General features: G+C 32.3%; 2 protein-coding genes across 2 annotated transcripts; both read right to left on the bottom strand.

Annotated features, from left to right (window-relative positions):
* Positions 1-5,828: 5,828 nt before the first annotated feature.
* LOC134696976 (sterile alpha motif domain-containing protein 9-like) lies at positions 5,829-25,419 on the bottom strand. Its single transcript, XM_063558943.1, has 3 exons — positions 25,401-25,419; positions 17,554-23,954; positions 5,829-8,233 (listed from the first exon to the last, which is right to left on the bottom strand). Exons 1-3 carry the CDS (start codon positions 25,417-25,419, stop codon positions 8,150-8,152), a joined length of 6,504 nt encoding a protein of 2,167 aa, XP_063415013.1. The 3' UTR covers positions 5,829-8,149.
* A 6,333-nt stretch (positions 25,420-31,752) lies between these two features.
* LOC134696974 (uncharacterized) lies at positions 31,753-45,371 on the bottom strand. The gene is made up of 3 exons (XM_063558942.1): positions 45,309-45,371; positions 42,004-42,237; positions 31,753-32,229 (listed from the first exon to the last, which is right to left on the bottom strand). The coding sequence occupies exons 1-3, from the start codon at positions 45,369-45,371 to the stop codon at positions 31,753-31,755; spliced, it is 774 nt and encodes a 257-aa protein (XP_063415012.1).
* Positions 45,372-65,540: the final 20,169 nt, after the last annotated feature.

The raw sequence follows: 65,540 nt of genomic DNA, 5'->3' as shown, positions 1-65,540 counted from the left end.
TCTTTTACGCCAATTTAATAGTGCGTTTATTTATGGGAATGGCAAATATTTGCCTCCACCTAGAGCGCTTCGATCCAAAAGAATTGCCGTATTTGACCTATTAGAATCGAAATAATTCATGGGGGCTTGAATATATCTAGATTTTACCACGGGTTGTCCCTTTATGCCGATATTTTACCCCTCACTATCGCTCAGGGTAAAATATTTGTCATAAAGGGCCAACCCGTGGTAAAATCACGATATATTCAAGCCCCCATGAATTATTTCTTAAATAATGACATGTATGTAACTGAATAGAAATATGATAACACGATGTATAATAAATTCTAATTTATGAAATTAATTTAATTTTTGCTGCAACCAGATTATGGAGTTTTTCAGATTTGCCTTCTTTATTTATCAATATTTCATGATATTGAAGAAATTCTTTTTTGAAAATTTCAAACATATTAATTTGTTTTGTTTTTTGTTCGGATATATAGTATCCTTTGTATACAGTAAAAAGAATAATTGTAATTAAATCATTAATACTGTAGTAACTTGTATCGTTTATTTTGTATCCGTACAAAAGTGATTTAATTGATATGATGTGATGTCCTATTTTAAGTTTATCAAGTAATAGTTTTATTTGATCCCAAAATGATTTCAGAAATTTGCATGTTAAAAAGTAGTGCTTATAATCTTCGATGACATCACAAATATTACATAGCGGAGTTTTAGTTATTTTCCAAGAGATGAAGTGCAGAAATTTCCATCTTAACATTTTGAATTTATTATCTTGTATATAACAAAAGATATAATTTAGCATTTGTTGTCTTTTGTTTGTGTTGTTTTCCAAGATAAATATGTTGTCCCATTTTTGAAATCCTATTGGTTTTTCATAATATCTATTTAAGAGGGAGATGTAAATGTCTTTGGAGGATATGTTTTTAAGTGATACCATTTTTCCTTTTTTATCTTTAAATTTATATTCGGAGTCAATGGCAACTTTTGTTTTTAATGATTCTTCTTTAGTTAGCTCTTGTAACCACTGTTTTGGTATTGCTTTCATTTATTTAGAATATTCTGAAAACCAGTTAGCATGACAGGAAAGTTTATCTAAGATCATGTTTTGATTGAATTTTCCTTTATTATCAATAATGTCATTTAAAAAAAGAATTTTGCTGTTTATCCAGTTTTTGAAGATGAGACATTTACCGTTTAATTTGATATTTGTATTGCCCCATATAAGCTGCTGTCTGATTTGTTTATATGATAGATGATTCAATTCCTTTTCAGATTTTGTATTTATCCATGATTTGATTCTTAAGTAAAATTGTGGAATTAGTTCTCTCAGTTTATAGACCAAATTAATATTGTTGAAATTCATTTTAAATATAAGGAATTCTTGTCCAAATTTATCAAAATAAAATCTTGGTAATACTTTCCAATTGGGTGATAGATCTTCGTTGTCGATAAGTTTTTTTACCCAACTAATATTTATCGCTTCTAGATATTTATCTATGTTTATCATTTTAAGCCCTCCAACATGGTAATTTTACTTATTATATCCCTTTTAACCTTTTCAGATTTATTATTCCATATAAAACTATATATTGATTTTTTAAATTTTGCTAGGTATTCGATATCAATTTCGGTTACAGATGCAACATAAGTAATATTCTGTAAGATTAATGATTAATGATATAACAAGAGTTATCTTACCTAACATGTGGCTTAGTTCAAATAATTACAAAGTCCTTGAAGGCTTTCAATCTTTTTTTTTTCATGTTTGCCTCCCTGCAACGTCTCTAAGAATCAAGAAAAGTAAAACGTCTGTGGCGGATCCAGGGGAGGGGGGGTCCGGGGTTGGAACCCCCCTCTTTTGGACGATCAATGTATTTGAATGGGAGCATATACATTTAGTTGGACCCCCCTTTTTTTACTCTGGGTTGGGACTTTCCCCCTTTTTTTTTAAAAATGGCTGGATCCGCCACTGAAAATAATATACATGTAGCACAAAAGAACGTCATGATAACATGTATCTGGACAACGAGGAGGAGGGGGTAGCTATAAATATTTTTTTTCCCCAATGTGTAGACTAATGCACGCAGGAATCTGTTTCTATCCATGAACAAGTCGTGTGTCAAATTAATTATTATAACTTGTCACTCGCATTTTTTACTCTACCTGGCCATAATTGGCATAAATTGCCAGTGCACGAACTCGAACGAACGCCAGATTTAGTTAGAGGGGCGATATTATGAAGCGTTTTTTTTTTATTATTGGTCACCCATGTTTAGAAAGTAAAGGGAGAATCCAAACAATTATCGACCAATCACAAACGTTGTTGCAAATTTGACCTTAAGAATTTCCCAGCATGCAATTATTGCATTTAAATAAAAACCCATTCTACCAATTGAATAGAAAATATTGCATGCAAATGAAAATTATACCATTTGAATGAAAAATTATACCATTTGAATAAAAAAAATTGCATATTATAAATGAAAAAATATTGCATATAAATGAAAAATTATTGCATAGAAATGAAAGAATGTACCATTTAAATGAATAATATACCATTTGAATAAAAAATATTGCATCTAAATAGAAAAATATACCATTCAAATGAAAAAAATATGGCATTTCAATGAAGAAATATACCAATTAAATATAAGATATTGCATGTAAATGAAAAATATCGATTTTTTGCAACCAATACCATGCCATAGTCCTCCTGCATAAATTCTGTTTGTTTTGTTGTTGTTGTATTATTTTGTTTATTTATGTTTATGTGTTTAATGTATTGTATTACATGTCTTCTCTGTACCTATGTATTTGGTGATGAGAATAAAGATGTATATACATGTATAGGTAAGGTGTAAGTAGTTATCACAATAAAAATATATGCTTATCAAAGCAATTATACTAATCAAACAGATAGGTAAATTACAAGTAGCTAAATCTAATTCCTGTTCCATTATTGCTATTATTGACAGTGTTCATGTTTTCTGATATTAACTTGAAATAGTAAGTTTAATTCATATTTTTTTTTAATTTTCTGATTTATCTATTTCATGTACACCAGGGGCCGTGTCAATGTGTTATATATTTAGATATATATGTTTTATATGTTTTACGGAATTGTACAAGTGATGTCCGGAAACGCCTTTTTGTTTTACACTCTCTTTTATTAAATGTCGTCAACGTAAGACGTGTTTTTATTGCTTGAGCTAGTCCCAACCCAAAACCTATAATTACGACGAGGCGATATCGTTACAAATGAAAGTATCCTAAGACATGTCTTAGGACATTGTTAAGGATGGTCTTATGACGTGCCTGAGACATGTCTTAGGATGTAAAACAAAGCTATCTTAGTACAGTCCTAACTACGATGGTCATAAGACCATCCTAATTTATTTATTTAATCAATAAAATATGTAGTGAATGAAATCAAATAGATTTTAAACCATTTCTTTATATATATTTTTTAGCCGGGGGTAGGGGGTCTTTTAAACGATAAATATAAATTGATTGTCTCAAAATTTAAGAGGCTATTGTCGTGCTGCAATTTTACTATATAAACTAGTTTTGTACTTGGGTCCACTCGATTTCAATTCGTATACTGAATCAACATGAGCTACAATGTTTAAAAACTTCAAGTTTGAGTCACACACTCCCCTTACGTGAAGCGAGTGGTAGTTTTTTTTTCGGTTTACGTACAAATGTTCATCAACAGCTGGACTTTTGATTCGCACATGAGTTCCATCAACAGCACCAATAACATTGGGAAAATTCAAAATGTCAAAAAAAACTTGCTTTAACGCTTGTAGAGATGCTGGATCTGTGGGCATCGAAATGTATTGATTGCATACATTTTTTAAGCATTGGGTGACGTCACGTGTAATAGTAGAATAGTAGAAACACTAGCTCTAGAAATACGATGAACATCAGCATTTATCATTTGAAAGCTCCCAGTCGCATAAAATCTTAGGGCTACCATTAATTGTAATGACACGGGAAATGCATGGGATCTTTTAGTCGGCCTAGCGAGCTGATTCTGGAACATTCGACAAAGTTCTAGAATCATTGGTCTTGAAAGTCTATATTTACGTACAATATCAGCATCGTCTAAATAGTCTAATGGATTGTCTCTGTCCCTTAACACTCTGTTTCGGCGAATATTATTCTCTCGTCGACTTACATGAACATACACAGCGGCCATGGTTGTTGTTTTTATTTAAACTTAGAACATCATTACTCTAAGGACTATCCCAAGACCATCATAATACACCTATTTGTATATCCTAACTTTAGGACCAAATTTAGGACATATCTTAACTTAGGAGACTTTCGTTAACCTTACTTAGGACTAAGACGTGTCCATAGACCATCCTAAGACACGTCCTAGTCCTAAGACCGCTTCGTTGACACAGCTCCAGATCTCTACTAGTATAGAGGAAATAAATAAGTTGCAGTATAAAAACAATATCAGGTCAATGTCAGGAAAATATAAACTCTTTTTGTATGAGGCTGAGCTCCGAGTACAAAAAAGTTTATATTTTTATGACATTGACCAAATATTGTTTTTATACTGCAACTTAAACTAATAAAAATACAGCTTTTTTAATCGTATCACAAATGTCAAACTTATTTTCATCCCTAAATGCACCTCTGATTGTGGGGAAAGTGGTCCATGATGAAATTGATATTATATAAAATATAGCTATGTTATGTTACTATATTTAGGAAATAAACACAACTAGTTGCAGCATAAAAAATATTTTCGACTGGAAGAATCTATAAATATTAAATGTGAAGTAGTTTCTGTCATAAAAAAGAAGTTCCCAACTTTATAATACAAGTTCTATTGTTAATCTCAACATTTGTTTTATTCAAATTCTAAATTCCAAGAAAAAATCAAAGTTATCTGATGAAATGAAATTTGTTTGGAATCTTTCATCTGAAGATTTGTTTGTTACTACAAACTTAACTTGATTATTGCACTCCCTTTTTGAAGAATGGAACAAACTCTTAGAAATCATCAATATTATTTATAGTTGAAAAAATAGAAAGAAAGAATTTATAAACAAATTGATTAGGTCTGGAGTTGTCTCTCATACACATAAGGAACATGACCTATGATAATTCAGTCCGGAATGCGGTTCGATAAAATTGCTCCCTCTGTTTATTTCGCTCTCCTGTCAAAGCATGAAATTTCACTACCTCCAGTGGTAGACGCTAAAACCACAGGCACTTGTTTCTATCCATACGAAGGTCAACTATCCATATAAATAGAAGAAGGTGGCTAACGAAATTTTGTTTAGGTCACGACAATCTCCGCTTGGGACGCTTTTTCTACCCTTGCCACATGCCACAATCATGGGTTGAAAACAGGTGCGCAGGAGTAGATTGGTTTCTTCTGTTTATGCGGAGACATCCTAATCTTTCTATTATAACGCTGAGATTCCGATTTGAACTAAAGAAAGCAATAAATAAAGATATGTAGGAGAAATAATCTGTATGAATAAAATTATGCCACAATAGAAATTCGTTTTTTTTACAGAATTTGTCAAACGTATCCATAACAGAAGAGATGTGAATGCATCCTTCATAGCCTTGTAATACTGATGGTTATAATTTAAATAATTTCTGAGATGATATACTATAGCAGTGTCATTAATTGGTTTCCCTTTTCTCTGTGTTCAAAGAACTTGATCATCTGAATTCTTATTTTTTTTTTTAAATTGGAGCCCTGTTCAAAAACAGTTAAAATAACATATACTTAATTTTCGGAACCATAATTTTATTTTTAAATAAAACAGGTTGTACATTCTACATAAAATATGCCAGTTAACCGTAAATGTTAACAACCAAAAATGTCTTCAATATATTCATTTTTCAACGTACACAATATGTCAAAGGTTTAAGCCTCCAAAAACATTACCGTGTGACTTGAGTTTTTGATTTGTCAATATCAAGCAAACTCGTTATTTTCGTCGGAAAAATATAGGGAATCGCTGAACACTGGAGCGGGCTTTCCTTAGCTCAGTCACCCCTCCCCTAATGTAAAGTTCTGGATCCACCACTGAATATTGGTGTGTACAGTGCAAATGAAGTCTTCAAATGTATATATAAAAAAGATAATGAAAGTCGTTGCGCTGGTTATTTACATACGGGAGCGAAAGTTTAACTTCAAATTGTGAAAAATGCTGGGGGTAAGATTCATTAAAAAAAACATCGCTCTGACAAGAAAACCATACCCCTTTGAAGTTAAATGATTAACTTACTTTCTTGTTGATGGATTGTTTCCTGGCTTGCTTTGGTAAAGTATTGTTGCATGTTTCACACTGGAGTAAAATATGTAAGCAGAGGCAGATTAAGATAGGTTTTCAGGGGGGGGGGGGGCAGGTAAAAAATAATTTAAGGGAACTTTGATATTCTTGAATCTGTTTCTGAGTTGTGAATAACTAACATGCAACTAACAGTGGGACGGTTATTCAAGTAAAGAACTGTAATACAATCAAGTCTTTTAAGTGATAAACTATAATAAAATTGAGTCTAATGTAAAACTGGTAAATAAGTAGACTCTTAATGTCTTGCAAATTTTCGACTGTAGGTAAACTATTAAGAAAAGAAAAAGATATATATCATAAATTCAAATCGTATGAATAATACTGGCGAACAAAAAAAGATCTCATTATGCCGACAGACAATTGTAAGATGCTGTAAGATAGAATAAAAATGTATCGAAAGTATAACACAAAATATAAATTAATTAAATAACTAAGTGCAATCCCAATTTAAGATGGAAACACGCCAAAAGAAAAACAAAATCACAGCATGTTTAGGCTTAACAAGTTGGACAAAGGGCTACTTTATGATGCTTATGTTATCATAAAGTAGCCCTTTGTCCAACTTGTTAAGCCTGTGTACATATTTTACCATAGATATAATGACAGAAAAATAAAGAGGAAATCTTATAACCTCTGATAACACTGCTAAATTTGAGGCTTTCTTATTTACACCAAGAATATACTTTAAATATCTGAAATGTGATATTTCCAAATAATCATTTATGTAGATTAATTCAAATAGATAATAACTTTTTTTCTTGCATGCAGCAGAGTTAATTTTAAATGAACCCCAAATTTCACTACAATATAATAAAACTGGTTTTATTGTGTGATCATATAAATGAATTGCAGTATCAATACTTGGATTACAAGTTGACATGGATTTTTGTAATTTAAATTTTTCCTTTAAGGATTTTTTTTGAAAAGTCTTCTTTCCCATGTTGAAAAAGACCACCAAAAGTAAAGACTATCCCTAAATATTTACATTTATTAACACATTCTATAGTCTCTAAATAAAATGATTCCTTCAAAAAATGTCCAGGCTTGTTAAAAAATAAAACTTTTGTTTTGGACAAGTTTACATCTAGACGCCAGTCAATACAATAAGTATGCAATATATCAAGTCGGTTTTGAAGACCGTTTTTAGTGTTTGATAATATAATAATGTCATCAGCGTACATACGACAATCAATTCTACGCCCATTGATATCAACAGCATCTGGACTTGTCTCAAACTTTGGAGGCAGATCGTTAATAAAAAGCTTAAGTAAGTTTGGACTTAGAACATCCCCTTGTCTTACCTCAACAAGTGAACTGAAAGATGGTGTTAATACAGTGCCCACTTTCACAGACATTTACAATAATAAACAATTAATAAAAAAAAATGTACCCAAATAAAAAAAAAACGAACTAAAATTACATTCAAGACTGTTAGTTGATATTTTTTATATTCTCTTTTTGAATCCAAACTTTGACTAACAAATTAATTATGTTGCCTATTGATCAATTTTTTTTTAATTGGTATCATTATTCTTAACAACCCAATTACAAAACATCGGATAACTGCTATAATTTATGCCGTTTAAAACTGTTCTACCTTTTAACAGATTTCTTTCCTAGAATTGTTTCTGATATTTAAAACATAGAACAGTGCTAAAACTAAAAAGAACACTTAGTCTTTGACACACCATTCTATATTTAAAAGTTTCAGAATAGGAAGCGTGTCTTAAATGCATGTATTATCAACACCAACAAGTAACTCATATCCCTCTAAACATTAAATTTTTAAGAAAAAATATACTGTCAAGAGCTTAAAATGGAAAATATTCATCGACTGTTCCACTTTTAACTTCGTATGCCATTCTGATTTCGTCTTCATATTTCAGAAGCTCTCCCTGCAATTGAAAAAAACAACAATCAATTTAAACTGTATATGCTGCTAACTATTAATAAAAAAAATCACGGTGACGAGTACAAATATAATTTTACATACTAAACTTTGACAGATGCTTACTTGCAAAACTATTTCTTCATTTTTTTTTTATCTTTCAATACTTCAACTTGGACAATAATTTGCATGAACTTATGTTTATTAATAAATAAAACGCTACACACAAAGCTCTAACTAGTTTGTGTGCATCCCATGGCCAATTGTTTTAGCAAATAGCTATTTTGTTATTCATGTCTTAAGTACAGCTCTTTGTAAGAACCAGGCAGGGAGCCATATACATGTGATTTATGAGGGTTTGAGATTTTATCTATAAATGGCATAGAAGAAGGAGTAACTGAATACTGCTAAAAAAATAAATATGAGTGGGAAAATACGAGTGGTTGCCATGGTAACGGACACTCTATTTTTTGGTTGTGAAGCATAGAAAAAAAAATAAAAATCAGCTAAGCTTCACTACAATTCAGAGCCTGATTAGGAATAGAATCAAGCATTTTTCATTAATGTTCATATGTAACATCATTTTTAGTTAAGATTGCATGTAAACCAAATTTTAAAAATTTTGCCAAAAAATGCATATTTTCAACTTTTCTGAAATTTTCATGCATGATTTCATCATAAATTCCTCAAAAAAATGCCTGCATGTTTCCATAGCAACCGTTCAGCAAAATAAAAAAAAAAAGCTTGCAAACTTTATTTCAATCTTAGCTGTCTATTATATAAAAGATTAAAGCAGTTCTGAGGCAGACATGAATCACCCACTGCCTGGATCTTACAAATAGCTGTACTTAACATGTCACATTTTCTTCTTCAAATTGCAAAATCAAGTCCAAATAAGACTTGATATGGGCTTTGCTCATTGCTGTAGGCCGTACCGTCCACGGTGACCTATAGTTGGACATTTCTGTGTCATTTTGGTGTATTGTGACGACTGTCTCATTGGCAATCATACCACATCGTCATTTTTTTTTTATTGTTAACGAAATCGTGTACTGTATGTTTTTTGTTTTTACTGCTCGAGCATACTGCATCTTGCATACACTCTGTGCTCGTAATTTAAAGCATTGCTTGTATGGGGAACTATAACGTATCACGTGCCTATACTCCTATGTATACAAAGATTTTTGTTATTGATGTTTTGCTCTGTAACATATAGCGTCACACAAAATCACACGCAATAAACTAACAAAACCACCACTGATGCTGCGAACCAGCCAATCAGACAAGTACCTGTGAAATTACGGATTAAAAAATATAAACAAATTAATGTAACACATAACAACCTAACAATGAGGTAAATTGTGTTAAAACAGTATGGGGGTTTCTAATAAAACAGAACACGATGTTATTATTGTTACAGTTTACATTAAATCAAAACATTCTACCTATAATGTGGCAGATTGGGTATTACATTAACAAATTTGAAAGAAAGAAAAAAAAAACAGCAGTCATACATGATTTTGTTTTGCTTACAACAGGTCGGAAGTGAAACACTGACAGATTTACAAAACAACTATAGACGCTTTGAAAAAAGAATATATCATGTAATAGTATATAATAGTCAAAGTAAACGTCCAAGAAAACTTAAAATAGATTTTTTTACTTATTACTACTATCAAATATTATTTATAGTCATACTGATATCTAGTTGAGAGTTGATTTCTTTTAAAAGAAATCACATTCCTAGCTTCAGTCTATGGAAGAAGTGAATTGATAAAAACTTTTCTAATATCACATAAACGTTGTGCACGATGTTCCTACAACACGACGTTACAACACAACGACGCCAAAGAGAGTTTTCTAAAACTTTTGACGTTCATTTATTCAATTTGCAAGTTTCATTAGCTTTTTTTTTTATGCAGTTGGTTGATTTCAAATCTGTCTCTATTAATTGTGTGATGTCTATTTACCATGTTATATTGTCGTAAGTAATGAACTCGAAGGAAGGAAAAATGGGACAAAAGTATACGGTTTTCAATAGATAAATTATATCAAAACTTTAATCACAGGCTGCTAGAATTGCGTGGTGCATATCATCTGTCATTGTAAATTTTTCATATCTTGATTCAACCCTAATACAAATATATCCCACACTTTGCAAGTAAATAAAACCATATATACCCTTGATTAATTTGAATTGTATTTTATTAAAAATTTGCTTGACACGTAACTTGTCGAAATACAACCATTGAATAAAATTATTATAACCCGATCTTGAAAATTATTTTCCAATTAAGTCATTTGAAGTTGCTTGCTTTTAAAATGTACTAATCTTCTCCTGAATCGTCCGTATAATACGGGGTTCCATGAATTTAATGAATTTATTATGAAACTGTTTTTGTCGTTGTTTCCGATAAGTCTTTCAGTTACTTCCGTTTCATGCACAACATGCACCGTAAGGTATTTTTTTCGACAACCAGCTCTTTTTTTTTTAAATTTCACCACGCGATTCGTTTTAAGTATCAGGAATATAGAGGGAGGGTAGGAAGGGTCCTGATCCCGAAATCCCGGGCTTACAAACCCGAATTCCCGAGGTCCTATCCCTTCTCAATATACAATTGAACAAATTTTGCACATGTAACGTCGAAAAAAACCCGTTTGTTTGGATTTTTCGACGTTTGGACAAAATGGCTACCGTTTTGTTATGTTTCGTAGCATTTTATTCCTGTAAGACCCAAATATGCAGTTAATAAAAAAATAATCTAGACTTTATGTTCTTTTCGTGTATCTAACTTTTGTTTTGGTAAATTACAAATTACTTATTGAAATATCAGGTAAAAAACTCACATTAATTGCTTGGACAAATAAAATATCAACTTGGACAAAATGGCTACCGCTTGAAAAACGACTGTGTAGTGATGGGTTTATAGAATCTACAATTTTTGAACTCACGAACAAAGAGGCAAATGTTTGTTCTTTCGGTAGATGGTATAATTATCTCACAATTTTTAGAAATTTTGAGCTATGTCTACATCTAAAACTACCTTTCAGCCGTTAAGTCAACGAAAAACGTCATTGGACATTTTTCTTATTCCAGCTTAATATGCAACCACCGAGTCAAAGGAAATTCGACAAAAGAACGGCTTTAATTTAACCAAGATCTGACCCACTCCGTTGCTTCTGCCAAGTTTCGGGAAGATCAGAGAATAAGAAATATGATCACTATACATAAGAGATAAGACAGTTGTTCAAAAATGTAACGTTGGACATCCGTTTTTTTCACATAGCTTTGTTGTTTTAATCCTCAAATATACTAGATATTACTAAGCATATAACCAAGAGCCATAAAAACATAAAGTATAACATATACTGAATTAGTTTTTATAGTGGTTAGTGTTTGTTAACAGTTTATTTTGTTTTGCGGAGGAAATTTCGAAGATTTTGTTTTAAAACATAGAGGTTGTAGGAACAGCGTGCGTGACGTTATAGCGATATTATCAGATTATTACATGGCATTTTTCATATCGCATGCATTATCAGCCCTAGGTTCAATATCAGCCCAAGAGCCGCATGGTTCGAGGGCTGATATTGATCGAGAGCTGATAATACATGCGATATGAAAAATGACATGTTATGATCTTTTTATCATATGCTTCAACAACGGAGAAAAATGAATGATGCATATATTGATCCTTTTACATGGTTCTGTAATAGAAGTTCAAAGATTGAAAAGTTCACGGACGTCGGACCCCAAATTTAGTACATTCGATATGAAATTTTTCTATCATTTGCCTCAACAGAGGAGAAACATATTTTAATATGGACGAATCGACAAAAACAAACAAAAGTTAACAATACACATAATGAAGACTGTTTGGCAACTTTTTAAAGTAACTTTCTGAATTATGTTTGAAACTTTTAAACAATGCACTTATTTAATAATTTGTTTGTTTGTTTGTTTGTTTTTTTTATTATTATTATTTCACAAAATATACTTTCCAGTATCCAAATGACTGTTTTGTACACTACTTTGTAATGGTTTTCACTGAAAATGTAGCATTGATGTGTATTTTCCGGAATTTGCCGAGTATCACCGGAATGCCATGTAATAACGTTACGGAAAGGCATGCGATAACAATCGAAGCATGTGATAAACTTTTCATATCAGCCCGCTAAGGACCAATTCGAAAAATATGGAATTTACGTTAATTTTATGGTATTATCATACAGTAAAAATCATATGTTATTTACAAATGTAGTCTAAGTATATGATAAATTGTCTAATATCAATTGTAAATATGCAGACATTCCATGCGGAAAATGTTGTTTTCGGCAACAAAAATTAAGAAAATACTAATTTTAAAACTCATTGTTTAAATATTTTAAGTGCTGTGTTTTTCTTATATACATAAATATACAAATGCTATTAGTTCTACTATAAATGCGATACTTTTAAAATCTCATAGCGGTGTTTTTGTTATATCAATATTAGTACTTATTAGTAGTAATATTTGACTGCTGTACCCATATTTTGTCAATTTTACCTATTATGTCTGTTTTGTTCACGCATCGTTGTAAATATGACAGATTTTGACGAGACTGTCATACACGTGAGAGATGCGCTATAAAACCAGGTTCAATCCATCATTTTCAAAATTTGAAAATGCCAGTACCGATGGGATTTAATAAACAATGTCGTAATCAAACAGCTAAGTATCAAAATTATTGTTCACATATATAGCAAATTTTATAATTAACGCACCGAAATAATATATATCTGATGTGCTCGCAACGCACGCACGGAAGACATTCTTTATTGATAACAATGAAACTAACTTGTGACACAGATGAATCATACTGTCCTCGTTCAGATTGGTTCGAAAAAGTATGGCCTGTACTTTTGAATCTCCTTGTTTATACAATTTAGACCGTTGGTTTTCCTGTTTGAATAGTTTAATACTAGTAATTTTTGGTTCCTATATAGCGTGGTGTTTGCTGTGAGCCAAAGTTCTGTGTTTAAGGCCCTGCTATGATCTATAATGGTTTACTTGAAACAAATTATGAATTTGATGGAAAGTTGTCTCATTCGAACTCATGCACCATCTTCTTATATCTATACATCTTTAAAATTTCCCCTTATAAATACTCCCAAAACGTCATTTTGGTGCTGAATCTTTTGTAAAGTGCAATATGAACAAGAACACTTCTGAAGCTTTAACGGAAACGACAGTTATGATGTTAGTTACAAGAACGATTTTTATAGTATTCATTGAAGAAATGAATTGATAACAAATGATACGGATTTGTTTTTAGCACTAAAAAATGTTCGCGTATTTATACGATCGGTAACTAGTCAAAACGAAAGTCAAATCTCTGTGGCAACAATACTTCGGAATGCCCTCACGGTCATCGCGATGTAAAACAGCGTCCACGCGGCGAGCTGATTGTGTTCTTAGAGATATCGATTTACCAACGAGTAAAGTCTTTGATATCCAAAAAGAACTGTTTTCCTTTTCAATGTTTTTTTTCTATGTTAATAATAAATTTATACATGTTCTGTTTGACAAGATTTTTGATTTCCGATGTATGTTTTATATGAGAAAACTATAGCAGTTATATTAAAAAAGTATCGCATTCATAAATTTGATATTAACAACACATCGCTATGATATAAGACAACATCGCATTGATATAATAAAATGTAGCAGTATCTTTGACTTGTAGGTGATTTTGGCTTAGAAAACAATTGATTTCATCTCAATTGCATTCCACTGAATTTGCTACATGACATTTATTGAATGTGTACATCTACAAATGATAAATACTAAGTAGTGCATTTATGTTTCATTTATTCAACATTTCAATTGTAACGTTTAAATACACCTTGCTTGTTAAAACATAAAATAATTCATGGAAATTATACAGCAGATGTATGTCGTGTTAAATATCACCCTGTGATTACTTTATAACGAGAAATCTGCCTTTCTTCGTACAAATGCTAACATTCGTCTGAAATTTCCCACAATGCAACTCGTTGATATAAGACAATATCGCTCGTTGATATAAGAAAAGTTTATATAGACTCGCTTCTTCCATAGACTAAGCTTGTTTGTTTTCATGAACAGGAAGTTTCATAGAAACGGAAAAGGTACTAGCTATGTCAGCAACAAGTCCTATGTACAATGTTATAAAAGGGGATACTCCGAGATATCACAAGGTGAAAGACAAATGTCGACCAAAATTATTTGACAAAGTAGTTAAGGCAGTATTGTTGTATTGATGTGAAGTCTATATAATGGGTAACACTTTATTGTATTACGTTTTCATCTAAATTTGTATACTACTGCTTAACCTACATAAAACCAACATCCGACTTCATGATTATTTAAATCTTTGTCGCTACATACTGGATATTTGATTAAACACTATTAATTAGGCCACGCCAATTTGATAAATAGTTCTTCGGACATTTGCTCTAAAAAATATGGGGCGAGTGAGCGATTTTTTTTTTGTTTTTAAAAAAATCTTGAAAATGAGTTTTCGACTGGCGAGTGGTCTGCAAGAGGAGCGAGAGATATCTTTTTTTTTACTTGTTACATGCTAATTTTAGCAAACAGAATAAGAAGGAAAAACACTGATGTTTTGATGCATAAGGCATGTTATCCCATTTGAATACTTTATTCTGACTCTATTAAGCAAACAACTGAAAACTCTTTTACCTTGCAGAAGCAAATATTTGAAAAAAAACTCTTAAATGTGACTAAGAAATGGCAATACTAATGACCTTCACAAATGTAAAGAGCATGCAAAACACATGACAATTATTAAATTGATACTTTCAGTTTGTAACTTTTTGATGAATAGCCTTTTTTGACAATGTTTAAGGTTAAATTCCACTAAGGGCTGTTCCAAAAATAAATGTAATGGGGGAGGGGTGAGAGGGAAGGAAGGCGCTTTTTATTTGACCCCACCATGCATACATTTTAAATTGGATATTTCATTTAAATATTCAAGCAATCTTTCTTAAATACCATCCATCAAATTTTAATAAAAGTGCCTTCCTGCCTCCATACAAATAATTCTGGAACATGTGATTTTCTCGTGGTTGAAGCATTTTTGGTTGCCTATAATTGCTTGCATCTACTTCTTTTGAATTTTGGTGGATAGTTGTCTTATTGGCAATTAACCACATCTCCTTATTGTTATATTAAGAGCTGTGCTTGGAAACTAAAAGACAAACAGAAGGATATGTGTTCTCCTCAAAACTAGCTACTACTGTTCATTGTAAGATGCACTCTGGGAATAAATAAATTTCTAATATCGATTAGATTTTATTTTGTTAGTAGGATTTTGACATATTTCATAGTAGATTGCAGTCTTTTATATGGATGTGGTATACATACCACTAACTTCAAAGCTTTTTGCTAGCCAGGTCAATGAGGTCACACACCAGTTTCTCTGGGCCTATCAATGTCTCCTTGCCCTGTTCACATGATTTTGTAAGGTTTTTTAGGAAGTTCTATTGTTTTTTTCATTAACACATTTTTAAGGGGGACCTGTGGGTAAATCATTTAAATTATTGTTTGGATCGGAGGGTGTTCTATCTACATGTATGTCAAAATTCACAAATTTACAGTTAAACTATCCCAACACAGAAATATTTATGTCGGTGCCAACATTGATAGGTGTAGTCCAAAATTACTCTGAAGTCAAACGGTTGTTTTGCCAGACAAGCCCCAGACCCATGTGATGCCGACGGCTGTTGACAAATTTGTATGTGTTTGATATCGAAACAGTAACAGACTTTACCCTTTTGGCTTCATAAAAATCATGTAAATGATGACGAACAACGGATAGCCATTTGGTCAATGATTGCCTGTCCTCGGCATTGAGCCGAAACCACAACAACTGATGGCTTGACATTTTGATTCTTATATTTCCTTTCACTTTTTATTGATTAGTTTAAACATATTTATTTATAGTGGATTGGGAAACAAGTTTTGCAACTTATATTAATCCCTTTCCACTTTGCGGGTGCGAGTGCTGTCTTGTAGCGGCATTAGCCTACCCTTTTTCGAAATCTACAAGGGCGTCTTTAACGTGCAAGAGATATGGCTCTCTCCTAACACGGATCAGCCATTTATCGTCCCCTTCCGACGGACTATCATCGTTTCCTCAAGACCATACTCGCAAATGGTGTCAAAGGAGAGCCGAAAATTGAGTTCCTGAAATTTTCATCCCGAACGGGAATCAAACCAGGAAACTTTGTGTTAGTAGTCCATTGCATTAACCACTACACCACGGCACTCACAATTTTTATTGATTGATCACACGTGCGTTTGATTGCAGGGGAAAAACGCGTCAGTGACAAAAAAAAATGTCAAGGCAAGACTAATTTCGGAGCGGCATGTGGACTAAAAAAATACGGAAGTGGTAGTTTTTGTTGAAAAACTTGATTTCGAAAAAACAGGAGTGGGAAAATCCCAAGAACTGTAAATCAAATTGGTGTGGCCTTAGTGAGCAAATCTTATATCCAACGAAGAAAATAAACTTTTTGTTATTCTGTTAAAACTTGTCACCAATTATTACAACGGAGACATATCATAGTGTGATAATGTAAATTAAGAGCTTGCTTATGTCAACTATCACATATATATAATACTATTATTTGTAGTAACAACTGGATGTTTTATACCATTGACTTAAGATTCACTGACCATTTTAAACAGACATGGCATGGTACTCTACAAACTCTCTAAAGAATCCAAGTTATAGATTTTTCGAAACCTTTTAAATCTGCTCCGATATTCTTGATGACAAAACTATTGACTTGTCTTGTAGAATTATAACTTAAAACAAAAATCTTATTGAAATTTAAAGATGGTAAAATATTCACTGGGAAAACCGTAACTGTTCCTTTGGTTATTTCGATGATACTAGAAAAAAACTTGTTAATATTTTTAAATTCTCATAAATAGCCATACCCCGTTTTAACTATACATTTTATGCAGATTTATCTCCATAATTTCTGCATGCACACTATCTTCTTGCTAAACACTTTATGTCTCCATTTTACATTTGTATAAAAAATTGTATCGAATTTGTGGAAACAAACATATATATTCACACTTATAATAGGTAGAGTTATGATTGAATATCGTTAGATGTTTTTTGATTAATTCATAATTTTAAAATTCTTATGATTTAAAAAAAACTTTCTTTTTTTTAAGAATAGGTATAACGGTCGGACAATTACAAATGATATCATAAACATTTATAGATCAATAATAGCGAAATACTAGGAATTAAGATATTTTAAAAACTTACATCTCTAGCTGAAATTCGTCGTCCATTTTTTTTTTTACTTTTCAGATCACTAATTTTATTCAAGGTTTGTTGCAAAGATTCCTGAGATCTTTCTAAATATTCTTCCACTTTGTCTTGTACTTGTGGTTCAACAGCCAATACTAACTCTGTTTCATAACGGGCAGGTTGTACATTGTAGGCAATTGGTCCTGCTATACTAAATCCCAAATAAAAATGAACGTCTTCTTCAGAAAGAAACTCTTTTTTGCCGCTTCTGATCTTTCTGATTTCGATGTAACGATCATCGAAAGGAGATGTTTTATCATTGATCATACGAATATGGCATTTTCCTTTACATATTTTCAACTGACCTTTTAACCGTTGTAAATTGTTTTTTAAGGTTTGGTTTGCCCAAATTGTATTATCGAATTCGGTTTCGGGTTGCTCACGAAAGAAAATATCGAATCTATGACAAATAGAGTTAAATCCACGACCTTTTGATAGAAAAAATTGGGTGGTAGCCTGAGTTATATTTTTCTCTTCTTTCATTACTGGATAATTCGCTACACGGGATCTTCCATGCTTTGTTTCCCGATCAAGATGAAGATATTTCAAACTGTCATAGAAAAGGTCGTCGTCGTAAACTACATCTATGCTATTTGATGGCCACAAAAGTATGCAAATGAAAAAATGTGCAATGTCTTCATATCCTCGTTTCATTTTTATGATTTGCTTACAGTACTCAAGTATGTTATCTGCAGAATCTCTATTTCTTCCTCCTAACAGACCAAGAACAATATTAACTGATACTAAATTTGCTAAATCTTTTGATTGGCGGTCTGTAATTTTTATTAAATGATCTTTTATTTCAATACATCGTTGTACTGCATCGGCTGCAGAAAACTGATATGAGCGTTTTCGTATTTGGCGTAAAATATTACAAATATTCATATACGTAGTACCACCAAGTTGCAGCAAACGTCGTCTGTGCCAATTGTTCATTACTTCCGGCATCTGTGATTTAGGACATTCCTCTGGAGTAGCTCCAAAGAAGGATCGAAAGTCATTGAACAGATCTGGATATTTGAATTGAAGATTTCTGTACAGACGGTGCTCACGCGACTTTTTATTGGTCGATACAGTACTATCATGTGCGTAAAATGTCGTGTTAAAACATAGGCATTCCTCAAATTTGGCAAATGCTCTTTCTCCATGATTTATTAACGCTAAAAATTTTGGTCTAAATTTTTCCCATACATCATTGATTTCCTCGGGGGAGAATTCTGAACATGTCAAATATTTTTTTATATCGACATAATTTGAAAATCTTACATGGTTGCTTATAAATTTTGCACATGTTATAATAGTTTTAATAACACCTTGAATTGGATACAATAAATGACCTTCAGTGCCAACTTTGAGACGACTTGCTTCAAGGAAATGATCTAGAGCGTCTAATATTAGCGAAATGTACTGCACTGCCTCCTGAGGATTGATTTTATCTAACGCTTTGGTATCATGCTTAAACTTGTCTTCTAAGACGGTTGCAAGCGTGTAATGACTAAAGCTACATGCTGTTATATTATTTACGGACATCTCTATGGCCTGCCTTGCCCATATTTCAGCGTTATCAAAATCCTTATACTTCACACACAATCTAGCAAGCGCCTGCGCTATATAACTGTCTTTAAACTTGTCTAGACCCCTTTTTAATACATCAACAGCAACGGTCCATGATTCTTTTTTACATATTTCTTCAATTAGAGGAGAAAATAGTGTTGTTCTACTGTCGTTATATTCTTCTTTAAGCCGTCTCTTTAGCATTTCTTTTGTGAAATCGATAATCATTCCCCTCGCATGTGTTTGACTCTGGATTATTGAACTGTCTAAGAACCTCAATGTCAGTGCACCTAAGGAAAGGCTTTTGTTTTCCAAAATTTCGCTTAGTACAGCCTCTGCTAAAGCGGGATGAGCCATTCGTATTTGCATTCCACTCGCAGTCTCTTTTGGTTCTATGATAAGAAATATTTTCAACACATCTGACATAGTTTGTTCCCAATACATCGTCTTAGTGGTCCGCAGGCCCATAATGTCATCACAACATTCTAGAGGTATGAAAGCACTGGGGCCTCTTTTAGAAGTTGGGACGTATGATGATAATAATGATGTATATTCAAGCAACTCAAACTCGTTTGATCTAAAATCAAGCTGTGTCAGAAAACGCTTTATCGTGTTTTTAATATAATCTTGGTTGAATCCTTCTCTTAAAATCATAAAGGATATTAAATATTCTGGTTTATACTCCGACTCAGTACTTTCCATTTTTTCATACTTTTCATGCATCCAATCAACTTCTTCACTCGTCAGTTGCTGCTTCAAGTGTTCAATAACATCCCCAGTATTACTATATGTGGGACTATTTAAAGATGAAAGTTCTGTTATTTGTTCCTCTCTCTGGCATAAGAGAAAACAACATACCAAACCTTCTTTGACAAAATTTGATCTGTATTCAATATAAATTTGGCGCATTAAGTCCTCAAATGAAAATTCAGAACACTGCAAATCGTCTATCAAGAGTAAAAGAGGCTTCGAATAATAATTTTCTTTATATTGCCAAAAAGATAGAATATTTTTGGCTGTTCTTTCTGTAATTTTCTTAACTATAGCACATCTGTAAAGTGCACGAAATTCCCACAAAACATGTCGCGCTAATGTACTACCACCAGCCCCTGGTTCGTGTTGAATAACAATCGTTGAAATAATTTTATTCTGTCTATTTTGTCTGTAACTTGTTGGTGTTGTTCGAAGAATATCTGCAATTGTCCGTTTTAATCGTTCAAAACAATGTCGTTTTAACACTTGATCCTGAAAGTGAAAATTGAACCAATCAACTTTATTACCCTTGTAAAATTGAATCTCTTTTTCTAAAGCGAATTTTGAGCGTTCCTGCCTAGTTTTAAACTTTTTGTTTTCGCACTGTTTGGAGCTTAAAATGTGTATCTCACTCAATGTTTCAACAAATTTTTCATCAGCAGACACGCTTACTCCACTCGACGTCATAATATGTATTGTACTTTCTTCTTCACAACCGGCTATTTCAAGAAAAGTAGAGTTCACATGTTCCCATGTCAGACCTTTTCCATAAACGCTGTATTTTCTGATGTTGTCTTCCATTTCCTTGAACTCTTGAATAAACCTTTCTAATATGTCATCAAGCGTTACAACTATTATTTGGTTCCATCCAAATCGTACAACAATTTCACGAAAAGTTTCAGTCAATCCATCGAAATCGGTGGAAAGCAGTAACATAATGACAACTGCTCTACCAGGCGGGATTATTTCTTTCTGACTGAAAAATATTACAGCGTCTCTTATTCCTGCAGAATAAACATTTGTCCAGTCAGTACCATTTAAATGAAACTTTGGTGGTCGGAGATCAGATCTTCCATTACTGAAAATCCAAACAGTCTTCATTTCATGTGGCATTCCAAGTTTAGTTGCTAGTTCATATTTTCGTCCAGAGAATTCCTTGAAAATTTCTTCGTCTAATAAAATCGACTTCTCTTCATTTCGCAAACAAGAGCATAAACCATCTTTGTTGGAACAATCATCAAAGTCAAATACAGCATGAAAAGTAAAATGTTTGATAAATTTAAACGAACGAATCCATTGGATGTTATGCCTCTGTTTATCGGTTGGTTTATTAAGTATAAGAATTGGCCATACAGATTGGTCAAATTTATCAGAACCATTACACAACCGTTTTCTAAGTTTGTCCATCGGTAATTCAGATTGTTCGTATAAATCTGTATTTAGATTTTGTTTTTCGTCTTCTTCCCTCTTTCGAATGATGTCTTTAAGTTCCGTTCGTACAAACAAATCTAGTTCTTGTTTAACTTTTTGCACTGTACCAGTATCTTCTCGAACAAAACAAGTGAACTCTTTCTCTATCTTTTTTATATTACCAAGATTAGGCAGTTTGCTTCTATTTACTTTAAAGCACTCGTCTTTACAAAAATATGACGATGGTTCAATATCAATTTCAACAACAAATTTTTTACAAGACGGCAGGTCTGCAATAACTTCAACAAAAACAGGATTTCCTATACATTTAAGCACTACCCTTTGGTGATGACTTTCAAAGCAATGCTTGATTCCAAGTCGTAACGACTCTGTTAGTTCCATTCGAACGTCACGTTCAAACCCTGTAATAGGAAATCCAACTACTTCTCCGTGTAAATATTGTTTGCTTTGAGTATCACCTATGCCAAACATAATAGTTCCGTTTTTTCGAGCATTCAAACAACCACATGCAAAACGTATTGTTTCATTGTTAATGAACCTAGACAAACACACTAATCCTTTGCTCAATACACTATCAGTTACGAACTTAAATTCAAAGCATCTGTAGGACACTGCACCGTCGTGTTCAACCGTAGACATAACCCATCGTTCATGATATTGCACAGCCGTATCATCTGCTTTAAACTCACGACATCTTTGAATGTTTAGCTCTAGATTCTCATGACTGGATTGGTTTAGAATCATGCTATCTTTGATTTCTTCTTTGCTTTCCAAACGTTCGATTTTTTTATATTTATTCACCATTCCGACACCACCACATGAAGCTATATGTATTTGTTTTAGTCTAAATCCATATGCATAATCGGAGGGATTAAATAACCAATATTTTTGACTTGAATCAAAACCAAATGTGTAAATGGTTTTATGTTTAACATTGTCTGGGTTGACCAAATTAGTACAGTAGCCTTCAGTGGTAGGAGTAAGTAAGTTTTTGTCAATCAACATAAATATGTTTCTATATTTAAGCATTTCATCGACATCTTTTTCCATCATAAAACGCATCTTCAATGGAGCTTTTGGCAATGCTATTGGTTTTCCCTTGTAAAGCAAACAGTCATCTTTTTGTTTGTTTGTTTCAAACATAGATTTGTCAGCATCGGATAGGTATTGATACCAACTTGCCATATTTTTTCCTATTTTGTCCCAAATTGTTTTTCTTGATCCATCACAGGTAAAATCATTTACTGCCGATAGAACAATAAATAATAGTCTTTTTTCAAGGTCATTTGGTTTTGTCCAGTTGCAGTGAATAATATTAAGCTTACAATTAACATCTTTGTTGTGATTTTCAACAACTGGGTATAAGCGTAAAGATTTCGTAAAGAAAGATTGCCATTGCTCGTCGAAACCACTAGGTGAATTGTTTTTATTTTGATCTTTTACATCTTTCGGGGCATCTAATCTTGAATTGAATTGATAAAGGGTATCATTGTCCTCGCATTGAACTATTTTGTCTGAATATTGCATATCACGTGGTAAACCGTTGATATCGATTTGATTCGTATCTTGTTCTAATTTAAGTGAGTTCTCCAGGTATGGTGATGAAAGGATACGAACATTTCTTGATAATTGGAGAGGACTTGACCCTGAGATACGAACCAATTCGTTTTGTACCCTTTCATTTTCTTCTAACTCTACTGTGGCAGACTCTGGAAATGATATTTTAGACTCGTGAAGCGGTTCCGTGTGTAAACCTAAGTCCATCTGATTTAAAGTGTCACATTTTCCACTGTTAGTTGATTTGTTCTGATCTAAAGGCTGATTGCTAAGTATTATATTTGATACACATGTATTTGATTCCTGAACGGATAATTTTTCCTCTTGTAAAGAATTAAAACTTAATGTATTATTTATAGAAGCTTTATCGATATAATTTGGAAAATTGGCTTTTGTTTCTTGTACTTCAGAATCGAGTTCGCGTAGAGGTTTCGATGTGCATGGAATACAGTCAGAATGAACGAGGTTTTCTGAAACTAAAGATTGATGTAGAAATTCTGCAACATCTTTTCTTGGTGACGTGATTCTTTTGTCAGTCGATACTGGTGATATTTCAGAATCACTTTGAACATGAGCAAACCTTTCTTCAACAAGTTTATCCCTTCGTGCAAATACTTTTCTGTATATAATGCCAAATGCGTGTCTCTCGTGTATGTCGTTTTGCATTTCTGTAGAGTTAGAATAGGAGGCAAATACGATGCCATCAATGCATTTTTCGGTAATAAGTCGGCAAATATTATCAATATCCTCATTGCATGTATTTACTGTTTCTCGTATAAATCCTCCAACAGTTTCAGTAGTCCAATCTTGAAATATTGACTTGTGGTTTATTTCAGAATAATTGCGGAGGAGTAAAATTTTTCTTGCAAGCCCAATGGGTATTTGAAGGTCTGATTCTAATTCACGGTATCCTGTATCTCTATACAAGAAAAGTGCTTCGCCATCAAAATATTTAAACATGGGAAATTTGTCAAAATCGTTGTTTGTCATTCCTACAACATTTTTAAGCCATTCTGCCATGTTATCAACTGAAGAATCTTTTGATATTGCCATAACTTCACCTGTAAAGAAAATAGTTAGACAAAGTCAATGTATGATTATAAGCAAAATAAGCTGTACGGTGTGAACAAATGCTCCGTGTTGAAGACCGTACTTTGATATAAATAGTTTACTTAAACAAATTGTGACTTGGATTGAGTATTGTCTCATTGGCACGCATACCACATCTTCTTATATATATATTCACATATAATTTAGACTTTGGATCAAGTCTTCCCGGACTTCTCTTGAACTGAATTTTATTTGAACTGTTCTATAAAATCGTAAACAAATGTTATTTGGAGAATTAACATTATTTTTTTGTAAATGACAAATAAATTTGTCATTTTTATTTTAAGCATCTTATTTAAGACTCGGAACGATTTAAAAATTTACAATTTTGCATCATCAACTGTCTACCATTGATAATGAATGTTGGCTTACAGACAAACTGTGATAAGTATTTCAAAAGTACTTTGCACATAACCATGTAAATAAACTCGGATGTCATATATGATTTACTATAACCAATATTATTTATTACTCTGATAATGGTATGCAGAAATTAAGTTAAGGAATTATAAAACATGCACAGTTCTGATGTTTTGCAAACGCCCATCATTTAGTAGTAACAGTGAAGATCAACTCACAGTAAGCGAAAATAGTATGTTAGGATTGAGTGTTAATATATGTACTACTGTACGTTTCTTTCGTTTCGCACTTTACAGCTACCCCTCTTTGATATTTGAAAAAGTTTAATAAAAAATTCCCCAAAAAATTAATTTGAAAACTTTTAAACATTTTGAATTCATAAGTGTTACACGGATGTTAATTGCTTTATTATGCGTTTTATGTAAAACCAAAAACTTCACAATTGTCTCATATTATATTAAAGAAATGATTGTAATATTTTTTTTCTGTCTATGAAGAAATAACTTAAAAAGTGTGGTGCACACAGAATAGCCCGCGTAGTGGGTTATTCTATAGAGTGCATCGCATTTTTTTAATGTTATTTCAACAGTCAAGAAAAAATATTACAGTAATTCCTTGTAATTTAATTCTTTATTCCATTTAAAACCGGAGTAAATCATGAAAAAACGTTGATGAAGTAACGGTCATATGACACAATTATGTCTGTGAGCTGATAAATAAAACAACGTCAGCCAATCAGAAGATGCGTTACATCTAAAATTAAATTATATTCATATAATAAAAGACACGTTTTAAACTCATGGCATGCCTTATACGATCCTATTTAATAAAGAGTTTCTCCCGTCACAATTAACGGTACGACCACCCTAAACATGTTGATTGTTTTTTTACGACCATCGTGCTCGAATTTTTGAATGTCTTATGTACAAAAATTGGAAAGATATTATGTTGTTATTTTTATCAATATCAACGCAATGACAAGCGGTTTGGCTCAAATAAAACTTTTACTGCACGGAAATCGACAAAGAAAAACTAACCTCCAGAGTTAACCCCCATTTTCTACTAACCATAACTTTACGTTTAGACCATTCGCTTACCACCAGTAAAGTTTGGATGTACCTGTAGAAAATTTGTTCAAAACTAAATAGCACATCCTGATATTTTACGGTGATGTTGCCGAGTCCGGATATTGTGATACGATCTGGGTAAACTTATTTATCTTTTAAACGAACTTATTATACAAGCTTTGGTCTCCAACTCAGCATTGGAATTAATCAATGAAAATTTCAATGATAAGAAATTCAACAAAGTTCCGAAGCGGCTTACCTGGAAATTTAAACATTATAAGATGTAGTCACTCAGAAGAAAACAGAACTTTAGAAAACATATGGGATAAAAACTTCAACTGGGATGAATTACTACCTGATCACATAATGGTTGAATATCAGAAAGGATATACAGGAAGCCACAACGACAGTTGTACCCCGACATTACTTTGATGAAAGTTCAGACACAAACAACGACAACATTATACATGTATTCACGAACTCTAGTACGAAAGCCTACGGCCCATGCGCGTATATTGTTGCAAACGGAAAAAAGTTTCTTAATAATGGCAAAGAACAGAGTTGCACCTCTGAAACAACTGACAATACCCATATTAGAGTTGATGGCTGCCGTAATTGGGCGCAGACTTTAAGAACACATTAGGAATACTTTGCAGATAATCCGTGCAGTTTTATGGAGATGGTTTTGACCTGGTTAAGTTCAAAGAAAACTTTTAAAACATTTATTTCAAACCGCGTTAAAGAAATTACAGAGGTACCACAAGAGTTGACTTGTCGATACTGTCGAAGTGAGTCAAATCCGGCTGATTTACTGTCAAGAGGGATAACCATAGACAAATTAAAAGACAACCGACTTTGGATGCATTGTCCAGATTGGCTCACAGTAGAAGACAATTGGCCCGAATGGTACACAGATGAAGCCATAGTTTTATCCACTATTGCACAGCAAGAAGTCGGTAGTAGATACCGTACAAGCTACACAGAACAAATTTACAGTAAATCAGCCGGATTTGACAGTGCAGTCAAAGAAAAAATGATTATAGCTATCAGCTTTGAAACATAGTTCACAGTTTTCACTATTAACTACCTTCCAGCGATACAGATTAAGATAAATAGCTAAAATATTATGCAGTAGTTTCCATCTAAACATTTTTAATTATTATCTTTTAAAAAAAGAAAGGTAAAAGCTAAATTTTTCTTAATGAAAAATATAACATTTTCACCTGAAAGTTGTTTTTTCCATGAGCAAAAACCTACTGGACGCTCTTTATTTGACATGATTATAATATATAAATTTCTTTAAACTTAATTTTGTCTAGATTGTAATACAATCCATTACAACACATTTTAATGTCTTGTGTTATGTTGATTGTAGTATGTTTTGATATATTGCTCTTTAATTTTTGGATGCAACTTTTGGGTGAAGCTTTTCAAAGAGAACATAATTCAGCGATCCAATTTTTTTTTCTTTTTAAGTTTATCTAATATTTTATGAGAAATGTCTCTTTAATCATCAATTACATCATAAACAAAAAATATGTTTTTCTTTACCCAATGACTATAATATAAACTTTACCACATATTTTTATATATTAGTTTGTCCATATAACTTGCTTTCTTATATCCCTATAATTATCAGGTACTTTTGTCTTTCCTCCTCTTTTTTTAATCCAACATTTAAAAATTTCAAAGTAAAATGTAGGTAAGTTTTTAAGGTTTTCTAGTGAATTATGAGTATGAAGACCAATTTTAAATATTAAATTAAAAGTAGGTATGATTTTCCAGTTAGCGCAAGTTTCATCAGTTAATCTTTTATTCCAATTATTTTAATAGCCTCAATGTTTGCATCACTATCTGTCATTTTTAATCCCCTTCAATATAAAAAGTAAAAACACCAAAAATACTAAACTCCGAGGAAAATTCAAAAAGAAAAATCAAAAATCAAAAGACAAAATCAAAAGTCCAAACACATTAAACGAATGGATAACAACTGTAAGATTCCTGACTTGGTACAGACATTTTCTAATGTAGAAAATGGTGGATTGAACCTGGTTTTATAGCTAGCTAAGCCTCTCACTTTTATGACAGTCGTATCAAATTCCATTACATTGTCAACGATGAATGAACAAAACAAACATACTCAAAGAGTAAAAATGTCAAAAATAAGGGAACAGCAGTCAATGATGTGTTATCATCTTAATATCACTGTAAAAACAACAAATGTAACGAAGAATCGTTTCTTAATTAGATATAGGAAGATGTGGTGTGAGTGCCAATGAGACAACTCTCCATCCAAATAACAATTTAAAAATTAAACCATTATAGGTTAAAGTACGGCCTTCAACACGGAGCCTTGGCTCACACCGAACAACAAGCTATAAAGGGCCCCAAAATTACTAGTGTAAAACCATTCAAACGGGAAAACCAACGGTCTAATCTATATAAACAAAACGAGAAACGAGAAACACGTATATATTACATAAACAAACGACAACTACTGTACATCAGATTCCTGGTCGTTAAACTTTCTCGCTACCACCCTCCCATTGACTAATAATTTCACTGCTTAGATTTATCAATGAAGCAACGTATGTTATATTGGGAATAACTAGTGTTTTAATTATAGTTATTTGTCCTATCATACTCAATTTTCTTTTCTTCCAATCATTAAGTATCCTTTCTGATTTTTCAAACTGTCTATCTATGTTTAGTGTTTCACATTCTTATTTGTTAAGGTCAAAATAAATGCCAAGACTTTTCACCTTATCTTTCCAATTGATACTTTCAAATTTATCTTTGCAGTGTTTTAGTTTACCTAACCATATACCTTCTGTTTTGATTCTTTTGAGTTTAAGTCCCGAAAAGATCTAAAAGTTTCTATTAAATTAAGTGCATGTTTAATCTTAAAAAGAGAGTTGTATCATCTGCTAGCTGTGAGATTTTTAGGCTGGGAGTTTTTTTTATCAATTTTTATTTGTATCTCTTTCAAATCATTATTAAATCTTATTCTACAAGCCAGTATTTCAACAGCTAAAACAAACAATAACGCGCTTAAATGCATCCTTGTCGAATTCCCCATTGAATCCCAAAGGTTTCAGAAATCCACCCATTATTTAAAATACATCCTTTTATATCAAAATAAAGTGTTTTGACCCACATTTGAAAGATTTATTAAATCCAATTTTTTTTAATGATTCCAGCATGAAGTCCCATTCGAGTTAATCAAACGCTTCAGAAAAGTCAATAAATAGTATAGCTCCATTAATATTAAAATTTTCAGCATAATCTATAATATCTTGAATTTGGCGTACGTTGAGTCCTATATTTTGATTTTTAACGTAATCATTTTGATCTCTATATATAATTAGGGGTAAGATTTTTTTTAGTCTTTGTGCTAAGGTATATTCAATAAAGTAATTGAACGGTAATTATCTAAGGACAAAGAGTAAGTTTTTTTGAAAATCAATGATATTATCCCAATCTTTTTGGTCTCAGATAAAGTTTCATTATCATAACATGTGTTAGAAACATTCAATACAATATGTTTTAAATTTGTCAAAAATTGTCGATAAAACTCTACTGTTAATCCATATTTGCCTTATTTAGTTTCATACTATAAATAGAAGATGTTAGCTCTTCTAAGGTTAATTTACCGTCCACTTGTTTGCCCCCACAAGTATTTAAAGAATGATCAATGGGGATATTTTCTATGTATCTCTTTAACATTTCAGTTTCGGGACATGTACTTTTGTACGGAGATTTATTATACCCTTTACTTACATATAAAATTTTACTTTGATCAACAGAAACCTCATCGGTTTTGGTCATTAATTTATTAATAGATTTTTTAGCCTGTCTATTCTTTTCTAGGGATACAAAGTACTTAGTATTTTTTCCTCTTCCTCTACCCATTTTATTCTTGATCTAACTTGGGCTCCTTTGGCTTTTAAAGAGTATTACTCTTCTAAATCTTTTTCTAAATAATTTATTTGATTAAAAAGTTCATTGTTTTTCCTTTCATGTAATTTGTCTAATCTTTCATTTAAAAGATTTAGTTTGTTTTCCATTATTAAAATATTACTTTTTCTTTCTTTGGCTTTTGATTTACAGTTTTGGATAGAAGACTCTCTTATGTCAGTTTTTAGCAGGTCCCACTGATTAAGTACATTTGTAAGATTAAAATTTGGCTCATACTTTTCAATTAACGTATTTATTAGTTTAATATACTGAGTATCAGTCATTATACTATTATTCATTTTAAAATATCCTTTACCCCGATTGTTTGCATAAATTTCTAATTTAAGCGAAATAGCCAGGTGGTCTGTGAATGAAATTTGTGCAGGCCTGATATCAGCAGATACAGTGTTTATGCGTGCTTGTGTGCATACTATAAAAAATCTATTCTACTAGCTTCATTTGTAGATTTTTTTTCTTTTCCATGTGTATTATTTTTTATCCTTATTTAATTTTCTCCAAATGTCTTATCAATTTATGTGTTTTAATTAATTGTTTTAAACCATTGACTGGCTTATTAAACTTTTTATGTAGTTCATTATTCTTTATTTCTAAAGTTGAGAGTAGATAAATCATATCTCCCCCTACTATTAGAGCACCAAGAGTGTGTTCTTCAATTAATCTACTAATGCTGATGTATTAAACTTAGATATCTTCTTTTACTCATCGGTGAGCTATATTTTTTATTATTGTGTTCAAATAAGCTATAAATTAACTAAATAATTGTAAAATTTAAGCGATTTCTGTAATTAAGTTCTTTTTTTATTTCGATATTACCTTTCTTCTCCTATTAGTTCAACAGAAAAAAAGTACCTTTATAAAAATGTATTCTTCTTTCGGAATCTGATTGTGAGCGTAAATGATCGGTGACCCCTCTTTTTATTTTATTTTTCTAATAAGTGTGGAACAAAACAGAAACTGGGTATAACATAAAGTTCATTTATAAAATTTTTTAGCGAAATCTTATATTAAATAAAAAAAATATATTTAGACCCGTGAGCCCACTTAAGAACACTTGTTACAGAAGTTGAAGCTATACTCAACGACAAACCTTTAACATACGTATCATCCGACCCGTTAGATGAACCGCTCACCCCGTCCGACCTACTTTACGGACGTAGGATAGCATCACTACCTTACCCTACGAATCAGGAATTGGAACATTCACTAAATGATATGACACATAAATCTACGAATAAACTGTTTACAATGAAATAACAGATTATTCAAAGTTTTTGGTAAATGGAAACACGAGTATTTAACAGCTCTACGAGAATACCATCGCAATACAGGCAACAATAAACATCTCATTAGCACTGGAGACGTGATACAAATCTATGAAGATTCACCGAGGATCAAATGGACACTAGCCGTTGTCGAAAAACACACAGTAGAAGGAGACGGACTAGCAAGATCTGCCGTCATACGGACGAAAAATGGACAAACATCGCGTCCGATCACAAAACTGTACCCACTTGAAGTTAGTTTGAATAGCGATAATGACAAAACAGACTGTGCAATTAAAACATGTCGCAAAGCTAAAATGGTTGCCATGGGGAAGATAAAGAAATGGACTTAGTGAATTACACAAAGACTTTGAATGTGTTAATAGCGAGATTCAATTTAGTTTTTCATGGACATTAATCCAGTTGAGAAATGCTTAAAGTTTTCAGTTATTTTATTTTCTTAATGGTTAAATTCAATGTTTTTTTTGTTAATTTCACTTTTGTGCGGCCCCTAGTATATCATAAATACAGCACACTTGACGTTTACTATGTACCGCGCTTTATGTAACGTCACGTCACCTTGACGTTTTACTACGATTTCTAATACATCGATCAAATAGTCAAGACGTCTTTTATTTTTATCACCCACTTTATGATAACTACACTGTCCCATGTTTGGGGAGTGCTCCTAAAAAGTTCACCCGCCATATTCATTATGTGCCGGTCCACAATAAGAAGCATATAGCTCAGTGGTTGTTGGTGGTTCATACTTGTCATATATGTTTTTCGTTAATTGTTTTGGTATACATTATTACTTTTTGTTTTCTAATTTGAATTGTTTAATGATGTCATGTCCGGGTCTTTTATTGCCGCATATATTGTTTGATTTTTTCCCGTTGTTAAAGGCCGCATTGTTGTCGCATATAATTGATTACATTTACTTCGTTTAAACTTTGAAGGATTGATGTCTCATCGGCAATCTAAAACCCATCTCCTTGTTCTTATATAGATATTCTCGGTTTCTGTTTTTTTTACCACACTTGTTTGACAGATGTACGAAACATAGCCATATACTCGTTATACTAATATTTACCCATCATTCCTCCTTTAACTTTCATAAGGATGGTGACGTCGTCATTTGGTTGAATCCGTTTTAATACTGAAGAACAAACTAGTCGACCATAAAACGAAACCATAATATTATTCTTTGCAATTTTCAATGCATCACATATGTCATTGATAAAACTTTCGACACATCTGGTCCTGACAAAAATTACTATTGGTTTCATCTTAGTCATATTGATACGCAAAGGAATTCTGTGCTCCACATTTTCAAAGATGTATTTCTCTGCTGTATTTACGTTTAACAGTGTTTTTTGTTTTGGTTTTTTGAGTAAAGTCCTTTTCGACGTATTTTTTTTCCTGTGATTATTAAACAATGATTCTACCTCTCCTGAGAATTCTTTACTGATATTCACTTCTCTTTGTGAAAGAAAAATGTTGTCTCCAACTAGTTTTGAATGAATAAAAAATCGTGCATGCTGGTCAGTTATTTTCAACTGAAAATAAAGGAAATAATAATATGTGAAATTGTTGAAACAACAAAGAAGACGATGCTCATTATTTTTTCAATTGTTCTTATTTGACAAAATATGTTATGTTACAAACAATTAAAAAGGAACATAACAATGAGTATTTTTTCTAGTATTGTTATTACAGTGTTTTGTAAACAAAATGTTTGTCAATTAATCTAATCATACCCTAGATTGTTACAGGGTATGTCAAGAGAAAAGAGAAGCTAGGAATTTTGATGTTTTTTTTAACAAGCAGTATTTAATGATTACAATTATTATGTTGTTAAAAAAGGAAAAAGAAAAGAAAGTAATTTTTTATACCAACCAGATATCTTTTCATTCATGAAATGAAAAGTTGATGGATGCATGAAGACTGTCAAATTTGTGTTGATTAAAGGACTTAAATATACAGAGAACAGTGATACTACCCGAAAACAATGAATTCAAAGCTTGTCGATTCTATTCAGTACTCGTTGAATCAACCGTCTCAATGAATAGATAGACTAAAGTATATAATGTCCCGAGAAAAAGATAGAAATACATGACCCCATTTATTGTATGAAACTTTGTCATCTAAGTGTTATGTATTTATGTAGTATGTTTAAAAAGAACAGCGGTAGAATCAGAACATTTTAATGCACCAATCGAACACACGGTTGAATTATATATCACTGAAAAGAAAAAACTGTAAAATTCAGATTAATGATGCCGTAATCCTGAGAAGTGGTCGGCGTTTTGCAAAATTAAGGTCACAGGTCAACAGTTATATATTTCCAATACTGTCCTAACTGTTAATTTTGTATTAATTTCAGAAATGAATAGTATATCAAGTAAGCGTAATATTTATGAAGGTTCTATGCATATAGGTTTTTCGTTCATAGAAGTAGTGTAAATTACACAATTCAGAAACAGAATTTAAGTTTCATTGGGATTTTTTTTTTAACAACAATTGATTACCCAATATAAATTTAAACATAATCTTTGGTATGTTTGGCAAATTCAATGTCAATATTTGAGTCAATAGCATGTGTAACAACCTCTCTTCCGGTACAGTTTCATAACAGGACGTATCATTCTCGGGCTTCTTTCGTCAAGGAACCTGTTGCATTCAACAACAAATGCCACTTTAAAATCAACAAATTATTGTAAAGGTGGATCTCTGCGATTGAGATTTTCGCCAATGGCATTTCAGACATGTTTGATAGGGTTTATGTATTGAGACATGCAAGTTCCAAACATAGTGTAAATGGCTTGTTGCTCGGTTAAAAGCCTTTCCCTGTGTGGTCTAGCGTTCTCGTCCATGTACAAGAGTCTTGACAATGTTGATGCAAGTGGGGGGTTATTAAAACAAGGGACTACAATGTTTTAAGGCATCAAATCTCTGTCTGTCCGTTTATGTTACCCATCAGAATTTGCATACCCAGCTTATAACGGTATAAGAAGCAACCCCGTACTGGAATAACACCAGCACTGAATGCAGTCCTTGTGCAAACATTATCTTGGTCATCGGCCGTTTTATTTTCCCGCGAAATTGGTATTATGGGGTCTACTGACAGTAAAAGATACTGATTCCCATCTGACCAATGAGTGTTTTGTCAGCTTTCTATTTTCAAGCATAGAACGTCATTTTCCCATTGAAACCTAACGGTAGAGTGCCTGCCTGTAATTACAGGTCTCTATACACCACGACTGGCTCTTAGGTTGCCTCTATGAAGTCGACGGACCAATGTACGAACACTAATACGACCACCTGGGAAACAGTGTATTTGTTAACGCACAGATGACCTTTAATAAAAGGTTGCTTGACTGCTTTATCGGAGTTCAATCTTTTTGGTCGTAATGATTTTTTTCTTAGTGTATGTTAAAGGTAATTCATAACACCAAACATAAATATTTTTTTCGAAATATTAAAAAAAATATTGCCAATTATATTTCGGTGGTGCTTAACTTTTGGCGGACTGTATATATGTAGCCTGTAGGGAATACCATTTTTTTTAAATTTATTTTTCTAACGTAAAAATTTATGTTTTTTCATAGATAAGCCATTTTGTTCATTTATGACTTTGTTTTGTTACGTTTCAAGTATGGCTTTGAACTTTGGTAATATTTTGTTTTCATAAACAAGAAATCTTAACTCGACTTGTTATTTTGCAGATCTCTAAAGTCAAGAAAAGGAGGATCAAAGTGGATTTCAGTGATTTAAGGTCCACTGGCTATTTGAGTATTTCAATTTAAAACATTCTCAATCATTAAAAACATGTCGAGTTATACATAAAAATCATTAAATAATCATTATTTACAAGGTCAAATTTTCCACGCGTGTCAGACCATTGTACGAACAAAACGCTTGTAATAATGTTAAGTACATGCAAGCCACGCAATTGAAACATGAGTGGCACACATATGTTGCGTTCACATGTGAGTAAAACGTGTCAGACAAAACACGTGTTTCACGCTTGAAAACACAAGTGACTTACGCGATATACACATTTGCAGAGCATATATTTGAAAATTCATGATGATGACTCAAATGTATAAGCATACATTTTAATAAAGAAATTGTTGATGTAAATATCAAACAAAATATTTCACGTAGAACATGTCAAACTGTAATTCCTTAGGATAACTTTATGATATCTCACTATGCACATGGTAGCTAACATGAATATATCGAAATACCCCATCTAAATTTAGTTTTTATAATTGTGTTAAAGGTGGCAATGCTGCTGCAGCCAGATTATTCAAAAAAAAAATGCACGTGGATATCCACAAATCTTTCCGTGCAATGCCAGAAAATGACAAACCTGTTCTAGATTATCTTCTGATAATACTATAAGGTCAACAGTGAACGGAAGAACTTTTTCGCATTCATTTTCCTGTGAAATAACATGAAGAACCCAAAGCCTCATTTATCTGGTTACATCAACAAAGCCCAAGTGTGGTATACAATATGTAGGACAAACAGGACGGGAGTTTTTTTTAAACGAACACAGGAACATCTATACCGCTTCCGAAAACCTAAGAAATTCAAAAGCATAATTCATCAACATTTAGGTAAACACAACCACAATATTAAATTTATTAGATTTCAACCTCTCGAAACGGTATAGAAACAACAAGGGCAGTCGCATAAACAATTTAAAGATTCCCGTAAAATTATCGAACTGTCTTGGATTAAACGACTTCAAACAGCTTATCCCCTGGGTCTAAATGACAATGTACTTGGACAAGGGAACATATCTACTACTTCTTCTATTGATATCATGAATATTATTGATAAAAAACAACGAAATAATAGGTCTGATGGGAAACTGATCGATCGAAATCAACGAGTTAAACATCGTATAAATTATACACTTGATAATCTCCTTTCTATAGTTAACAAGAATGTGTCCTCAGTACACGAATGCCCCACTCGCACTATCACTTCCCATGTTCAGTGGACCGTGAAATTGGGGTAAAAACTCTAATTTGGCATTAAAATTAGAAAGATCATATCATAGGGAACATGTGTACTAAGTTTGAAGTCGATTGGACTTCAACTTCATCAAAAACTACCTTGACCAAAAACTTTAACCTGGAGCGGGACAGACGGACGAACGGACAGACAGATCAGAAAACATAATGCCCCTCTACTATCGTAGGTGGGGCATAACAATAATGGTAGGCATCAATTATCATGTAAACTGGGTCAAATACCCATTAGTAAATTACACGATATTTTCAAAGAGTGTGAGACCATTTCATTCTTCAGCCCACTGTATAAATATTCTAGTATAATTACAGCATTTTGCCACCATAGGCTGTTCCCACGTATCGACACACCTGAAGATCATAAACGTCATTTTTTGAAAAATTAAATATATTAGCAGAAGTATTGATTTTATTAACTTATCTAGTATATTTAATTACTCTACCGTTCAAAACTTTTTACCTCCCTATTTTGATAATATAGAAACCACCTATAATTTCATACACATACAAAAAAACCAGCAGAATTTTAATTTTTAATTATACGTCGGTTACATCAGACGTGAATATAGATAGTAATACTCCCTTAACTTGAAACTGTGAATCGTCGAAGATTAGATATGTTCCCTATGGTCATGTTATTACAGGGGACCTCAATATCGTCCAGGACAGAGAGGTTAAACACTTTTTGAAAACAGGACCAACATATCGTCCTCCATCTAAGTCACCAAAGATGCTCTTTCCTCATTTTGTAAAAAATGGCGTAAACGGGAAAAATCTGATAAAAACTCTTGATTCTTATTTAAATAAATGTGATAATGTGGTAGATAAGAGAACATCACATTTTCAAAATAATTTAGAAGTTAATACTAGAGTACATAATGCACCTATTTCCAGAATAAGAAATAAACTTCAAATACTTTCAAAGCGGTTTGTGTTTGTACCGGCCGACAAAGCAGCCAACAATGTGGTTGTGGTATGACAAAAATACTACACGGACGTTCTTAAGAATGAAATTTTAAATTCATCTACATTCAAGATCATCCGCTTCACAGAGAGTCATATAGTAAACAAGCATATCACAACCACATCAAAGCTTGAAGCTTCTTCTGAACATTTGAAGGTCCCTACTATGTACTGGCTACCTAAACTACACAAAAAAACTTTTAAATATCGTTTCATCTCGGCCTCTAGTAAGTGTTCTACAACTAATCTGTCAGTGCTCTTAACTAGTTCATTAACTACTATTTTAAAAAGAGCTTATCATAAAATATTGTAATAAAACATATGAACATAGTGGTATAAACCATTTTTGGAGTGTAAAAAAAATCTTTGGATGTTTTATATAAATTACGGGATTTCGATGGTCCTTTTGATTCTTTTAATAGTTTTGATTTTTTTACTCTTTACACTACACTTCCACACTATCTTATTAAACAACAGTTTTCCTATTTAATTAAATGGTTTTTTGGTAAAGCTGAATGTAGATATATTTGCTGCAACTCATTTAAAGCCTTCTTCTCTAATGTGAAAGGCAACTATGCTAGATATACTTACTGGAGGTGTGATGAGATGATTGAAGCTGTTAATTTTCTCCTTGATAATATTTACGTACGTTTCGGCAACAAAATTTATCGAAATGTTGTAGGTATCCCTATGGGCACTAATTGTGTCCCTTTAATAGCAGACTTGTTTTTGTACTGTTACGAGTTACAGTTTATGACTCAACTCAGTAAAGACCCGTCTTAATTGCATTTAATTGATAAATTCAACAACACTGACCGTTATCTTGATGATATTTTTTCGTTAAATAATCAAGAATATTCTCAATATACTGCTGAAATTTACCCCAAGGAACTTACTTGAAATAAATCAAATGTATTCAAAAATAACTGTCCTTTTCTGGATTTAGATATTTCGGTTTTAAACGGGAAACTACACACTAAAATTTACGACAAAAGAGACGATTTTTCGTTCCCTTTGCCTTTTGTTAATTTTCCATTTTTAGATGGTGATGTTCCGTTGGCACAATCTTACGGTGTTTATATTTCACAACTTGTTCGCTTTTCCCGTGTCTGTTGTGCCCTTTTTGATTTTAACGAACGCAACTTATGTATTACTGGTAAATTATCAAACCAGGGATATCGTTACCATAAATTACTTAAAACCTTTACTTAATTTTTCCATAGATATAAAGATTTGGTTTTGAAGTTTGGTTGTACCTGTAGAAAACTTATTTTAAACGGGATAGCACATCCTCATTTTTACGGAAATTTTGTTAACCGTGCCCGGAAATTTAGAAAGGATCCATGTAAACTTGTTGCTCCTTTAAATAAACTTATTCTGAAAGGTTACCTTTTCAACACTGTAATACGATCATTGAATATTGTTTTTATTGGTATAAATATTGATTTTGTTATCAGTAGATTAAAAGCTAACTAAATATTAAAAGTATGTTATATACATATACATTTTCATGGATCTACAATCTGACGATACCTGTTAATTGGCATTACACACGGTCATGTTCTTCTCTGGCTGTTTATGACGTCTTTACACTAAATCCATTGTGTGTTGGATGTGTACGGATTGAGTGTTTAGTCTTAGAGGCATGATTTTTTATTAGTTGTTAGTGGCTTTGAACTAGCTGTCAGATAACTGCGACTACTCTCAGATCTGTTCATTGTGTCTTTTTGTGTCGGGATGTATAAGTACCCTGCCACGTCCACTTGTATTTTTTGTCTATCTGATGAGTTCAGCCTTTTTCAACTGATTTTTACAGTTTGTTCTTATGTTGTACTGTTATACCACTGTACCAGGTTAGGAGGAGGGTTGGGATCCCGCTAACATGTTTAACCCCGCCACATTATTTATGTATGTGCCTGTCCCAAGTCAGGAGCCTGTAATTCAGTGGTTGTCGTTTGTTTATGTGTTACATATTTGTTTTTCGTTCATTTTTTACATAAATGAGGCCGTTAGTTTTCTCGTTTGAATTGTTTTACATTGTCTTATCGGGACCTTTCATAGCTGACTATGCGGTATGGACTTTGCTCATTGTTGAAGGCGGTACGGTGACCTATAGTTGTTAATGTTTGTGTCATTTTTGTCTTTTGTGGATAGTTGTCTCATCGGCAATCATACCATATCTTCTTTTTTAAATTAATAAACTAGCAGGCTGAGTAACTAATTTGTCTGGAAAAAAGGAAATGATACCAAAACAGAGGCGAAAGAATATTTTACCTCGCATTAATAAGTCGAAAATAAAGTGACAACGCCATTGCTAAAAAGGAAAAAGACGAACAGAAAAATATTAATACATAAAGTAAAACATAAAAACTTAAGACTTAGCAACACGAACCCCTCCAAAAACTCTAGAAAGGTAAGCTAACCCATCTCCACGTCTGGCACCAGTCGTGTTGCTTATGTTATATGTCGTACGAACCCGGCGAAAAGGGTCATAATTGGGGTATGGGGACGGGGTTGTATTAACGACTTTGGAACATATCTGCTTTCATCTGTGAATCGGATATTTCATAATGATAACTTAGAGCTAGCTTTATCAGTTAATCCCGATTCCAATGCAAGTGAAAAAATTACAGTGATGTTTTGTTTTGTTTTGTTTTTCTTTATTTTATTGTTTATTTTTTAATTAAATTTGTACTGAATCGAAAATGTGTAGACTATGTACGGTATGTATTATCAACTACACATTTTATTTATCTGTGCCTTAGTAATTTGCTTTTAAACCTACACAAAACGTTTTTGCTAATGTCTTTGTCAATTTACAATAAACTATATAACCTTTGCTGTTGGCTTCACTGTTAGATTATTTTAAATTCAGAAAAGAAATGTTTGTATGAATTTGTAAAACAAATTGGAAAATGGAAATGTGGAATGTGCCAAAGAGACAACAAGCCGACCATAGAGCAGACAACAGCAGAAGGCCACCAACAGGTCTCCAATGCAACGAGAAATTCCCGCACCCGGAGGTGTCCTTCAGCTGGCCCCTAAAATATATACTAGGTAAGTGGTAATAAACGCCATACTTAACTCCAAATTGTACACAAAAAACTAAAAGTTAAAATAATACAAGACTAACAAAGGCCAGAGGCTCCTCACTTGGGATAGGGAAAAAAAATACAACATGTTTGTGAGATATCAACCCTCCTCTATACCTCTAGCCAATGCAGAATAGTAAATGCATAACAATACGCACATTAAAATTCAGTTCAAGAGAAGTCCGAGTCTGATGTCAGAAGATGTAACCACAGAAAATAAACAAAATGACAATAATATATAAATAACATCAGACTACTAGCAGTTAACTGACAGGCCAGCTCATGACTTCAACCAAACTGATTGAAAAATGATGTCTTCATCATATGCATATCAGTCACAATCCTCCCCGTGATAACTTAGAGCTAGCTTTATCAGTTAATCCCGATTCCAATGCAAGTGAAAAAATTACAGTGATGTTTTGTTTTGTTTTGTTTTTCTTTATTTTATTGTTTATTTTTTAATTGAATTTGTACTGAATCGAAAATGTGTAGACTATGTACGGTATGTATTATCAACTACACATTTTATTTATCTGTGCCTTAGTAATTTGCTTTTAAACCTACACAAAACGTTTTTGCTAATGTCATTGTCAATTTACAATAAACTATATAACCTTTGCTGTTGGCTTCACTGTTAGATTATTTTAAATTCAGAAAAGAAATGTTTGTATGAATTTGTAAAACAAATTGGAAAATGGAAATGTGGAATGTGCCAAAGAGACAACAAGCCGACCATAGAGCAGACAACAGCAGAAGGCCACCAACAGGTCTCCAATGCAACGAGAAATCACCGCACCCGGAGGTGTCCTTCAGCTGGCCCCTAAAATATATACTAGGTAAGTGGTAATAAACGCCATACTTAACTCCAAATTGTACACAAAAAACTAAAAGTTAAAATAATACAAGACTAACAAAGGCCAGAGGCTCCTCACTTGGGATAGGGAAAAAAAATACAACATGTTTGTGAGATATCAACCCTCCTCTATACCTCTAGCCAATGCAGAATAGTAAATGCATAACAATACGCACATTAAAATTCAGTTCAAGAGAAGTCCGAGTCTGATGTCAGAAGATGTAACCACAGAAAATAAACAAAATGACAATAATATATAAATAACATCAGACTACTAGCAGTTAACTGACAGGCCAGCTCATGACTTCAACCAAACTGATTGAAAAATGATGTCTTCATCATATGCATATCAGTCACAATCCTCCCCGTGATAACTTAGAGCTAGCTTTATCAGTTAATCCCGATTCCAATGCAAGTGAAAAAATTACAGTGATGTTTTGTTTTGTTTTGTTTTTCTTTATTTTATTGTTTATTTTTTAATTGAATTTGTACTGAATCGAAAATGTGTAGACTATGTACGGTATGTATTATCAACTACACATTTTATTTATCTGTGCCTTAGTAATTTGCTTTTAAACCTACACAAAACGTTTTTGCTAATGTCATTGTCAATTTACAATAAACTATATAACCTTTGCTGTTGGCTTCACTGTTAGATTATTTTAAATTCAGAAAAGAAATGTTTGTATGAATTTGTAAAACAAATTGGAAAATGGAAATGTGGAATGTGCCAAAGAGACAACAAGCCGACCATAGAGCAGACAACAGCAGAAGGCCACCAACAGGTCTCCAATGCAACGAGAAATCACCGCACCCGGAGGTGTCCTTCAGCTGGCCCCTAAAATATATACTAGGTAAGTGGTAATAAACGCCATACTTAACTCCAAATTGTACACAAAAAACTAAAAGTTAAAATAATACAAGACTAACAAAGGCCAGAGGCTCCTCACTTGGGATAGGGAAAAAAAATACAACATGTTTGTGAGATATCAACCCTCCTCTATACCTCTAGCCAATGCAGAATAGTAAATGCATAACAATACGCACATTAAAATTCAGTTCAAGAGAAGTCCGAGTCTGATGTCAGAAGATGTAACCACAGAAAATAAACAAAATGACAATAATATATAAATAACATCAGACTACTAGCAGTTAACTGACAGGCCAGCTCATGACTTCAACCAAACTGATTGAAAAATGATGTCTTCATCATATGCATATCAGTCACAATCCTCCCCGTGAGAGGTGTAGTATCATACCATCATAACATAGATGAGAACAACTGTAAGTCATTTGTGCTCAATCTTAATCATACCTCGTCGTAAATTCGGAATAACATCTTTGTGAGTCAATGAGATTTAATTTTACTTAACTTACCAAAACATTTGTTCGTTTATGTTTCATTTTGGTAGTATTTGCACATAACTGGCTACAAGTCTTTTTATTCATAGAATCAATCCATTTTATTTTCCCTCTTCTTTTACGCTGCATCGGCATAACACTTAGTATACATCCTGGATCATCCCAAAATCTATTTACCGTCTTCTTATATACTTCGTAAGTATATGTTTTCTGGTCGGGATAATTCATAATTGGTAGTTCACCCACAGTCTGTTATTTAAATAGAGAAAGTCAATATGAAAGAAGATATACACATTTTTTTAAACGAAATTTGGTAGTTCAAGAAATTTTATTTTCTTGGTTAGGTGTTTGAACACATTTCTATGTAAAAATAAAAAAAGGTTCGAAATCAGTTATATCAGTGATAAAGTAATTTCAGCTGTGTCCTAAACATGCTAACATATGAAAATATATAACTTTTTCAGACTGAGGGATAAATGACAAGCAATAATTTCTGAAAACTTGTTTAGGACATATTAAACATATGCAAACATTCCGCGAGAAACTGTCTCGTTTTCGATTTTTGCAGTCAGTGAACAAGTGTAATGCTGACCGAGTTCTTTCAATAGTAAAATACAGAGTCTTAAAATAATTTGCAAACTTTTCCTTTAGAAGCTTATATGGCTCTTCAAGGTTCTGTTTAAGTTTGGTAAGAACCCTAGTAAAACATGAACCGTCAAAATGTTAACTGCAGTCCATCTGTTAAACAAATCAACTTTTAAAGTTTACTATAGTTTTCATAACCTGAAATCCCCGTAGCTTTTTGTTCGGGGAAAGTAAGTGTTGGTAAGTCATTGGTGTTTGTGTTGTGTTACAAATATCTCCATTGATTACTATTCATATATGTAAGTGAAAAGTTAGATCACAAAAATACTGAACTCCGAGGAAAATTAAAAACCAAAAGTCCATAACTAAATGGTAAAATCAAAAGCCCAAACACATCAAACGAATGGATTACAACTGTAATATTCCTGACTTAGAACACGCATTTCTAATGTAGAAAATTGTGGATTATACTTGTTTTATAGCTACATGTAGCTAAACCTCTCATTTGTATGACAGTCATATAAAATTTTGACAATGTTTGAACAAAACATACAGGCATTATAAGTAAAAATGTCAAAAATAGTTGTGCAGCAGTAAAATTGTTTTATGATATAAAATAAGGCTTAACAATAAAGGTAATACTTTACAAAGAATATAAAAGAACTCTATAAAACGTTTTTAAGATGATCAACAAATCAATCAGAATATAGAACCTATACTTTAAGACCATCGTATATTATTCGTGAAGTTGATATCTTAAAGGTCTTGGAGTCTTTACATTACCTTTTCTTTAGAAAAAGGGAAGATATGTTCTTTCAAATAACACTGGTTCATCAATTACACATTTGAAATTGTAAGGGGTCAGATTGTTGATCAAGAAGCAAAATACCGAACATGCAAAATATTTAAAACATATGTAGTGAATAGGGTTAACCTTTTGATTATTTGCGAAAAAATATACTGTAGACCACGAAGATATTCTACTATATTAGAGAAAACATTCAAACACGAAACAACATTTAAGATAAATATAGATTTTTTTGCTGGTATAATCAACGTAGGTTTTATGAATGTTTAGACTATATTTACCATATGGGTAGAATCTCAGAATTGCAATTTACATCAGTCCATCCATATAACTAAACGTACAGTTATATACGTATCACGTTAGGTTAAAATAGTCAAATAGTATCAATTTAGACTACAGATCGTTAGTGAACATATTTAAAAAAAAATCGAACTGTTAGCTTCTAATAAAAACCCAATGTTTACTATATACAATGGCTTTGCAATTTACAAACGAATCTCTGAAAGTTTACAATTTTGTGGATTTTTTTCAATGAAATATCAAACTATAAATGTGCCTGTTACAAATGTAAGTTGATAAGTTCAGGAGTTCAATGAAAATGTATTCAAGAAAAACGTATTATTATTATTAATTATGAAATAACAAAAGTATTGTAAGGCCTAAAATCACTTACAAGTTGTAAGTCGTTCAAGAATTACACAGGAAAGCGTTTCTTCTATCCAGTTTGTTCAACTGAGTTCTATAAGTGTACATCAATTATAATAAATACTAGAGAGGAAGCATGTAAAAATGAATTTGTTATCAGTAATACTAAACGATACCTTGCATAAGATAGAATAAAACTATATTTTCTATGACACAAAATGCAGGAATCAATCGTTTAATCAAGTGCAATTAACACACTATATGCGTAGCAATAAATTAAATATAAATGAATAGTGTATAGGAGGGAAATCCTTCTGCCTATTCCCCCTCCCCAAGAATATCAAATTTTCGTCCGGATTGTGACCTGATATGAAATCTTTCTTATCTTTGAATTACAGATTGTCACTCTGCAACAATACAAGGCAAATTTCAAAATATAAACATTGAAAATAAATATTTGAACATGATTTTTAGTTTTGAATGCCTTTTAAAGACATTTGTTCAGCAAGGTTGATTTTGTGGCGAAAATCACGAATGGCTGCCGTGTGTATATCTTTTTGTATGGGTGTGCAAATATCAGATTTTTACATTTGTATGCGGCGATGATAAGCGATTTTATATTTCACTATACGAACCTATTAAATCATATAAAACACGCCTTTAAATATATATAAACAGCTTCAACAATCTTGTTGGTAATCAGATATACAATTTCAATTCATCTAAAAATAACTTCCTTGTAGACAGTAAATTTTCAATTCTATATCGAGGCAAAAGTTCAGATCAATACAAGGTTATAATATGACTGATTACGAATAGAATCACGTGATGATATAGGCTCAAATATATCAAATCTTATAAAACATAAGACAAGCGTTGAAAAGGGGATCAAACTAAAAAGAGCCTAAAGAATTGCCAAATTCGTACAAAGAATCAGATCTTTTCATGATAAAGATATATTGTTTAATTAAATTTTCGAAATTTGTAAAACAGCAGATTTCAACTAAACAATATCTGTATTTTTTTGCCAGTACCGATGCAACGGTTACTGGGCATGTCTACCATCGGAGACTAACATAATCGGGTTTAAATGTAGATATATAGACCTAGTGGTGGTACTCACATAAGTGGAACCAATTTTTATGAACATATCCCAAAAAAAATGTTTCTTCAACTATATATGAACGAGGCCAAATTATTTGGAACATTTGAATCAAATACAAAAGTTTAAGAGCAGACTGAAGTAACGACATATACAAACCATCCAAGTAGACCTACAAACCTCATTATCTGGATAACAGTTAGATGCATTGTCTTTTGCTGAATAATGTTTGCAGTGTTCCATTATTTTTATGAATAAAATAAAGCATTGATACAAACATTAAACATGAATATCTGCTCAACTGCTAAGAAAACTTTATGTTTTAATTATTTTTTTGTTTGACAAAACAAAACTGACAATTTAGGAAGAACAATTACTTGCAGTTGGCAGTCAAAAGTTACTAGGTCCATAACAACTGCATCTGTATAAAGTTGTAATACATCTGCTAAAAGTCTTTTATAAAAAAACAAGTTGTAGTTAAAACACAGTTTCATAAGCTTGAGCAAAATAGGTAAATCAACTGATAAGCCTTTCACATTTGGCTTTGTAATGTTGCTTGTTTTTGTATAATGCGTTGTAATGCTTTGTCTTGCTCTATCAGCAGTTTCTTAATTACATTAGTTAATAATGTTAATTGTAGCACAATTATAGGTTAAAATTACTTAATTACATTTGATGGATACTAGTAGCTTCAATGTGAAAAATATGTTACCGTTTCTGTTGTTGTTTTCTTAAAATCATATTGTGGCAATTAAGCTGAACGATACTTTCACTGATTCTGATTCAAATGTGAAGTATTGATCCTTAACAAATCCAATAATACACTCGATATTCCAAACATAAATGAAATATACCTTTAAAGTTAATAAAATACTTACTGTAGATAGTTTGCTACATGTATGATATTGTAGATTACTTCAGTTTGCCAAAGGTTATACACAGTCAATACCGCACTTGTTCTTACATAAGCGTATTGTTCAAATTTCAAAGTAAGATAAACAACATGATTTCAAATTTGCCTATACAAACTTCCATTTCACTGCTAAATCATATGACGTGCATATTACACAACTTGTATGGTTTTCAGAATATTTCCTCGTGTAGCTTCCTTTAATACACAAATAATTACTATAGGCTTGCGGATGTTGTTATCGTAACCAGCTTCCTTTATTATAGGTCACAGTTTTCCATGCTCAACACATTGCGCTATACTTGTGCTTTGTAATTCTGTATTTCCGTTAACATGGTAAATATTCACTATTTATTGATAGAAATTTACCGGGAATGATATTGGGTACTTTACTCTTTCTTAATTGGGTCGTCTTAGACACATAGAGGGAGGTAATCTGTGTGGACAGGCTGATCTTCATTTTTAATTGTTTTCAAATGTCCGTATTTTACTCATAAATTAACAAGATTGTTTTCATGTGGAAACCCTATTTGTTTGAATATCTAACTAAAGATATTTGAATTCACAGCAAAACTTGGTATATATCAAATACAACATTCATGACAGATGAAATTTTTGGATAATCAACCCGTCTTTATCTGTACAACAGTGAAAATCCAGTGAAAAATCAAGTTTTTGTCGATGTTCTATGTATATAAATAAGAGCTTTCTAAAAAAATAGGTATAAAGTGTGTCTTTTACGCATAAACTGTCTTTATAGAATTATGGAGAATAAAGATTAAAACTGTCACTTTGTTTTTTTATTTTGCCATGTGATTATGGACTTTCCAAATTGATTTTCCTCTGAGTTCAGTATTTTTGTGATTTTACTTTTTTCGTACATTATATTGACAACATCACGAATGGATTGATCTATACGATGTGTCCGTGTCTAAACTAAGTAACGATATTTTTACCTAGTCTTTAATTGCCGTTTATAATTCACTTCATCTGATTTGCTAAGTACCGAACGTGACATATTACAGAAAATGACTGTGTTGTCGAATGTGAATCAGCATTGATAATAGACGTATCGCGGTCTTTTTACATCCAACATTCATGTATTTGGTTGAGGTGCTTGTTTTTTTTAGACTAGTTTAATATTGTATCTTATTATGTTGTAGTATGAAATTGTAATCCTTAACCTATTTACTGGAAAGTAGAATGCTTCTGCTACATAAATATGGACTGTTTTTGACAATAAAATGCACATATATCGGGTACTAGCACCATTAAGTTATGCTTAATTACTAGAATCTTCACAGTTTGAGAGCATTTTAGTTAACTTTTAGACGGTTACCGTCTAAAATAAAAGTAACCGCGTTCGTGTTCATTCATAATATTGAAATGTAAGTTGTATTTGATGATAATACATAACATATATAAAGGTTGAGGATGAACACGGATGCGCCCATTTTTTTTGGACAAAAAAACATCCGAGAAGTGACGTTTTTGGGCATATTTGATAGATTTCTCATATTTAAGCTTGAATTGAAGCCTTTATTTTTAATGAGTAAATCAAATAAAATCTTTTACAAAAACTAATGGAATCAATTGAAACAGACACTTAAGTATTTAAAAGTGTCCAAAATATTTCGTTCGATGGACCTGAAATTTGAGGCCAAACTCGGGCCTTACCGGACCTACTCCTTTATGTTTCAGTTAAAATAATTAATCACCTAGTCCATTTGCAGTAATTTGCAGTTAGTAATTTGCAGTTGAAAGCAACTATGTGCGCAGGATTTTATTATTTTAACAAACTTTTTACAGAGGAGGAAAACGACATGGCTAGAAAATATACAGTACAGCACGATAACAAACATACATCTCTATCATACTCTTATTATGGTTAGAAAATAGATAGAATAACACCATGACAAACTTAATCAAAATTTTATATTCTATTTTTAGATATATATCTGGGATTAAATATACGTAACAAAAATACGACACATTTTATGGCATTGTTGTTGCACTTATCATGTCCTGGTTTAAGTCTGGAATATGGCAGTGGTTATATACAGTAACTTTTTATGTATGTTTGCATTTGTTTTGTAACAGTTCAGTGTTTATATTCCGTTGTTTTCCCCTTGATCTGTATCGGTCGGTTTTAGTTTATGAACCGATTTGTTTTCGATACATCGATTTATGACTATTGAACAACGGTATAATACTGTTGCCTTTGTTTGTTGACATATTCACTTACATTCAATTAACTATTGATGAATGTTTGAATTATTTGAAACACTAATATTTTCAACTCATGGCCAAAGATACCTTAGCCGTAATTGGCCTAACCCTATGGATGTGCTTTTTTAACGCTGTTTTTCAACTAATAATTTGAATGACTCTCTGCGTGTTACGAATCGAGCACCACTGCTGATGAATTATGCGTCTTGTGTACAAGATTATGAGCCTTGTATCTTTGTACGTTTTTTTTACAATACCACTTGTGTTCGTTTAGTCTTAAAGGGTATCTGTGATTATTTTTTTTTTAAAGATAATTGCCATGTACTTGTTAATTTTTATTGTGTTGTCTTACCTACACATTTTGCATGAGGTTAATTTGATAGATTGGTGTTTTCAATATGATAAGAATTGTAAATATACTCATTACTGATCTATGTTTGATATCATCTCATTTTGTAGGAAAGGACCTCTCTGGGTTATGATTATGATTATTTGTTATAATTTTAAAATTCAACTTTTAGGTTCGTTGACTACAGAATGCAAGTTAAAATTGTTTTCGATTTGTAGAAATATGATCCGCGTTTTGTATTGATAACATTTTATATTGTTTCCTTTACAAATAAGTGATTGTGTAATTTATAAACACGAAAAAGAAAAAAATGCATCATAAGTGATAAGATGTTTTGTTACATTATACCAATATATGCTTGACTTACACCCTATTCCAATTTATTGATTTGTGTAAATACTACACTTGAACGGCAACACATTTAAACGATTATTCACAATATATTAGCTTTGACCTAGATTATGTAAATATTGTGAATGGGACTACGTGTATAGGTGTTTGGAAAATCAAAAGAGAAAGTAAAAATAAAATGTTTTAACAGCTTTTTTCAAATAAGGAGATGATGTTATAATTCGTTTCTATGGAGTATATCAACGGAAGATACAGTACAGAAAATGAAGATTAAACAAGATGTGAGAAACAAAAAAGAGGCAAGTCCAATGTGTATGTTATTGATTATTGTGTCTGTCGAAGGTTGATCTTATGTTCAAAACAATATTTAAGTTTGATGGGTTTGTCATACACATAACTTCTAAGTTATGGTATACATGAACAAATGCATATATGAGGTGTACGTCAATGAATAAGAACGAAGTTACATTTATGAATGTTATTGTCATAATAGTTCATTTAAAATTTTAACCTTTGTAGACACATTTTTTATAACATATGTCAAGCTCTACATTGCATTAAGTCTAGATATGTGAAAGGACAAATACATTACAATACTTTTATTTTAGTCGCGATGTTTAAGTTCTATTTTAATTTGACGGAGATAATACGTTAATAATATGTTCATGCATTTATGGATTAGGTTGGCGTATATAAGTGACAGAAGTTAATCGAAGTTCAATTCTCGTGAACATATAAAAAGGGACAAATCAATGTAATAAACAAACCTGCAGTAAATAGGAGCCACATTGATTAGCAAAAGTCAATAAGAATTTAAAAAAGAAAAAACAAATGCTGAAAACAAGCAGTTTTAAAACCAAACCAAAACCACCTTAACATTATGTCAACAGGAAAATCTTCAAAACCGGTTTCTTACTTGTTCGTGATAATTTCTTGTGTCCTGATGTTTTCCTCATGCAAGAGAACATCGACACTAAGTCTCATCTAATGATGGTACAATCATGAGAAGAAGGACGAGATTGTTGCTACGTTCTCTGATTGTATATTATTTTAATTTATTATTTTATATGCAAAACTAATTTTGAAGTCACAAATGCAAAACAATTGTGACAATCTCGAATCGTTCCACTGAACTGTATATGCTTTCTATTTGAGTTCGTTTAAACTAATATATAAAAAACATTCATTATATTTAACAATGAGCAAATCAGGTCAACCGCATAGTCAGTTAGAAAAGGCCCCAAAATGGCGTTTGTAAAAAATTCAAACAAGTTAAAGGGGCACAAGAAACGAGTTATATAAAAAAACATAATTATAATTTTTGTTTGTTCAATCCTAAATGAAAGTGAAATAGTGAAATAATAGTTCGCTTTTAGCAGCTAGAATTGTTCAATTTTGTCATATTAAGCAAATAAGCATTGATAATGAATAATTCACTAATTCATAATGAATAATTTGACCTCATTAAATCCGTATTCATGTGAACTTCAATTTAACCCCTTAAAAAGAGATAGAATAACGCATGCTTTGTCCGTGTACGGTTATTTAAAAAAAAATGTAAACATTAAAATTGAAACAAAGTAAATCATTTTATCCACTAATTCGATCCACAAAAAAGTCATTCTTATACATTTAAAATCGATAATATGCATATATTTAAACCTATAATATGTAATTCAAGAGACCTATAAAAATCTAATTGCACGGTATGCTAAATATATGGATATCTATGTTAATGTTAACATTGTTTATATGGTCATACATTTAGGAGGCCAACTCGATAGTTATAGATTATTACATGTTATTTTCCATATGGCCCTGGTATCAGCCCTAGACTCCCATATCAAGCCAGAGGGCTTTAGCCCGAGGGCTTGATATGGGTCGTGGGCTGATACCATGGACCATATGGAAAATGACATGTAATAATCTATTTATCACATATTTACAAGCAGGAGAAAACAAATAGCTTACACCAAATTATGTTTGATTTCATAAAAAATCAAAAAGATATTCAGTAACGCAAAAAATAAATAAATGTATCACTGTCAGTTAAAAAAAAGTTCGTATCACAGTAGGTTGTGAAAAGTTTCAGAAATAATACACAATAGAAATATTAATTCTAAGAATTTCAAATATAAAACGACTTTAAAGTGTTACATTACAAATGTTAAAAAATGCTTAGGAAGAATCCTATAATATATATATAAAAAAAGAAGATGTGGTATGATTGCCAATGAGACAAATATCCACAAAAGACCAAAAATTACACAAACATTAACAATAGTAGGTCACCGTACGGCCTTCAACAATGAGCAAAGCCAATACCGCAACTCATTCCAATGTGGCGTCATATATTTTCTAAATTCTTCATGACGTCAAAATTTTACGGTCACTTTTGTGATTTTCACTGTTGATTTCTACTTTTTTCTTCTTCAGCACATTTGTAACTTTCTAAATTTCTTTTCATTGTGTTCAACTTGTTTACAAATAGCCTTTGATTGACAGGTTACCGGAAGTTAAACTCGGGGGCTTGATATGGATTTCGAGGGCTGATATCGATATTGGCCCCGAGGGCTGATAACCAACATTGACTTCCGGCTATTATTGGCCATGCAAAAACGTACATATCAGTACAAAATATGTGATAATAAATTTTATCCTGCAATTGGGTGTCCTACTATACAGATACAGCCCTACATATATCGCTATGCTGTATCTGTATACTATACAGATATCGCTTCAACGCTCCGCCCACTGCCGGACTTAGTATTGTTTGAACCTGTGTGCCCTCAGAATGTGTATTCCAGTTGCATTCCAATGTGTCGATTTCAAACATTGAATGTGTATGATTGTGTTACAAAATCAACCATGTCAATTTCAGCATGCATGTTTAGTGAATGTCAAGTCTGAAGCGTATGACAACTCGTACACTTCTGTTTCAAATTTGACAATGTTTTGTTATTTGTTTTACTGTTGAAATTAATTGTTATGTTAAAATAGATAATTATTCACCTTGAGCGATGTATTATTATTAACCCTTCGAGATTCTTTTTTTGCGAACCCCTCTTCAGCGTAATGAGTAATTTTGATATTACTACGCGGGCCATAAGGGATTACAAATCGAAAATAAATGCTAAATATGTTAGTTTTTGTGTCTTTCAAAACACAAACAATATACAGAATTAATTGCAGGATAAAGACAATAACTGTTTAGTGTCTTTGAATATCAGCTGTATTTGTACTCGGCTCGAAACAGGTGTAGTAGCTTGCTAAAAGCTCGCATACACCTTGTTTCCTAGCCTCGTACAAATACAGCTGATATTTAAAGACACTAAACAGTTATTGTCTATAGATTGCGTCAAGACTAAAATACACACGAAACGGTGCTAAATTTGTTTAAGACTACATCCTGTAAATTGTTTATTTATTGGTAGTTTGAAAAAAATGTTTTACATAGTTATAAATAGAATATGAGAATTTGAGTCAAATCGGTGACCATGAATTTGACAGTTAGTGCCCCTTTAACTAACTGCTTGATTCATGTAAAAAATAATGAACGTAAATCAAATATGATATATAGCCATAAACGAAAATAACTGAATTAAAGGCCTCTGATTTAGGATTAAATTATACAAAAATTAATTAAACGAAGAATTATTGGGGAAAATCAATAGTGGTTTTACATCTTGATATAGTTTTTTATTATTATTATTTTTTTGTGTTTTTAGTATTATTTTTAGAATTGTTTTGGCAGTACTACATGTATGTTTTGTTATCTACAGACCTCTTCAGAAGTTCGTTCAGTTACGTGTACCAAACATATCTTGTAGAGCATGTGGTTTAATTTTATCATACTATGTGTGATATATCTACTTCACATATCATTCATAATATCAATTGCGTAAGGTTTTGTTGGTCATGTGACTTTTTGAGGTATATTGCAAGGACATTATATTGATATTTGTACCAGGAAGTGGAGATAAAAAAACACCCTTACAATTGTTGTTTATCAAATGTACAAACAGATAATTTAACACAAAATGAATTCGTTTTGTATGGAAGTCAGTGGCATAACATTTCATTTGTTTTTGGGGTAATTATAATTTCATCGTAGGTTTAATTTTACATTGATGAATTTGATGTAAAAATATATATCCTGCATTATGACGATTAATATAGAAATATGATACGTGTATACTGCATTTTCATGTAATTGAGAGTAAACGTTTGTACATCACTACATAGCATATATAACATAAAATATCACTTGTAAGATCAGCAATTGAGCCATTGTAACGCACATCCGATTAAGAAAAGCGCTTACGGAAAATGTGGGATACCAACTGTCTTGGATTTCGTGGATAAAGGCGAACCAATGTTCAACTAATATCAAATTTTCTATAGAATTTTATGCATGCAGACTTTATTAAAACCACGAAATTGAATATCCACGAACACGAAGTTTTCCTTAATCAACAAAAATTGGTCACAACGATAATAAATGAATTCACAATAAAACAAAAAGTGAAACCATTACATTTGTTTATTGTTGGAAATTATTTAGTTGTCTGTCGTTATCAATGTTTAGAAGAGACGTATAGCTCCCAGCCCACCCTACCCTTTGATAATCATTAGTTTGATGTTCACAGAAATACACTCACAGAAGAAAGTTCCATGGTCGTCTCTGTATGGTTTTTAAGTGAGAATGTTCATTCAAATTAAATCCAAGCCCTAGTATGTTGCCATAAGACATACATTCTTGACTTGTAACATAAATATATTTATCATTTAAGGTTTGGATTTTTGCTTCTTAACTATTTTGATCTGAGCGTCACTGACGAGTCTTATGTGGACGAAACGCGCGTCTTGCGTATAAAATTATAATCCTGGTACTTTTGATAACTATATATTGAAATAGGAGAACAACTTTGTTATTTTGTTCTTTCAACGATTACAAATTTATTCAAAGCATTGCGCTTGGTTAAGATGTTTGATGTTGGTGTTTCAATCTACGATCGGTTCATATCATAGACCTGATAATTACTATCTGTTCTTTTCATAAAAACCACGCGGCAATTATGAGTAATATCAAATACTGTTCGCCTCAGTGATACTATAGTTTGTTCAAGAGAATAATGACAAATCTTCCTATTTTCGTTGTCCTTGATACATAGAAAATTAAGTGTTAGTTTAGTTCAAAGTAGTAAGTCACCATATCATCGTCACCAACAGATGAGGAAGACGAAGAATTGATGTATTTGGGATAGGAGTAAAAAAATACAACACAACTTGGATGTTTCTTTTTGACAATGTCCATTTAATGTGGCATGGGTGTCTTTTGCCATCTTTGATTGTAAATAACAGAAAAATGTATGTCCCTATTTTAAATCAAATAAGCAATACTTGATAAGGAATGCAGATAACTAAACGTGAATTTTCATTTAAAGGTTAAATTCATAACATTTTTATTATAAATACTAGTTTATTTATGAGTTTGACTGTCCCTTTTGTATCTTTCGGCCTCCTGTTACAAGCATAGATTATTGATCTTGAATTTGTTCATTAAATTGGCATTTTAAGGGGAAGTATGTAGCTCTGAATTAGCGCATTTTCTGAAAGAAACTATATAAAACTTTTACTATTTTGATTTTGGCAGGGAAAGGGGGGGGGATGTACGGGGACCCTTTCTTGACTTTTGATATTATCAATATATACTGCGTTTTGGCAAATTGTGAACAACACATTCTATAATTTCAAGTTAATTTTTACTCAGATGCCACCTTAACAAAAAATACACTTCAGGTGGTAATCATTCATGACTGAAAATATTTGGAATGTATTTCTACCTTTTTTGCTTTAGGCGTCCTAATAAATTAAAAAAAAACCGGGCGCTTTCGTTGGATTAAAAATATCAAGTACTGTTATTATCTTGCATCTACATATTTTTTTTACACATCTGCATTTTTCATCAAGGATAGATTTTTGAACAAACAATATTAGAAGAATCGATGCCATTATCAACAAATTTAAGAATGAAAATGTAACTTATTTAAGTAACTGTAGATAACACAGATTTTCTAATTCTATTGAAATATATTCCTTTCCGAACTCATTGTATAAAAAAAATCAACGTGTGGTTGCCGGTGGTCTTAGAAGATGATTGGCTGAGTCAAAGGGTCACCACTTTATTCAGCTCCCTGAAATAATAAAAATGAAATTGACAACTTCATGGAAAATGGTAGGCACTCGAAGGGGATTTTGGTATAGAAAAAAAGGAAAAATTTCTTTAAATCATAAGAGAAACTGATAAAGTACATGGTAACGAGTGGATTATCGGATTTATCCATTCTCGATAGTTAAATCATAAATATAAAAGTCCTCGCCGAGGCTCGGACTTTAACATTATCTCGATTGGATAAATACAATAATCCCCTTGTATCGATGTATATGTATATTTTTCTTAACAGATTTGTATCGTGTTCTTCAAGAAAGAATGACAGCCATAAAACAAAGTATTGAATTAGATTCATAGTTTGTCAGAAGGATAAAGATCAAGAACCATATACATGTGAGTGAAAAATGCAAAACCAATGTAACGTTTTCCCCCATACATTTATAAATTATTATCCTGCAATTAGGTGTCCTACTAAACAGATACAGCCCTACAGATAAAACTATGCTGTATCTGTTTACTATACATATATCGCTTCAAAGCTCCGCCTACTGCCGGACTGAGTATTTTTTGAACCTGCGTGACCTCAGAATGTGTAGTGTAGTCTCATTCAAATAACGTATTGTTTCAACTTATGCAAATTAACGATTACTTTTATGCGTCTGTTTGTTTTCAAACAATTCTTTAGAGCAATCAGATAACACTAATGTTCTGATAACATTCAAACACGAACAGCAGTCTTTTCTACTATGACAATTGTCGATGTTAATACTAGAATGTGTACGATGGTGTAACAAAATCAACTTTGTCAATTTGGGCATGCATGTTTAGTGAATGTTAAGTTGCAAGCGTAGGACAACTCTCACACTGCTATTTCAAATTGGACAGTGTTTTGTTGTTTGTTTTTACTGTTGAAATTAATTGTAATGTAACTGTTCCATGTAGTCCCCGTCCCAATTATCTGGGGTCTTATGCCTAGCTCCAGCATCCTCAGGATATGGACTACACTTAAGGAAGGCAGATTCCATCTAGATAGGCCCTCTACAGTCGGGCCCGGGGCTGTTCCCCTGGTGCCATGCTTCTTGCTTATATTCAGATTGGTCATTTACTCAGGATGCTTAATACCACAATTTATTTATTTAATAACACAAATACTTCTGCTTCTGGTAACCCGTCCTTCTGGTCTGATGTTTACAGAAGTAAACAAAACAATAACACATCGACTCGGAACCCGTCCTTCTGGTCTGCGGTTGAACCGAAGTAAACAAAACAATAACAAGTCGACTGGTAACCCGTCCTTCTGGCCTGCGGTAACCTAAAGAACAAAACAATAACACAACGACTGGTAACCCGTCCTTCTGGCTTGCGGTTACCTGTGATTGGTACCCAGCTGTCCCTTCAGGGTCAGCAAGGTAACCTGTCGTCTTCTTGAACAATCATTCTTATTAAACTACCGTGAAGTATTCCTCCAAAATACCCAATGAGTGCCCGAAAAGATATTTCCTCGCTGGAATAACCAAAATCACCTTTCCCCTCCTGCCTTACTATTTTTGCCGTCCACAACCGGCACGGCAAAAACATAAATAAATGTCTCTTAAGTCGTTAAAATGTCCGCTGATTGCTCGCAGCGCCAATGTTGTGATCCCGAGTATATCTTAAGACCAATTTATACCTAGGATGGTCGTTCCTGCAGTCAGGAACGGCCGATTGCTGTTATAGTGTTCATAGACGTATGTACAGCCATTAGTTTCAACTGGAAGAGGATGAGAGGATGGTTTCTGGGTGGTTCTTCGGACATCTCTAAATGGTCTGTCTGCTGACCTAAAACGAACCCTCCGAATACTACAGTAATTACACGTTGCCATGCATTCTATCAGATTCGCGTTACTATGAGGTATAAAATAAGTGTTTCAACTCTGTACCCAGTACCTGTTTTGTTTAAAATTTAAAACAAATCTATATTTCTAGGTCCTAAAAACTATGATATTTCAATTTTACATTGTTGATTTGGCCAACTTATAACACTTATTAATTTTCAATTTAGTACGTGTTTTGATACCAAATACGTAGATAGAAGAAGCAGATTATAGTAATATTAATTTCGCTATTGCTCTTGTAAATTAAAACAGATGTACTGACACATTTGTTTAAACTTATTGCTATAATTTACTTTTAGTTGGATGAAAGGGAGCCAATGAATATTTCCCATCATATACTACTGGTAGTATAAGTGAATATAAAAAAGAAGATGAGGTATATAAATCTCCACAAGAGACTAAATGACACATACATTAACAGCTATATATTACCATACGTTCTTTAACGATGAGCAAAGTCCTACCACATAGTCAGCTTTAAAAGGCCCCGAAATATTTTATGTAAAATGAGAAAATTAACGTCGTTGTAGAGGCCGACGCCCAAAACAGCATACCAATGTCTCACTTTTTGACTCCGCGAGACAATACAAAAGCATGCATCTAAGACTAGATAAATGTTTTTTTATTAGACATCATGCTGGGCATAATTACGTTAGAATTCCTGTTGAATACACATGTATGTTTATGCATATTCAGGACAAAAACAAAATATGCCAAGTCTTCAAAAATTGTAAGCACAAATAAAAACTGGCTCTTTTGAAAGAGGCTGTGTTGAATGAGGCAGAATTAAATTGTGTCTTGCAACAGGCTAGCGATCCTTCAGACCACAAGGAGATATTTCAATGGTTGTTTCCAGATATAGTGATATTCGCCTGTCTGAGGCATTGGAGTTAACGTTACCTTTCTGCCATGGCGTTGATACGTATCTATACTTACAAACAGCATATACTGTCATAGAAATATTAAAATGAAACTTGCGGAAGGTACAAGATTAAAGGTTCCCGTTACTTTTGACCGAAAATATTCTTTCAAATACAATAGTGTTCAATTTTTGGTAATATTATCGATACAGGATTTCTTACATAAAAGTGTTTTGTTTTTGCCGATTATTGACTTAAGTATATCATTCCGTATTTTCAAACTATCGACTTTTTTTGTAGCCAACCACATGATATTGGTTTTTCACGGTTTTTAAGGTCGTATGGTGGCCTATAGGTGTCAGACCACCAATTACTCCCTTCAATTTAAAAATAGGTATACTCGGACAAAATATAGTGCATTTGATGTCATTGTTTACTTAAACTAAAAACTAAACAACACATTTTCAGAAATGAAACTTTTGGTGAAAGGGAGATATATTTAGACCATTTTGAGCCATAATTCACTTGTCTATGAGTTTGCATTAAAAACTCAGGATTAATGCGCTACATAGCACACTGATTTAAGATTTACAGATTTTGGTAGTACCTGTGTTTCCAAGATCACAAATTTCTTATCAGACTTTAAGAATTGGTTGTAAATTGGCATATTGAAAGGTGATACATGTACAATTCAGAATATAGATTTGTACCTTGTTTCCTTGAAGTCGATCTTAAGGTAAAATATTTAGAAAGCTGTGAATATTGCAAAATTTGGTTGAACAGATAGGGTTTTTCAATTGGTTGTCTGACACCTATAGTACTATCATAATACTTGTAGTTTCGCCTATTAGAGACGAATAATAGGCGAAACTACAAGTATTATGATAGTACTATAGGTGTCAGACAACCAATTGAAAATCCCTATCTGTTCAACCAAATTTTGCAATATTCACAGCATGATACAATATGAATGGATTGCTCTGTCTATTAATAATCATGACAGAGTACTATTTAATCCACTTTGAATATTTCACTTAAATAGCAAATAATTTAAGAACTGAGAGTACCCAGAAGGTCAAAGGTGCATGCCCAGTTTCCTATATTAAGTTTAAAACTACCATCTTTTTCCCTATTAGTCTTTATAAATGTGTAGTAGTCAGCAGATCTGTGTTGGTATGAGTTATCATAATTTAGGGATTTTCATTGTGTTCATATATTTTTGCAGAACCTTCCTCTGATATTTTTTTTCTTATGAGAAGAAAAGCACCCCCCCCCCCCCCCCCCTGTGAAATAGAAATACAACAAGCAGCTGACAGCATATTTTTTTTTTAATGGTGCATTTTGATAATTCAATTTGGACCACAACTCCGCCGGTCTAAATACTAATTTGGAACTCAGATTTTTAGAGGTGGTTCTTCACCCTGCCGTGATTTTGCCATTTCATTTTATTTTTGTATACATCTGATTGTCAAAAAATATGATATTGGATCTGTGATCACCGATGTTTCTAAAATGCGGAAATCAAAGTATTAAAACATGCAGTTAAAATTACTTCTACAATCAGATAAAATCAAATTAAATTTGTTTTTGAAATAATAGTCAATTCTTTGAATTAAATAGATGTATCTGTAAACAAATTCGTTTTTAATGGCAACATTGGCTTCCACTAATATCTAGAGCCGGCAAAATAGCCTCTGCCGTATAAAAACTCCAATTGGGACAGAGTCGCAGAGTGTTAAACATTAATGGACTTACAAGTACCTGTTTTTATCTACGTGTAGGAACCTTTGTTTGCATCCGTCATTTTATCATTTTATCATTGCTTGATAATATTTGACATAGCATGAAACAGGTGGCAAAAGGGTTTCGTAATGTGTACGGTGACAGTGCCATGATTTTTTTTTCTCCAAAATATCTGACGTTTGCATTTTATGTATCAATACATTCAGAAGGTATTAGTTTCCCCCTCATTATCATGGCCTACCACATATTCTGCATAATTTGCATTGCATCACAATTACACATATAGCTAGAATTGTTTTTTTTTATTGATTGTATGTTTATAATATATCGTGTTATTAATAAACATTATATATAAATATAGATATTAATTTTGACAAGTAACAATATTGCATTATTCCGTAAATATCGGAATTGCCATATCACATGTTGTAGAAATGGCAACCGTAATTTATTTCCAAATAGAACTTTTGTCACAAAACCTCCTTTACCTTCCTAACGACGTCCAAAACAAGCCTTGGCACTGATCGCAGAATTTTGGAATTTTGCCGCGGCAGCGAAACGGTTAAAAATGAGGATTGCTATTCCGTTTGAAGTAAGTTTCTAAAGGTGTAACCTTTTGTGCAAATCTTTTGTTTGTAAAGGGAGCTCTTGTTCGATATTACATTCTTTATATTTACAGAAGAGCAATTTATAATTCTGCTATCATAATGTTACCCTCCATTTTTATGTAATGTCGGGACCCCTAAAGTAAAAAAATAATTTAGTTGGGACCCTTAAAGTAAAACAATGCTATAATGCTTTCATTTACTTTAGGGGTCCCACAACCTACAATGTACATGTATATACAAGCCAAAACCATATAAACAGTTTTAATACAACAGACACACATGTATACAATCCAATATTATATAAACAATCAATACAACAGAATATATTATATTACAATTACAAAATTATAACAGATTAAATAAATATTCGAAAGAATATAGCTTAATATGCGAAAACCAAGGAGGCTTCCGGAAAGGATACTCCACTATTGATAATTTATTTAATTTATATTCTCTCATTCAGACGATGAAAAACAAAAAGAGGAAACTTAATACATTTCATGAATACTGCGATATATGGAAACTGGAAGTTAATCCAACCAAAACAAAAATTGCTATTTTTGGTAATTAGTAGATTGACAAACAAATTAAATTTTACACTTGCTGGTAATGATTTAGAAATTGTCAAGGAGATTTCATATTTAGGCATTACTTTTTCCAAAAACGGGTAGTTTTAAAAGTGCTAAAAATCAACTCATTAGTAAAGCCACCAAAGCTATGTATGAAGTTCTAAAAAAAGACCGCTTACATAACCTGACAGTTAAATGTCAGTACGAATTTCCAGATGGTGGATTTGCTTTTGAATGGTTTATTTGTATAAAAAATATCTTGAATACATATGGATTTTCAAATATTTGGTTAATATCAGAGTAACTATTATAGTTTTAATCCAAAATGGTAAAAGTTGAGCATTAAACAAAGATTTTTTTACCAATTTCAGCAGACTTGGAATTCAGAAATGGAAAATTCTCCAAAAGCATTATGTTACAAACTGTTAAAAAAACTTTAAATTGGAAGAATATTTAGACTTATTACCTTATAAAGATAAATTAACGTTATGTAGGTTTAGAACTGGAAATCATCGATTACCTATAGAAACCGGTAGATGGCGTAGAATTATTAGACAGGAAAGGTACTGTGTACTTTGTAACTCTCAAGAGATAGGTGATGAATTTCACTATATTCTAAACTGTACAGTTCTAACAGAAAGCAGAAGAGCTTTTCTTAAACCTTACTATGTAAGCCGAGTAAATGTTTTAAAATTCGGCACTTTATTTATTTAAAAAAATTTCGTGTATTGAAAAAATTACGTAAATTAATTAGAATTATAAATATATAAAAGTATGTTCTAAAGGTTGATCACCAATATCTCATTCTTGTTGCTCGTTTTGTGCAAACTTGTCATGCGCAATATCTGTATGTTATTATATGTAAAAATATCTTTCTTTGTACCATTAACTTAGTTTTATAAGAAATAAAGAATCTTGAATCTTGAACAAATGTATTTAAATACACTATGTATATATGGGGGGACCCTCCATTTTTCGACAGTAATGTCGGGACCCCTGAAGTAAAGGAAGGCCATATACTTGACTCATAGACAACCTTTCTTTATTTGTATATGCATTGTTTGTATTCATATAGGAATTACATTATTGTTTCAGATTTAAGAAAATGCATCATTCACAGATTGAAAATTACACTTACCAAAAATACAGATCTGCACGATGCAGATTTTGGGAAGCTATTCCACATTACTTATCGAGACCAATAACCAGAAAAACTTCATTTATTAATAAAAAAAAAATCAGGCATGTCATTCGTTCAGTGACAACAAGCGACGAATTAGTATTACGTAAACGTAAAAGAACCCAAAAGGTTTGTGAGTTTCTAACATATATATATATATAATTTTAATAGTGTTGCCCTTTTTGTGAATTTAATTATGTTTTTGGTATTTTGGCAACAATTAAAGGCAGTAATAAAAGAAAAATGTAGTACACATATGGCAACAAAAATCTAAAGTGTTTAATTACAAAACCTGATCTTTACATTATATTTATATATGCAACGATATGGTAAATTATCTGGCAAATATTAAAGTTTAACTGTTTCGTCTTGTTTTTCATTTGATTTATATTTTTATATTTTGAGTTGGCTGTCATAATACATTATGGATAAAAGAATACAAAATGTATGAGTTACAGTGCACACACTTTTAATTTCTCCGCTTTGTAGTAAATAGATATAGTTTATAAACGAAACAAAAAAAAAGCGAGAGTTTGAACTTTCTGTACTTGCAGTACTACATGTATGTTTCGTCTTAATAGACTAATGACATCCCTTAAAATGGGGGACACCGTTATAAATCGACACTATCAACGTATTCATCCTTCTGTTAGGCTCGACCTTCATACCTCATCGCTAAAGACCTTATAGTTATTATTAAAGTTATAAAAAAGGCACTTATAGTACAGAAATACACGGTAACGATTGATTTAATTGGACGTTACATGTAACACCTGGCCTAGGCCGTGATGTTCAAAGGTTCGTCTAAGTGTTAGCATTAGAATCAAAATGAATTATTTCGATTATAATAGGACAAATAAGGTAACATTATAAACTGAAGCGAAAGAAAGATTGTCGATTCGTTCATAGCCTATGACTGTTCTTTTATACCCCCGGTAAGATACAAAATAAATCTTGGTCTTGGATTATCTTTAAATAACTTCTAGCAAAAATTGTGTTCAATCCTTATAATTTTTAACCAAACAATTTTTTATTCGTTGCTTACAATTTACTGTCGAAAACACAGTTGAAACGTCAAAAGGTACCAGGATTATAATTTAAAACGCCAGACGCGCGTTTCGTCAACATAAGACTCATCAGTGACGCTCATAAAAAAATAGATAAAAAGCCAAACAAGTACAAAGTTGATGAGCATTGATGACCCAACAATTCCAAAGTTATATGGTTCGCTACTGACCCCTTACGGATCCATAGAGGGTAAGTAAAATCCATAGGGGGTGAGGCCAGAGGCCGAGTCCCCTATGGATTTTATTCATCCTCTATGCATCCGTAGGGGGTCAGTAGTTAACCGTATAACGAATTTATTTCACGCTAGACTTTTTCTGATACGTTTTGTTGAAAAATAATCAATGAAACACAACAACATCAATAGATGACGTTACCATTAACACATCATGAACGCCCTATGAAGTCTACTAACCCCATACGGTCTCAAAGGGAGTCACCACGTGACGATAATATAAGTTATATGGTTCGCTTCTGACCCCTTACGGATCCATAGAGGGTTAGTTAAATTCATAGGGGGTGAGGCCGGAAGCCAAATCCATATGGATTATATTTACTCTCTATGGACCCGTAGGGGATCAATAGTTAACCGTATAATAAATTTATCGCACGTTGGACTTTTTCTTCTGCGTTTTGTTGAAAAAAACCTCATGAAACACAACAACATCAATAGATGAGGTCATCATTAACGCGTTATGAACCCCCTATAAAATCTACTAACCCCATACGGTCTCATAGGGGTCGTCATGTGACGTCTTTAAACCAATCACAACGTGATAATTTACCCGCGGTGCGATACTATGTGATATACAGTCACTGCATGACCGTATATCACCTTGTTTATATAGCGTTGAAAATGTGTTTCCGTAGAGTTTTATTTATGACGTCAATAAAACTTACAGGTTCTCGGCAATTTTACATTGTCCACTCACAATTGAAGAATAACGGGTTTTACCCTAAATACTTCATTTTGAACAATTATAAAAGTTGCAGTATATAAAGAATAATCATATATTGTCTCGAAATATCAATGTTATTTTTACAAGGCTTAGAAACAAATAGAAGGCGAGGCTAATACGTTATATTATTGCTTTTATTTGATTAAAGCTTAATGCCGAATTTCACTTATTGCCGCTAACATTCACACCATTTTGTTTTTTATATAAAATAAATGCATGCTGAGTTGTCTAAGTCCTTAGTTTACAGATACATAATATATTTGATTTATATTACTTTTATTTACAGAAGAAGTTCCGTACTATCGGAACACAGAAACAAGATAGGCACTTAAGTAATTCAAAACTTGTTATTGATACGTATGACAAAAAGATAGATGACCTAACTAATGAAAATAAGCTAACCTTTGAGAATCTAGCCCTTACGAAAGCTACGTCAGACAATGCAGTGAGACAGGAAGATGAAATTATACCTTTATACATCAAGTATAATGAGAAATATATTTGTATAAATGTTAGTTCCAAACTTAACAATATTATCATTGCCAAAGTGTCAGCAGTGCTAAGAATTCCAATCGATCTTCTGTTGATAGTCATTGATGGGAGGGTACTTCGTCGCCATTCACAGCAGTTTCTAAGTCCACACGATACACTGCATGTTACTGTTAAGGCAAAAGGAGGAATGCAGGCAGGTAAAGTATTAATACATTAAAAGATGCAGTAATTGTATATAATTATGATTAACTTTTACATATACATCAGGGTCATGATTCCAAAGTATAAGGATGCGACAATGATGCATGGTCCTAGCATAAGGAAATTAACATTCAGATAAACTGATGATGTTCTTTCAAATAACAATCAAACAATTTCTTATTGAGGTCCATTAATACATCATCCAGAACTAGAAATTGAAGAAACAACAAACACGGCTTCCTCTGTCTCATTATAAGACTTATTCTTCGAACATGACAAAAAGAGTCATCTCGAACATGACAAAAAGAGTCATCTCAATACTAGCATCTATGACAAACTAGCCGATTTAATTTTGAAATTATCAATTTCCTTCACCTTAGCATATCAACTGCACCTGTATATGGTATACTCATTTCCCAACGCATTCGGTAAAAAGTTTACAGGTGCTACTCAGACCTTGTAAAACTCCACCAGTGTCTGATTAAAAAAAAGTGTATGTCAAAGAAGGTCCCGTCCTTTCTTTGTCTTTGTTGACTTATTTTCTTTACGATTTATGAGTTGGATTGTCCCTCTGCTATCTTTCGTCCCTCTTTTTTAAACTTAAAAAAGTAAAAAAACATGAAGAAAGACCAAAAACATAGTCAACAAACATAAATTTTAAAATCACAAAATGATTCGTTGATGGAGAGTGGATAGGCATTTAAGGAAATCATAGGAAATACATGTATATAATCAGATATATAAGACATATGCAGATCTTTAACAGCATATTCCCGTAATCACTGTTAAATCAAATAATGACTGAGTCGTGATCTGAATGCGTAAACAATTCTTAGGAATGTACATA

The sequence above is a fragment of the Mytilus trossulus genome, chromosome 14 (assembly GCF_036588685.1).
Source record: "Mytilus trossulus isolate FHL-02 chromosome 14, PNRI_Mtr1.1.1.hap1, whole genome shotgun sequence".
Classification (NCBI taxonomy): domain Eukaryota; kingdom Metazoa; phylum Mollusca; class Bivalvia; order Mytilida; family Mytilidae; genus Mytilus; species Mytilus trossulus.
This window is presented reverse-complemented; position numbering and strand designations above follow the sequence as displayed.

Coding starts and splice junctions, on each gene's coding strand:
- LOC134696976 (XM_063558943.1), bottom strand. Junction 8,234..17,553: donor GACGAATTTCAGCTAGAGAT/GTAAGTTTTTAA, acceptor TTTCAATTGCAG/GGAGAGCTTCTGAAATATGA.
- LOC134696974 (XM_063558942.1), bottom strand. CDS start 45,371: ATGGAACACTGCAAACATTATTCAGCAAAAGACAATGCATCTAACTGT. Junction 42,238..45,308: donor ACTGTTATCCAGATAATGAG/GTTTGTAGGTCT, acceptor TTTAAATAACAG/ACTGTGGGTGAACTACCAAT. Junction 32,230..42,003: donor ATAAACGAACAAATGTTTTG/GTAAGTTAAGTA, acceptor CTTTATTTTCAG/TTGAAAATAACTGACCAGCA.